General features: G+C 56.0%; 1 protein-coding gene across 2 annotated transcripts; it reads right to left on the bottom strand.

Annotated features, from left to right (window-relative positions):
- Positions 1 to 31,739: 31,739 nt before the first annotated feature.
- On the bottom strand, positions 31,740 to 57,116 carry ACBD4 (acyl-CoA binding domain containing 4). 2 transcript variants are annotated; one of them, XM_077806503.1, is made up of 10 exons: positions 57,093 to 57,116; positions 55,301 to 55,395; positions 53,483 to 53,603; positions 53,127 to 53,211; positions 52,566 to 52,686; positions 44,990 to 45,096; positions 43,507 to 43,681; positions 39,307 to 39,485; positions 38,640 to 38,675; positions 31,740 to 32,364 (listed from the first exon to the last, which is right to left on the bottom strand). In XM_077806503.1, the coding sequence occupies exons 2-10, from the start codon at positions 55,380 to 55,382 to the stop codon at positions 32,254 to 32,256; spliced, it is 1,017 nt and encodes a 338-aa protein (XP_077662629.1). In that variant the 5' UTR covers positions 55,383 to 55,395; positions 57,093 to 57,116; the 3' UTR covers positions 31,740 to 32,253. The 2 variants fall into 2 exon arrangements, with proteins under 2 accessions (XP_077662629.1, XP_077662628.1); XM_077806502.1 differs by lacking the exon at positions 57,093 to 57,116 and having other exon boundaries at positions 55,231 to 55,837.
- Positions 57,117 to 70,303: the final 13,187 nt, after the last annotated feature.

Here is a 70,303-nt window from a genome sequence, read left to right on the forward strand (position 1 = left end):
CAGCTCGAGAAGTGGGCGTGGCCAGGCGCACAGTACCACCCATTGGCCTCCGAGGCTTCTTCGGGAATACGATTGGGCCTTCATCTGCGGCTAGACCAATGAGAGAGTAGGGGTGGCACTTGGTCCCTACCATTGTTTTTTCAGGGGTCTTAAACTCGAACGGCTCCAAGCGACCTTCAAGGGGCTCTCTAAGGACAAAAGTCAGTAGCCAGACGGTTCCCTTTTTCTCAGTGTGTGTGTCGCGGAATGTGCTCTCTTTTCTCCCCATGAAGAGGAATGGTACGATCCAAAATAGTCCTAGGTGGCTTCGTGCGTTGAGCGGATGAGACTGCGGATTGGGCCACTTTGCCCCCTCGGTCGCAGCGTGGGGGTATGGGTGGGGGGTGAACTCCGACTGGAAGCGAGAGGGGCCTAAAAGCGACACACGCGTGGGAGGCGGAAGGACACCAGGGATTGGGAGCTGCGTAAAATGTGAGGTGACTGTGATGAGACCTTGATTGGAGCGGAGGAAGATGTAAACAAACCAGAGAGAGAGAAACAAGTCCCATCTTAAAGGGACAGTGTCTCCTTCTCTTCGCAGCCTCCCGCCTCCCCCGCGATCAGACACAGAGCTGTGCTAGGAGGGGAGCCCGGACTCCTGGGTCCTAATCCTGGCTGGGGAGCCTCGTCTTCTGGGCTCTCTCTGGGAGGGACATGTCCCAGTGTTCAGAGCTGGGTTCTGAACCCGGGCTGCTGGGTTCCAGTCCTGGCTCGCTTCCCCGCCCTAGCCAATCCCTGCCCTCGCTGGGCCTCAGTTTCCCCATCTGTAAAATGGGGCTGGGGTTAATGTGTGTAAATCCCACCCCTCGCGCACACTGCCTGGGGTTGGCCTGTGCCAATTTGGCCCCCAGCACTGCGGGAGGATGGCTTGTGTTTCCCACTCCCTACCCACATGCCTTCCCTGGCTGAACAGCAAACCTGCTTTCCCCCATCTCCACTGGAGGCTCTGGGCTCTGTAACGAGCCATGAAGGAAAGATCCGAGTGTGTGCCATCTCAGCACACCGCAGGGATAGAAATGGACCTCCGAATCGGTGACTGGTGGGCTACCCATGCACCTGGCATGGCCCCAAAGCCTGGCCGATAAGACAAACGTGGCCTACACAGAGCTGGTCACAAGCACGTGAAATCAAGGGTCTCCTCAATCCCATGCAAGCTCTGAACCTCACAACCCTGTGCTGTCTTTTTCTGCACTGGAAACTGAGAAAGAGGGAACATCTCAAAACGCAGCGGTACTACGAGGGAAGGAGGGGGGCAGGTCTGATGCTGCTTGGTGTCCTGAAAATCGTATGGGGTACAGACCACTGTCTCTTGGGAAGTTTCCAGGGCAGTTGTCGATGTTGCAGAGGCTAAGGCCCCGATCCTCAAAGGTATTTAGGCTCCTGACTTGCTTTGCAGTCAGGGATCTGGGCCTACATGCCCACTGGACCCCAGCATGTGTAGCGCTAGAATTAAAATGCCAAACTTAATCTGACCTTCCATTAGGAGAAGTACCAGGAATGTTTGTCAAACTATCAGGACTCTTTCCTTCACTCTATCCCCCCTCCATGCCCCCAGAATTAGAGGAACCAGGGATCTTTCACTGATAATGAAAGGGGAGTGGGACTGGGCTTGTCACTTGATTCTGCAAACTGTATGAAGGCAATGGAAGGGTTTCTCCCTCTCTTTCGTGTATTACATTTGGGGCTGTTTTGCACTGTGCAAATTTAGGAAGTCAGAACAGCTGTCTAAACCTCTACATCTTTCTTGGATGGCCAGTGGGTTACTCCTGGTATAATTCCAGGCTGAAAGTACACAACCCCCCCCCGTGCCTTTAAACAAGCCAGCAATTCTGTTAAAGAAATCATGAGGAAGCTTTCATTCAGTGTGTATGGAAGTGCATTTTTGTGTTAAGGAGGCAGTGTGGTCTAGTGGTCAGAGCATGGAACTTGTAGTTCTGGGGTCTAATCTTGACTGCCATTCTCTTAGAATCATAGAATCATAGAATATCAGGGTTGGAAGGGACCCCTGAAGGTCATCTAGTCCAACCCCCTGCTTGAAGCAGGACCAATTCCCAGTTAAATCATCCCAGCCAGGGCTTTGTCAAGCCTGACCTTAAAAACTTCCAAGGAAGGAGATTCCACCACCTCCCTAGGCAACGCATTCCAGTGTTTCACCACCCTCTTAGTGAAAAAGTTTTTCCTAATATCCAATCTAAACCTCCCCCACTGCAACTTGAGGCCATTACTCCTCGTTATGTCATCTGCTACCATTGAGAACAGTCTAGAGCCATCCTCTTTGGAACCCCCTTTCAGGTAGTTGAAAGCAGCTATCAAATCCCCCCTCATTCTTCTCTTCTGCAGGCTAAACAATCCCAGCTCCCTCAGCCTCTCCTCATAAGTCATGTGTTCTAGACCCCTAATCATTTTTGTTGCCCTTCGCTGGACTCTCTCCAATTTATCCACATCCTTCTTGTAGTGTGGGGCCCAAAACTGGACACAGTACTCCAGATGAGGCCTCACCAATGTCGAATAGAGGGGGACGATCACGTCCCTCGATCTGCTCGCTATGCCCCTACGTATACATCCCAAAATGCCATTGGCCTTCTTGGCAACAAGGGCACACTGCTGACTCATATCCAGCTTCTCGTCCACTGTCACCCCTAGGTCCTTTTCCGCAGAACTGCTGCCTAGCCATTCGGTCCCTAGTCTGTAGCGGTGCATTGGATTCTTCCGTCCTAAGTGCAGGACGCTGCACTTATCCTTATTGAACCTCATCAGATTTCTTTTGGCCCAATCCTCCAATTTGTCTAGGTCCTTCTGTATCCTATCCCTCCCCTCCAGCGTATCTACCACTCCTCCCAGTTTAGTATCGTCCGCAAATTTGCTGAGAGTGCAATCCACACCATCCTCCAGATCATTTATGAAGATATTGAACAAAACCGGCCCCAGGACCGACCCCTGGGGCACTCCACTTGACACCGGCTGCCAACTAGACATGGAGCCATTGATCACTACCCGTTGAGCCCGACAATCTAGCCAGCTTTCTACCCACCCTATAGTGCATTCATCCAGCCCATACTTCCTTAACTTGCTGACAAGAATACTGTGGGAGACCGTGTCAAAAGCTTTGCTAAAGTCAAGAAACAATACATCCACTGCTTTCCCTTCATCCACAGAACCAGTAATCTCATCATAAAAGGTGATTAGATTAGTCAGGCATGACCTTCCCTTGGTGAATCCATGCTGGCTGTTCCTGATCACTTTCCTCTCATGCAAGTACTTCAAGATTGATTCTTTGAGGACCTGCTCCATGATTTTTCCAGGGACTGAGGTGAGGCTGACTGGCCTGTAGTTCCCAGGATCCTCCTTCTTCCCTTTTTTAAAGATTGGCACTACATTAGCCTTTTTCCAGTCATCCGGGACTTCCCCGGTTCGCCACGAGTTTTCAAAGATAATGGCCAATGGCTCTGCAATCACAGCCGCCAATTCCTTCAGCACTCTCGGATGCAACTCGTCCGGCCCCATGGACTTGTGCACGTCCAGCTTTTCTAAATAGTCCCTAACCACCTCTATCTCCACAGAGGGCTGGCCATCTCTTCCCCATTTTGTGATGCCCAGCGTAGCAGTCTGGGAGCTGACCTTGTTAGTGAAAACAGAGGCAAAAAAAGCATTGAGTACATTAGCTTTTTCCACATCCTCGGTCACTAGGTTGCCTCCCTCATTCAGTAAGGGGCCCACACTTTCCTTGGCTTTCTTCTTGTTGCCAACATACCTGAAGAAACCCTTCTTGTTACTCTTGACATCTCTCGCTAGCTGCAGCTCCAGGTGCGATTTGGCCCTCCTGATTTCATTCCTACATGCCCGAGCAATATTTTTATACTCTTCCCTGGTCATATGTCCAACCTTCCACTTCTTGTAAGCTTCTTTTTTATGTTTAAGATCCGCTAGGATTTCACCGTTACTTAGGATGTCACTCTTACTTTGTCCTCACCCACAACTATTTCACATTCGGGGACAATGTATACCTTCAAGTCAGCGGCACTGCCATGGGTACCCGCATGGTCCCACAGTGTACCAACATTTTTGTGGCTGACTTAGAACAACGCTTCCTCAGCTCTCGTCCCCTAATGCCCCTCCTCTACTTGCACTACATTGATGACATCTTCATCATCTGGAGCCATGGAAAAGAAGCCCTTGAGGAATTCCACCATGATTTCAACAATTTCCATCCCACCATCAACCTCAGCCTGGACCAGTCCACACAAGCAGTCCATTTCCTGAACACTATTGTGCTAACAAGCGATGGTCACATAAACACCACCGTATACAGGAAACCTACCGACCGCTATACTTACCTACATGCCTCCAGCTTTCATCCAGACCACACCACACGATCCATTGTCTACAGCCAAGTTCTAAGATACAACCGCATTTGCTCCGACCCCTCAGACAGAGACAAACACCTACAAGATCTCTATCAAGCATTCTTAAAACTACAATACCCACCTGCTGAAGTGAAGAAAGAGATTGACAGAGCCAGAAGAGTACCCAGAAGTCACCTACTACAGGACAGGCCCAACAAAGAAAATAACAGAACGCCACTAGCCGCCACCTTCAGCCCCCAACTAAAACCCCTCCAACACATCATCAAGGATCTACAACCTATCCTGAAGGACGACCCATCACTCTCACAGATCTTGGGAGACAGACCAGTCCTCTCTTACAGACAGCCCCCCAACCTGAAGCAAATACTCACCAGCAACCACAGACCACACAACAAAAACACTAACGCAGGAACCTATTCTTGCAACAAAGCCCGATGCCAACTCTGTCCACATATTTATTCAAGTGACACCATCATAGGACCTAATCACATTAGCCACGCCATCAGGGCCTCGTTCACCTGCACATCCACCAATGTGATATATGCTATCATGTGCCAGCAATGCCCCTCTGCCATGTACATTGGCCAAACCAGACAATCTCTATGCAAAAGAATAAATGGACACAAATCTGACATCAGGAATCATAACATTCAAAAACCAGTAGAAGAACACATGGGGGCATGGGGGAAGGATAGCTCAGTGGTTTGAGCATTGGCCTGCTAAACCCAGGGTTGTGAGTTCAATCCTTGAGGGGGCCATTTAGGGATCTGGGGCAAAAATTGGGGATTGGTCCTGCTTTGAGCAGGGGGTTGGACTAGATACCTCCTGAGGTCCCTTCCAACCCTGATATTCTATGATTCAACCTCTCTGATCACTCAGTAACAGACTTAAAGGTGGCAATTCTGCAACAGAAAAGCTTCAAAAACAAACTCCAGTGAGAAACTGCTGAGCTTGAATTAAAACGCAAACTAGATACCATTAACTCAGGCTTGAATAGAGACTGGGAGTGGCTGGGTTATTACACATATTTAATCTATTTCCCTAAGTTAAGTATCCTCACACCTTCTTGTCAACTGTCTAAATGGGCCATCTTGATTATCACTGCAAAAGTTGTTTTTTCCCCTGCTGATAATAGCTCATCTTAATGAATTAGCCTCTTACAGTTGGTATGGCTACTTCCACCTTTTCATGTTCTCTGTATGTATATATATATATATATCTTCTTACTATATGTTCCATTCTATGCATCCGATGAAGTGGGCTGTAGCCCATGAAAGCTTATGCTCAAATAAATTTTTTAGTCTCTAAGTCCCTATCTGTACCTCAGTTTCTCCATTGTAAAATGGGGATTGTAATATTTTCTTACCACACAGGGTGAGTTGGGAGGCTCCATAAAGCTCTTTGAGATTCTTGGATGGAAGGTGCTTGAGAAAGCAAATATTTTCACTATAATACCTTTCAAAGCACTTTAACAAAGCTTAATTAACAAAAGGACCACTCTCAGATTAACAATAGGTATTTTAAAAAATTCTTACCCATGCTATCAATTATATGTTCAGTTAATTAATTGGAAAAAATTTGGAAAATCTTTTTTAATTTTTACTCTTTATACTGTTTTTGGTGTTTGTTTTGTTTTTCATTTAATTCAAGTCCTGCAGACACTTATGTAGGGACAGCTTTAAAGAAATTATTTTTCATTGCCTGAAAAACATTTCTCTTACTTTTCAGTTTTATAAATGCTTGTTTCTACAAAAATCAAACTTTGGGACCTAATTTCAGCTGTCTGTGTTATTTTTGAGCCGCAAAACATCCCTATGAAGGAGGTAAGTCTTATTATCCCCCATTTTATCTACTGGGGAAACCGAGGCACAGAGAAGCTACACGATTTGCCCAAGGTTACACAGTGAATCAGTGTCAGAGGTCAGAGCAGAATCGTGTCTCCCCATTTGCCTGCTTTGTGTGTACTTACTATGCTAGTTTAGCAAGCCTTTTGCACAACACCTTAAAGAAATTGCTTAAAGAAGGTATAACAAGGTCACTGCTTCTAAAATGTCTCTCTGCCTCAGGCCTAAAGCTGCACCTTCAAGGGATGAGCTGAAGAGGGAATATATTCGTTGTCACTTTACAATTGATCTGAAGGGAAACCTCCAGTGCAGCACACAAGAGATACTAGTTATTTCCTCTAATGACAATGAAGACTCAGCTACTAACACACTTTCTTCCAGTGTCTTAAATACAGTAGGAAAAGACTAGCTCACAATCAGACAGGAAGCTGCCAACACGTCAGTCTGAAGATGAAGATTAAAGCACCGGAAATGCAGCTCAGTGTCTGGCTGCAGGAGGAAACAGGAGCCTCTCTCATTTGCTGCAAGGTATGTCCTAGGGCTTTTAAAAAGTGGTTATAACCACAGCAACAGTTCACCAAAGAGGAACCTCGGCTGGGAAGTAAAATGGCAGCTCCTGCAGCGATGGCCCAAGGCTTGTGCAGGCCTCGAGTCTGGAATGTTCACACACAGAATTGGATGCCTGATGTGCACATGCAAAAGGATGCACATGAAGTCTGTGTGTGTGTGTAAACGGCCAGGTGGCCTCCGCCAGTTTCTGCTCACATGACCTTGTTTAGTGAATAGTTCGGGTAGGGGGACCTCCTTTGCTGGGTGGAAATAAGGGAAATAGCATGAAAAATAAGCCTTCTTTTAAAGGACATGTTAGGGAAACACCGTTCCCCTTAGACTATCATATATTTTTCTCTCAAGTGGACATTTCTACTGCCCTCATGTATACAATGCAACTAGCATAAGCGTCGATTTAATGTTTAAAATGGTCAAGGGATAGGCCTTAAAATAAGAGACGGTTGGTTGCCCTACGTTTGGGCCCAGGCCTGTTGGCTGGAGCAGACGCAGGGTAAAAGCCACAGAGCTGAGGATCAGAATCTCTAGCCCCAAACAGCCCGGAGGCCTGTGTAGCCAGGCCCTGCCTGCTCTGTTTAGCTAGCTTAGGGACATTTCTAGCCTCAATTCCCATAGGCTCTGAGTACCCCACCGGCTTAATGCATTTATCCTCAGAACTCCCTGGGAGGCAGGACAGGGCCGTTACCCCATTGTACAGGTGGGGAGGACGAGGCACAGAGAGATGAAGGTCAGATCTGCCTCTTTAGGCCCCACTGACATTCTCAAAACCAGCCCTCAGCTGCCACCTAGCCCCACGGGCGCCTAAATCCCCTAGGTGCCTGGTTGGTATTTCTTAAGCCACTGAAGCCCTGACACCACCCCACAGCTAATGGGCAGCTTGGCGCCCTCGCTCAAGCCCCCACTCCAGAGGCCCCAAAGCAGGATTCTTCAGTTAAGGGGGGTGAGGGGGAATGCAGGTATCGCCAGCAGGGCCTGATCCTGTCAGCAGCGCTTGAATTGTGGGGAAGAAGTAGGGGGACCCTGAATGTCAAGTGGCTTTAATTTTAACCCCAGTGAGAAGTAAGGGGGCCATCAGGCAGAAGGGAGCTAGCCCCTAACAGTAGTAAGCCCCCCTCCCCCCCAATGCTCCCGTAGTTCAAGCAGGGCTTGTGGGTGTGCTCTGAGCACCCTAACCGCTGATACCCGTCAGACCCCATGGCAGGGGGGCTGGATCTAGCCCAGCCCTAAGCGTGGGGACAGCTCAGCACCCCACAAGAGACAGCCAGGGGCACAGGTTTGGGCTGCTAGGGCATGGCTAGGAGAGGGTTTGTGGCCCAGGACCCAGGGCAGGAGGAGGCCCATCGGCAGGTGCGCCAGGTCAGCCGCTTGGCATTGAAACCCTCTCCCTGGCATTGTATGCCAGGCTAACGTAGGCAGCTCCCTGCTCAGTTTGCCAGCTCCTGGAAACCCTTCCTTAGGTGCCTGGCTCCCCGCAGGCCTCGTCTGGGGAGCCAGGGCCCTAGCATGGGGCTAGGGGATACGTTTGTCATCGCAGCACGCACGCACTTTGCCACGAGAGCAGGGGACTGGACTAGGTGGCCTCTCAAGGCCCCTTCCAGTTCTGTGATTCTGTGGTATGGGCCCAAGGCAGAGGTTCTCAGACTGCGCCGTGGACCGCGGGTGGTCTCAGATCGTTCCCTCTGAGGTGCACTCCTGGGCGGCCACGCACGAGAGAACGAAGGGCCACCCACCTAATTAGAGGGTATTGCCTGCCTGGACCCTGGAGAAGACGCACATGTAAGGGGAGGTGGTGCCGGGGGGGAGATGGCGGGAGGTGGGAGGGGGCAGTGAGGTGAGAAGAGGGGATGGGGGGGAATTTGGGACGTGCGGGGCTGCGTTAGCCAGAGAAAGAGGCGACTTTCCCCAGCTCCAGGGCAGACAGTCTTGCTTTGACGACGTCAAGAGACAGAGAATCCCCCCCTTCCCTTGGTGGTTTGGTCCAACAATTAAACACTCTCACTAGTCAAAATGTGTCCCATATTTCTAACTTCAGCTTCTCTGACTTCAGTGTCCAGCCTTTCTCAGCTAGATTAGAGCCCTGTAGTACCTGGCACTCTCTCCCCAGGAATCACCTCTCAATCTTCTTCTTGGGGCGCTCACAGATAGAGCTCCTTGCGTCTCTCGCCGTGCAGCCTCTTCTCCAGCTCTCAGATCCTGTTTGTGGCTCTTTTCTGCACTGTCCAATTTTAATATCTTTTAAAAAACGTGGACACCAAAACTGCATGCAGGGTTCCAGGGCCCATCTCAGCGATGTCGTATATGGAGGCAAATCACCCCCCTTATCTTACCCACTGTTCCCCTTTCTGCAGCCCAGGATGGCATTAGCCCAGGTGACCCCAGCGTTTCACTGGGAACTCATGTTCACTTGTTTGTCCGCTACGACCCCTCCATCTTTTCAGCGTCCCTCTGCTTCAGGGAGCAGGCCCCCATTCTGCAGTCCTTGGACCTCGACGTAGAGTTTTGCATTTGGCTGCCTTAAAATGTGTTTTCTGTGAATGGGCCCAGCTTAGTAAGTTGTCCAGATCGCCATGGATCACAGCTCTGCCCTCAGCATTATTTACCACTTCTTATACCCTGCCGGGCAGGGTGCCTGGGCCACACCACCCAGCAAGGGCGTCCCTGTGGCTTGCTGCAGCACCCACAGTGCAGAGAGATGGCGCGTGATCGTTCAGGAAAGCAGCCTCGCCACAGGGACAGTGCGTGGCGCTGGGTATTTGTTCCCCTCTCTGCATGCCCACAGGAGACGCCTGCAGCTTGGGAAGACCCAGGGGAGCCGAAGCCCCTCTCGGCCATGTTATCCTTCTGGCTACACTGCAGCATGGCTACGCTCAGCACTTCCAAGCACCGGAGCTGGCATTCATGCCCGTCAGAGCCATGGTGCTCCCTGAGAAGCAGACTTTCCAGTGCAACTTGCTGAGCCTAACCTGCCTCCCCACTCCCAACCTTCTACTGCTAAGCAAGCAGGGCTGCAGCCCTCCGTGCAGCATTGACTTGTCCAGGGCCCCTTTCCCTACAGACCTTTGGGAAACGAGGGATTGTGAATCTGTGCAGAAGCTGCACTAAAATCCTGGCCTGTCCCCATCAGGGCCAGGTGCTGCACAGGTGTTCCCAGGCCGCTGCAACTGCCTACCCCTCCTGCATTCGCACGGGCTCCATCCTGCCTCACGGGGCCTGGGCTGGGACACTGAGCGCTCAGCTCCCTCCTGGGCCTGAGCAAGGTGGCCTGGCACCAGGGCCCTGGGGCACAAGGCAGAGGAGGAGCTACCAAAAGTGCACACACAGAGACAGAGCAAGAAGCTCATGTGCAAACACACACACACCGAGCAAGAGGTTCACAAGCAAACACACACACACCGAGCAAGAGGTTCACAAGCAAACACACTCACACCGAGCAAGAGGTTCACAAGCAAACACACACACACCGAGCAAGAGGTTCACAAGCAAACACACACACACTGAGCAAGAGGTTCACAAGCAAACACACACACACCGAGCAAGAGGTTCACAAGCAAACACACTCACACCGAGCAAGAGGTTCACAAGCAAACACACACACACCGAGCAAGAGGTTCACAAGCAAACACACTCACACCGAGCAAGAGGTTCACAAGCAAACACACACACACCGAGCAAGAGGTTCACAAGCAAACACACACACACCGAGCAAGAGGTTCACAAGCAAACACACTCACACCGAGCAAGAGGTTCACATGCAAACACACACACACCGAGCAAGAGGTTCACATGCAAACACACACACACCGAGCAAGAGGTTCACAAGCAAACACACACACACCGAGCAAGAGGTTCACATGCAAACACACACACACCGAGCAAGAGGTTCACAAGCAAACACACTCACACCGAGCAAGAGGTTCACAAGCAAACACACTCACACCGAGCAAGAGGTTCACATGCAAACACACACACACCGAGCAAGAGGTTCACAAGCAAACACACACACACCGAGCAAGAGGTTCACATGCAAACACACACACACCGAGCAAGAGGTTCACATGCAAACACACACACACCGAGCAAGAGGTTCACATGCAAACACACTCACACCGAGCAAGAGGTTCACATGCAAACACACACACACCAAGCAAGAGGTTCACATGCAAACACACACACACAGATAATATCTCAGACACACTCGGCATGAGATTCATGAGCGAGCGAGCACGCACACGCACACACACACAGTGACAGGCTCATGTACCGAGTATATTTATGGCAACCCGTATTAATAATTACATCCACAAGAACTACGCTAAAGGAATGTTGCGGTTGCGAAGTTAAGCACTCATACGGTAGGAAATGCCAGAATTAAGGCTGCCTGTGGAACCTTAATTTGGCCCCCTTCTGCCGGTGCATTATGGGACAGGCTTTACTTACGTGATCCCATGGGCCAGCGGTAGGGTTTAGCGCTTTAGAGCCACAGCGGAGACCTCGGCCACTTGAGCTAACAGAGTGACCTATAGCACATGGGGGAGGGGATGGGACGGCGGGGGTGGGGGGCGTATAAAAATAAAGTCTTTGTCAGGAATGTGCAGTTGTTTGTATTTCAGGATCTGGGCTCATTGTGTTGGGTGCTGCACAGTCCCACAGCCGAGAGGCTGAACCTGCCCACATCGCCGAAGCACCGGCGTGCACCACCGGCATGCAACGGACTTGCCGGTCAGGATTTGCGGAAGCGCTGCCTGGGGGGAGCTGAGCTCTTTTGAAAGCCAGGCCCATAAGCGCCGAGCCCAGGCCTGCCATTACACGTGCACCCGTGCGTCGGAGAGCCAGCCAGGTGCAGGGTTGCCAGCTCTCCGGATTTTGTTGCAGGTGTCATGACAGTTGGTCTTTTACTTAAAGCCTCAGTGCCTGGAGAGGCTCCCCGTTGTCAGCAGCGCAGTGGAAAAGGACGTTTCTAGCTCTCACTGTCGTGGAGACAGTGTGACCCCAAAGTGTGACCCCAAAGGCTCCAAAGATGGAAGGCGAAGGAACGGGCCCACCTGACTCTTGGAACCCCATGACGGGAGAGGGGCTGGCACCTGATTGTCGAATGTTTGGGGTTGGCCTGGATATGACACACTGAGTCAGGGGGAGGGCAAGAGTTCACCCCAAGGCTGGGGGAACAAACCCCTGTGGCGAGCGAGCAGTAGCAGCCCCTATGGCAGAGCTGCCTCTGTGCCCAGCCCCACACATGTCACTCGGAGGGGCTGGAAGGGCCCTGTTCTGCCACCCGGCATACGAGCCATGCCCGTGGTGACCCGTGGCATGATGCTGCAAGGGAGAGCAGGGCACCTTTGGGGAATGCTCAAGGCAAGTCTTCGGTTCCCCCCCAGCTCTCCCCAGCCCAACAGTGGTGGATTCCCAGCCACAGACATTGGCCTCGGGGACGGGACGCAGCAGAGGGCTCTGGCCGTGCTGGCAGGTCGGGATGGGGTCACAGGTGGGGTTCATGGGAGGTCACCTAGGCTGGGGCTGGGAGGAATTGGGCGCAGACCCAGGGCCCATAGCTACATGGTGCCATGGGGTTCACCTGCCAACTGCCCTCACGGACCTTCCTCTGCGTGACGGGGCAGGGCCCCGAAGGACACGTGTCGGACTCGGTCATGCGACACCCAAGACAAAACCAGCAGGAAAGCCCTGAGGTACCACAGCAGAGCCGGGGGCCCAGGCCTGGACAAGTAAGGCCTGCTTTGGGTCAGGCCGAGCTGGGTGACCAGGGGGGTTGCGGGTCGGGATTGAGGGGCACCAGCAGAGCTGTGTGTGAAGGGAGCCCAAGGCTGGAAGAGCAGGGGGTTGTGGGTCAGAATTGAGGAGCTTGGGGGGATCCCAGTGGCAGAATAGCAGAGTTGATGGTCGGGGGGAGCCCAGGGCTTGGCTAGCCGGAAGGCTGCGGGTCGGAGCACGGATGGAGCTGGTGGGGGGTGGAGATTGCCCACACTGTACCTGTTGCTGGCCAGCACTGTTGCGCCCTCTCTGAATTAAGAGCTGTTCCCTGTTCGTAGCTCCTGTTACCCAGAGCAGCCCCCCAGCTCAGGGGCCCTGGCCGGGGAGCGGAAGAGGTCAGTCCTTGCATCCAGGCTTTGCCTGGGGCTATACAAAGTGTCTGTGTATTCAGTAGGTCACCTTGTTTGCACTCCAGGAGAGCAGGCTCTGTCTGTCTGAGCCAAGGCGCTGCTGGCAGGGCTGTCTGCATGTGATGTCACGCCGGTGCCATGAAAAGGAGCCGTAATCGCGACTGGGCCAGAGGCCGAGCTGTGGGCACAGAGGCCCCGTGTTCTCTCCGGGAACAAAAGAACTGACAGCTCGCTACAGTCTGGCAGCCTTGACGGGAGATACGGGGACAATTCACAGCAGAGCTTGAATGGGAAGGAGAAATCAGGGCAGGCTTTGTAGGCGGCATCCCTGCAGCACAGAGGGAGGGAGAGGGAGGCAACCCTGGTGCACAGACCAAGGTTCTGCTGCGGCAGGGGGCTCAGGGGTACGGGGGCTAGAGACACTGGAGTCAGTGGGTGCTGCGGGTGCTCAGTGTTTCTGAAAAGCAGCCGCGGAGTCTCAAGCTGCTCCCAAAACACAGTGGCCACTTCTGAAAGTTTGCCTGTAAGTGATTTTACTCAGGGGGCTCCAGCGGTGCTGGCAGAGAACCCAGAAGTCCTGACTCCCAGGTCTTAATGAGCTAATCTGCATATTTGTAAAGACTGTAGATATAACCATAAGCCTCAGCAGGAGGGATTGTGTTGCTTATAAAAGGCCTTGGTCTATATGGTCCCTGGGGAAAGGCTCCCCTGCCAGGAATGGCTGTGGCTTCCCCCTCAGATCCAGGAGGGGGCCACAAGGAACCCAGGACTACAGTAGTGGGGAGAAATGACCAAGTGCGGGGCTAGAGAGTGATGCCAGGGAGCCAGCTATGGCACCAAGCAGAGGACCCCAGACCGTCCCCCCAGGGTGGTTATTCACCCAGCCTCTGCTCAGCCCCTCTGAGCTGGCCTCTGTGCCATGACCCTGTCTGGGATTACATGATCACACAGTAGGTGTCAGAGAGCACCTAGGGCAGGCAGACACACCCCGTGAGGTGTCTTGGAGTCAGGAGTATAAAGTTATCTGTGAATCCAGTGCAGGTAGGAAGCAAAGTACAAGTGAGCAAGAGCAGGGGTGGGAAAAGGTCAGAGGAAAGTTCTGTGAAACCAGCAGGGGAAGGAGGCGCAAACAAACCCAGGCCCCTCAGCAGAAAGAAAAACTATAAATGTCTAGATATAAATGCAAGACACATTCCGCAGGGAAACTCCCCCTTCTCAAAGTCCCCCCTCCTTGGTTGAGCCTGTGCCCAGGGACCATTTCGCTCCAAGGCTGTTTGCTACAGGGCCGAAGTGGGAAGTCCGTTTCCCCATCACCCAAGCACCTCACAGGCAGCCCCACGGGTGAGAGATGGGTGACAAATTTTAGCGTGAACATTTTTTCATCTAGAAATGCTGGTTTGCTATCGAAACATTTCTCGGGAACGTGTTAACGTCAGTTTTTTTCAATGGGAAAAGTGGGAAATGGGAAAAATCTTGGTGTTTTGATTCATTTCATTTTTACTTTGATATTGCATCGGAACATGAATTTTAATATTCTATTTGATAGAATCTACATCTTCCATCTATTATAGCAATAGTTCCTCTACGATCAAAGTCCAAATACAATTAATTTGTTGAAATGAAATGAATCCATGGGCCCCATTAGACACTTGTTGGAATTTTCGTTTCACGGGAAAGTTCCATTTTCTGTTCCAAATTGAAACAAACAAACAAAAATTCCCACTGTCGCTTTCCCCGTGCAGTGGAAACGCTGGGGCCTGCGATGGCTGGTTGTTTGGCAGTTGGACCCATTCAGCAATCCCAGGCCATGTGCTGTGGGGCCACGTGCTGAGCCTGTCTCGCGCCCTGACGCGCCAATGGCCACCTCAGAACTCCTCTGCCTAAATGCATGAGGGGTCCAGAGCAACCGTCATTCGCCACCAGCACCCCCATATCGGTCACAGCAGCACAGCGAGGGAGCAAAGAGGCAGCAACACCCAACAACGTGGAAACAGGGAACTTCAGCAGCCCACGGATAAACTAGTCGAAGTAGCACAATGGGACAATGGCCAGAGACGCTGTTTCTTGACACTCGACTCAATTGCTTCTTAGTGCAGCTAGTTCCAGCGAACACAAGAGGGAAGCTGCTCCTCACTTCCTCCTACCTAATGCTGAGGAGTTAACTCAAGAAGGAACAGGAGCTGAGCCACTCAGGATCTGTCTACACTGCAATTGAAACCCTGTGGCTGGCCCGTGCCAGCTGACTCGGACTAAAGGCCTTGGGCTAATGGCTGTTTAACTGCAGTGCAGCCATTCAGTCTCAGGCTGGCAAGGAGGGTCCTAGAGCTTGGGCTCCAGCCTGCGTCCAAACGGCTACACCACAATTAAATGGACCAGTAGCCCCCAGTCAGCTGGCCTAGGCCAGCCATGGGTGTCTAATCGCAGAGTGGACATTGCCTGTGTAATGGTGACCACGGTATAACTACATTCCACATTCTAGCGAGAGGTGAAGTACCGAAAATGGACAGTGATGGGGAAAGGGCGATTCCAGTACAGCAGGGAGCTAGTCAGAAAGGCCACAAAGCAAAAGAAAAGGAAATAAATACCTGAGACGTGGCATGAATGGTGCCTAAGGAACCAGAGCAGAGTTCCAGGACGCTGGCAAACCTCAGGGCACAAAGGGAACCGGAAAGGCAAGGAGGGAGCCAGTCTGCCTAACTAGCAAGGTGGAGAGGTTCCACAAGCTCGAGAGCCTTCACAATGGGAAGGAGGACTCGTGGCACCTTAGCGACTAGCCAACTTATTTGAGCAGAAGCTTTCGTGAGGCGTGCATCCGATGAGGCGAGCTGTAGTTCACGAAAGCTTGTGCTCAGATACATGTGTTAGTCTCTAAGGTGCCACGAGTCCTCCTGTTCTTTTTGCAGATACAGACGAACGGGGCTGCTGCTCTGAAACCTTCACAATGTGAAACTGTAACCCCCGGGAAGGAGACGAACGAGCAGAAATGACAGCAGCTGACATGCAAGAGGGAAATTGGGAGAGCCAAGGTGGATTTCAAAGAGCTAAAGTACAGTACCACAGTTAGTAGTTCTGCAACCCAATTTCATATTTAAGTTCCTTTAGGATTCTTAGGTGAATGCCAGCTGATCCTGGTGACTTATGACTGTTTAGTTTATCAGTTTGTTCCAAAACCTCCTCTAACGACACCTCAATCTGGAGCAGTTCCTTGGATTGGTCACCTAAAAAGAATGGCTCAGGTTTGGGAATCTCCCTCACCTCCTCTGCAGTGAAAACCAACGCAAAGAATTCATTTAGTTTCTCCACAACGGCCTTATCGTCCCTGAGTGCTCCTGTAGCATCTCCATCGTCCGGTGGCCCCTGGATTGTTTGGCCGGCTTCCTGCTTCTGATGTGCTTACAGTTTGTTTGGCTGTTCATTTTTGTGTCTTTTGTTAGTCACCTTAACATTCTTTTTTGGCCTCCTTATCCTTTCACACTTGACCTGCCGAAGTTTTTGCTCCTTTCTATTTTCATCAGGTGGATTTGACTTCCAGGTTTTAAAGGGCGCCAGTTTGCCTCTAACTGCCTCTTTCACTCTGCTGTTTAGCCACAGTGGCATTTTTTTGGTCCTCCTACTCCTTTTGGGGGGGCGGGGGGGAAAATATACATTTACTTTCAGCCTCTATTATGGTGTTTTTAAATAGTTTCCATGCAGCTTCCAGGCATTTCACTCTTGTGACTGTTCCTTTACATTTCCACTTAACTAGCTTCCTCATGTTTGTGTAGTTCCCCTTTTTGAAGTTAAATGCTATAGTGGTGGGTTCCTTTGGCATTTCCCCCCATATAACGATGTTGAATTTAATTTCATTCTGGTCACTATTATCATAGAATCATAGAATATCAGGGTTGGAAGGGACCTCAGGAGGTCATCTAGTCCAACCCCCTGCTCAAAGCAGGACCAATCCCCAATTAAGTCATCCCAGCCAGAGCTTTGACAAGCCTGACCTTAAAAACTTCTAAGGAAGGAGATTCTACCACCTCCCTAGGTAACGCATTCCAGTGTTTCACCACCCTCTTAGTGAAAACGTTTTTCCTAATATTCAACCTAAACCTCCCCCACTGCAACTTGAGACCATTACTCCTTGTCCTCTTCTACCACTGAGAATAGTCTAGAACCATCCTCTCTGGAACCACCTCTCAGGTAGTTGAAAGCAGCTATCAAATCCCCCCTCATTCTTCTCTTCTGCAGACTAAACAATCCCAGTTCCCTCAGCCTCTCCTCATAAGTCATGTGTTCCAGACCCCTAATCATTTTTGTTGCCCTTCGCTGGACTCTCTCCAATTTATCCACATCCTTCTTGTAGTGTGGGGCCCAAAACTGGACACAGTACTCCAGATGAGGCCTCACCAATGTCGAATAGAGGGGGACGATCACATCCCTCAATCTGCTCGCTATGCCCCTACTTATACATCCCAAAATGCCATTGGCCTTCTTGGCAACAAGGGCGCACTGCTGACTCATATCCAGCTTCTCGTCCACTGTCACCCCTAGGTCCTTTTCCACAGAACTGATGCCTAGCCATTCGGTCCCTAGTCTGTAGGGGACCCAAGTGGGGGCGGGGCCTGGGGTGGAGCGGGAGCGGGTGTGGGGGGGGGCCGAGGGTGGAAGAGGCAGGACAGGGAATTAGCCTCCCCCAGGGGAAGCTTCACCCCCTTCCCATGTGTGTTGGGTGTCTCTGGCTCTCACACTTCCTCTGGAAACGTCCTCGCAAAACTCCCCAGGTCGCGTCTCAGCCGGCTCAAAGCCCCTGCTCTCCCCGGGTTAGCCCCAGCCCCCTTGCTCCCCCAGGGAGTAGAGATCGAAGGTGGCAGGCTGGAGCCTTGTTGGCAATCCCTCGGCCGTGTCTAGCAGGCCGCACAGAGTCCTACACTTACTGCATCTGCCGAGGAAAGAGCCTGGGCCCGTGGCGGACCGTGCAATGGAGACGCCGGCTGTGGTTAAAACAGCACCCGACGTAGGGCGGCCTTAGGAATGGGATGGTGGCTAACACAGAGCAGAGGTGGGCAAACCACGGCCCGCGGGACCGTCCTGCCCGGCCCTTGAGCCCCCGGCCCCGCAGCCTCAGCGCGGCGGGAGGGGGCTGCACGGCGGGAGCAGGGGGCAGGGAGGGAGGCTCCCCTGCAGCCTCTGGGGAGCAGGCGGGCGGCGCGGGCAGCGGGAGCGCGGTGAACGCGGGCGGAGGACTCGGGAGGAGCAGGGGCGGCCGCGCAGCCGGCCGGAGAGAAGCGGTGCTTTGGAGGGGGAACGGCCGCGTCTCTCCGGCTGTGCGGCCGCCCCTGCCCCTCCCGAGTCCTCCGCCCGTGGTCGCAGGGCTGCGTTCTGAAAGGGGCTTTGGGTGGGGGGGGTCCCAGGGGGCCTGTCAGGGGGTGGGGGTGTGGATAGGAGGCGGGGCAGTCAGGGAGCAGGGGGGTTGGATGGGGGTAGGGTCCCGGGGGGGGGCGTTTAGGGGCAGGGGACCCCAGGAGGGGGCGGTCAGGGGACAAGGAGGAGGGGGGCTTGGATGGGTCGGGAGTTCTGAGGGGGTCAGTCAGGGGCGGGAAGTGGGAGGGGGCAGATAGGGTTAGGGGTTGGGGAGGCACAGCCTTCCCTACCCGGCCCTCCATACAGTTTCGCAACTCCGATATGGGCCTCGGGCCAAAAAGTTTGCCCACCCCGACATAGAGTCTAGCCTAAAGCCCTTGCACATATCACTGGGGCAGCCTTACCTGGATACTGTGTGCAGTACTGGGCACTCCATTGCCAAAGCCTATTGCAGAATTAGTGGGGTTCAGAGAAGGCTGCTGAGAATGATTAGGGGCCTGGAAAACCTTTTGTAGGAGGAGAGAAAGAATATTACAGAGAAAGGAGCTCGGGAGCCTCTGTTCTCCTTGTCCCATCATAGTACATGAACAAGGGGACATATTCAAAAGTGATTCAAGGAAATACTTTTCACACTATATGTAATTAGCCTTTGGAACTCACTGCCACAATAAGTCATTGAGGCCAAGAACTTAACAAGACTCAAATAGGGGTGGGCCATGTACATGGATACAAGACTATCCAGAGTTAATGTACCAAAAAGGGTTTTGGAAGGGAAAAAGCCTCATGCTTCAGACTTTAAATCAACAGAATGAGACCTATTGTGGAGGGCAGATTAACCCCTGGCTGCTAACTGTGGGATTCTTGCACCTTCCTCTGAAGTGTCCGCTGTTGGTGACTGTCAGAGACGGGCACGGAGGTAGATGGGCCACAGGGCTGAGACCTTATGTTCTTAGGGCAGGATTTAGAACCCAGGGGCACAGCACAGACCTCATCCATTGGAGCTAAAGGAGCAATAACTAGTCATTTCCAGTGCTTCACCACCCTCCTAGTGAAAAAGTTTTTCCTAATATCCAACTTAAACCTCCCCCACTGCAACTTGTGACCATTACTCCTTGTTCTGTCAACAATGTCTTGTTCACATCTTTCCCCGGCCAAAGAATAGCTGCTTAAGCCGGTGATAGCCCATTTACAGTGGCTGCCAGTGTGTCTTTGTCTCTGCAAACTGTTTGGGGCCTGCTTTTCTAACTTGGAATATGTTAAAGCAAAGTTATACAGTAAAATCTCATAACTTTGCTTACAATGTTGGTACCCGCAATTTACCAGGACAAGAATGTTCAGCAGGTTATGAGTTTTCAAATGATGCCTCACAAGACATACTTTGTATAAAAGTTGTCAGAATTCCGTACGAGTGGTGAACATAATGGCATAGAAAAGGAGTACTTGTGGCACCTGTCTTTTTGCGAATACAGACTAACACGGCTGCTACTCTGAGCCCTGTCATACTGGTATAGACTGTCACACCTGCTTTGAACTGTGCATAGCAGTTTGATGAGAAATTAATAGGTCCAGGAAGAAGAAGAAGGGTTCAAAACTGCTCCCTCTTTGGACCCCTCCTAGAAGAAATCTCAAATGCCCATGGACCTGCCCTTCAGCCACAATGCTGCCCCCTCATGGGCTGACCCCTGGAATATCGGTTAGACACAGGAGTGTTTGTCTCTTGGGCATCTCCCTGTGTGGCGGGAGGGATAGCGCAGTGGTTTGAGCATTGGCCTGCTAAACCCAGGGTTGTGAGTTCAATCCTTAAGGGGGCCATTTGGGGTTCAGGGCAAAAATTGGGGATTGGTCCTGCTTTGAGCAGGGGGTTGGATTAGATGACCTGCTGAGGTCCCTTCCAACCCTGATATTCTATGATTCTATGATCACCGCACACTTGTATACTCATCTATGCACTGCCAACACCCCATAACTCCTCACTGCACACTCCTACATCCCCCACTATATATCCCACTGCACATACCCACACCCCCACTATACTCCCCACACTTTGCTCATCTACCCACCACCCATGACACCCCCCGCTTATACCCCTTCTGCACTCATCTATATACTGCCTACTGCACACACCCCACTTTCCCCCCCACCCTGACAATACCCCCCCACTGCACACTCCTACACCCCCCCACTGAAATCACCCACACACCCCACTATGCCCTTCACAATGCGCTCATCTACATGTTGCCCACGACACACAGCACCTACATACATCTAGCTACACACACACCTCATTGCACATCCTCCCCACTGCACACCTACCTTACCGCCCCTCCTCCGACGGCACACATAGAATCATAGAAGATCAGGGCTGGAAGAGACCTCAGGAGGTCATCTAGTCCAACCCCCTGCTCAAAGCAGAACCAACCCCAACTAAATCATGCCAGCCAGGGCTTTGCCAAGCCGGGCCTTAAAAACCTCTAAGGATGGAGATTCCACCACCTCCCTAGGTAACCCATTCCAGTGCTTCACCACCCTCCTGATGAAATAGTGTTTCCTAATATCCAACCTAAACCTCCCCCACTTTGCTAAAGTCAAGATATATCACATCCACTGCTTTCCCCGTATCCACAGAGCCAGTTATCTCATAGAAGGCAATCAGGTTGGTCAGGCATGTCTTGCCCTTGGTGAATCCATGTTGGCTGTTCCTGATCACCTTCCTCTCCTCCAAATGCTTCAAAATGGATTCCTTGAGGACCTGCTCCATGATTTTTCCAGGGACTGAGGTGAGGCTGACTGGCCTGTAGTTCCCAGGATCCTCCTTCTTCCCTTTTTTAATGATGGGCACTACATTTGCTTTTTTTCAATCGTCCGGGACTTCCCCCGATCGCCATGAGTTTTCAAAGATAATGGCCAATGGCTCTGCAATCACATCCACCAACTCCTTTAGCACTCTCGGATGCAGTGCATCCGGCCCCATGGACTTGTGCTCGTCCAGCTTTTCTAAATAGTCCCGAACCACTTCTTTCTCCACAGAGGGCTGGTCACCTCCTCCCCATGCTGTGCTGCCTGGTGCAATAGTCTGGGAGCTGACCTTGTTTCTGAAGACAGAGGCAAAAAAAGCATTGAGTACATTAGCTTTTTCCACATTCTCTGTCACTAGGTTGCCTCCCTCATTCAGTACGGGGCCCACACTTTCCTTGACTTTCTTCTTGTTGCTAACATACCTGTAGAAACCCTTCTTGTTACCCTTCACATCCCTTGCTAATTGCAACTCCAATTGTGTGTTGGCCTTCCTGATTACATCCCTGCATGCCTGAGCGATATTTTTATACTCCTCCCTAGTCATCTGTCCGAGTTTCCACTTCTTGTAAGCTTCCTTTTTGAGTTTAAGCTCACTCAAGATTTCTCTGTTAAGCCAAGCTGGTTGCCTGCCATATTTGTTATTCTTTCTGCACATCAGGATGGTTTGTTCCTGCGCCCTCAATAAGGCTTCTTTAAAGTACAGCCAGCTCTCCTGGACTCCTTTCCCCCTCATGTTATTCTCCCAGGGTTCCTGCCCATCAGTTCCCTGAGGGAGTCAAAGTCTGCTTTTCTGAAGTCCAGGGTCCGTATTCTGCTGCTCTCCTTTCTTCCCTGTGTCAGGATCCTGAACTCGACCATCTCATGGTCACTGCCTCCCAGGTTGCCACCCACTTCTCCTTCTCCTCATCCCACACCCACATCCTCCCCACTACACACACCTACACCACTGCACACCTACATACCTCCATCTGCATAAACACCCCACAGCACCTGCCTCACACACCTACACACACACACTCACTGCATCCACCCAAGCACCCCACTGCATCCATCTCACTGCAGACACTCATGCTGCATGCCCCCCCACTGCATCCACCCCACTGCACATCCCCACCCACACACCTGCATACACTTATCCACACTGCCCCAACAGGTTCCACTGCACACACCTACGTACCCTATCTGCACACCCCCCCATTGCACCTGCCCCACTGCACACACATGCACACACCTAGCCACCCCCCACTGCACGCACAACTATGCACACATCACAGCGTACATACACACACGCAGTACCTGAACATGGTACATGCAGAGATACACACACGCGTGCCAAAGTTCGTCACACACGCTGTACACGTCGGTGCACCCTCCCCCCCACAAACCACTCGCACCGCACTACGCGTGTGCACACGGGCCAAGCAGAGAGACACACACACACACTGCACAGATACACACGCGTCACACTGAGACGCTCCTTGCCATACACACTGAGGTTCCTGTACACACCCAGAGACACACACATGCTGTTCACACCTCCCCCCGCCCCCATGCGTAACCACACCTGCTAGAGCAAGATTTTCCGAGGGAGCCATTTGCCACTGAAAAATGCGGATTTGGCAGAACCGAACCTTTCTGTGGGAACCTGTCGATTCGGTCGGAATTCTTGAGGGGAGGCAGACAGGCAGGCGGGCTGGACCGGCCCCCCACAGCCTCCTCAGCCCGCCAGGCAGGGCTGTTAGGCGCCAGGACTCACACAGTGTCTCGGCCCCTTGGCTGTGGTCTGGCGAGCTGCCGAGGAGCCGGGGTAGGTGGGCCCGGAAATGTTCCACAAATTCCATTTTGGTTCTTCTGAAACAGAATTTATTCTGGCAATTGCCCCCCACCCCCCATGGAAGACTTTTTTTCAGAAATGCAACATTTTCTCTGGGCAGGAAATGCCAGTTCTTGTGCATCTCCCCCCCCCCGCCCCCCCCCCCACACGCACACACATGGGCACGTGCCCCTCATGGACACACACAGCCAGATCCTGTTCCCACTCCTGCTGGCCAATGCTTTTAAAAGCAACATCTGGGGGGCAAATCTCAGTCCTCACTGTAGGCCTACAAGGACTGACCGCTCCAAGTGTACCCAGGCCTGACTGCTAGCAGGTCCAGCGTGGTTTGCAGCCAAACGGTCAAAGACGTCTGAGGCCCCAGTGAGCCCTGCCCCACAGCCCCTTTGCAGTGCTCTCTTGGCACCCAGGGGCCATGACGCTGGCTCAGCTTGGCAGATCTGATTCCCCACATGCCCACTTGCCAGCCCCAGCTTAGGGGACATAGCTGGAGCGCCTCTGTACTCAGGCTTTTCCTGCGGAGCCCCCCCGTTGAAGCCATAAGCAGCCAAATGTAGGTTAGAGCTACCCTGAGGTTGCTCTATTTTATGCCAGTGGTGGAATTGGCTCCCAGAAACCCCCAGAATCAGGGACTCACAAAGGCAGCAGAAAGCCACTTTTGTTCCTCCCTTACTTGTGGTGAGTGACCCCCCTCACTGCTTGCTGGGGGAGGGTTACCAGCTGGCTGGTGTTTGACCAGTCTGGCTGATGTTTTTATGGCTTTGCCAGTTGTCAGTTATCAGAAAAATAATGTAATCTGTGAGGTTTTTTTACGTGGACCTAAAAACTTGCTTTATTATCACACGACATGGGGCTAGCGAATGGTAAAAGTGTCTGTGGCCAGCTAAAGATGCTGCAGTGTCGCTGCTGCCGCAGTTCAAGTAAGAAAATGATGTTATCAATCGTATCTACGTGTGGTCTCTCTCTAGCTACTAGAAGAGGCTGTTGAAGGGGGGGGTGCAGCATTGCCTTGTGGTTGGGGAGCTGGATTTGTGGCGGGCTTGCTTTGTTGCCGGGGGTGGCGGGGTTGCATTTCAAAGGTGGGTGTTTACAGTGCCAGCACGCAAGGATCAGGCTGCGGGGGGTTTATCTGAGCTGGGCCCTGTCCGTGGCAGCGGATGGTGTCACTGCGATTGAGCCCGTGGAGTTGCCCAGGGCTTCTCTCAGCGCCTCCCGGGTCGTTCCCGGACAAAGCAAGGGCCTGTGGGGACAGCAATTGCCAAAGTCTAGCGGCCTGCTTGCTGGGCGAATCAGCCAATCCCAGCTTCCTCTGCAGCCTATTCGGTGATGCCCTGGTGGGCGGAGTCTCCATGGAGCCAATCAGAACTCCAGCTCTCCCACGCCACCATGGAACCTGCCAGCTTTGGTGGGTGGAGCCTCTGTGGAACCAATCAGACCTGCGGCTCTCCCACCCCCAAGCTTTGCTCCCGCCATGTTAATTACTCTCAGTGCATCACATCTGGTGCTGAGTCTTGTTGTGGTTTTTTTCCCCCCGGTTTCCATCTGGCCTGTCAAGGCCTGTTCCTGCCCTTGCTCAGGCCATGGCTACACTGACACATTTGCTGGTTCAGTCAGCTCACTTAGGGCTCTGATAATTTTATAGGGAGAGCAGCAGGGATAGCTCAGTGGTTTGAGCATTGGCCTGCTAAACCCACGGGTGTGAGCTCAATACTTGAGGAAGCCATTTAGGGATCTGGGCAAAAATTGGGGATTGGTCCTGCTTTGAGCAGGGGGTTGGATTAGATACCTCCTGAGGGCCCTTCCAACCCTGAGATTCTATGATATTTTTATATTGGCAAAAGCCTTAGTGTAGAGGCAATTTCACGGCAGCAAAAAAGTGCTTTTGCTGGCACAATAACTACTCCTACAACCACCCCAGGCTCCAGTTTAGCTCACCTGGGAAATAAGCTAGACCAGCAAAAGCACTCTTCTTCCAGTGTGAGCTGCAGCTGCACTAAGAGGGTTTGCGTGTGGAGCTCTGCTGGCAAAGCTTGTCCAGTGTAGACTAGACCGCAGCACACGAAGCTCCCACTGACGCCCATGTTGGGGGCTTGCAGGAGTGGACTCCAAGGGCCAGATTTGCATGAGCTCCGGCCCTATAACTGGGGCAGATTCCAATGTGCACCTGGCAGGCTGAGCGCTCCTGAAAATCTGGCCTTAAAGGACTCCTAGACACAATGGAGCCCAGGCCCCAGGAACAAGCCTCTTTCTGCCACCTGGCTACATTGTGTCTGGGCCCTGTTCTGCACTGGATTCGGGGATTGGGAAAGTGTTGCTGGGTTTTCCGCAACCAACTTTAATGGGCGTCACTCAGCCAAGGGCCTGGAGCGCTGCCTGGAAGGATTGGGGGGGCGGGTGTGGGGGGAGTTACTGTTTTTCATGGTACCAGGCAGCCTGTGTCTCCAGCATGTTTGCCATGCGGACGTGGAAGTCTGCTGCTCCAACAGCACCGACATCTGCTGGCATGGCCTGGACACTGGCACTATGTGGGAGTTGTGCCTGCCAGCCTCCTCGCTCTCTACCATCAACTGGTGGTTAGATTTAGGCCCTAAAATCAAGGCATTTTGTACAGTCTCCCGCCACCCCCCTTATCCTCCAGAATCTCAGATTTCGTCACAAAACCAGCGCTGTGTTTCCAGTTCTTCCCGGTGTAAACCCAGTGCAGCACTGGCTGGCTGAGCCTGTGGCAAGCCCGGCTGAAATATCAGCTCTGCGAGATGTCTTCTCAACAGGATGTTCACTCTAAACATGATGATTACGGCGGTGTAATGGGCAGCACTATTAATTGGTTCATTGTTAGCAAAAAGTTTCCGATAATGTCCTTGGAGTCTATTTGGGACCTCGCTCGTATCTGCCGTCCAGTGGTGCACTAAGCAGTGTGAGGAACATCGGTCACCTGTTTGGTCTCTGCTCTTCCCAAGGAGAGCGGTGTGTTTGGGATTTGTTTATACTACAGACATCACCCTCACATGCTGCTCTGTCAGAAAAGGAAGGTCCAAGACATATGGCCTGCAGAAGGAGCAGACGGTAGAGAGATTTGGGATGGGCCTTGGTTCTGGGGCGTGGGGGCGTCAATCCACAGTACTAGGCCATTTTACAAACATGAGTGAAGCTAGCTGGAAGATGGGCATTGCCCCACGTTACAGCTGGGGCTGGACAGAGCGGGGCTGGACAGACCAAGGACTCTGGAGGAAACCTTTCCTTAGAGGCCGTGGGGCTGACTCTGACTTGCCGTCAGTGAGGAGTCTCAGTTTGACTCCTGATGCACCAGCGTCTCACCGCAGCCACCAGCGAGGGCTGCCAACTTTCTGATTGCAGAAAACCGAACACCCTTCCCCAAGGCTCCACCTCTTCCCTGAGGCCCCTCCCCTCCCTCCCCCTCCTTCCGTCGGCTCTCCCCCACCCTCGCTCACTTGCTCCTTTTTACTTGGCAGGGGGTTGGGGTGTGTGCGGGGGGGTGAGGGGTGCAGGCTCTGGGGTAGGGCCAGGGATGAGGGGTTTGGGGTGCAGGAGAGGGCTCTGGGCTGAGGGGATCGGAGTGTGGGAAGGGGTGCAGGCTCTGGGAGGGAGTGCAGGAGGAGGCTCAGAGCTGGGGCAGGTGGTTGGGGTGCAGGAGGGGGTACCTCAGGCAGCTCCTGGCAGCAGCTGGCATGTCCCTGTGGCCCCCAGGTGCAGGTGACCCCTAGGTGCACGGTTCCTGGCCCGTGGGAGCTGCGGAGCCAGCACTCAAGGCAGGGGCAACGTCTGGAGCCTCCCTGCCCACCCCTGTGCCTAGGGGCTGCAGGGACATACCAGCTGCTTCCGGAAGCTGCGTGGAGCCAGAGCAGGCAGGGAGCCTGCCTTAGCCCCGCTGGGCCGCTGACCGGACTTTCAATGGCTCGAAAACCGGACACCTGGCACCCCTAGCCACCAGCACCCTGTGCAGTAACTGGCCCTGGAACGGGGAGGAGCCCAGGGCACAATCTGTCTCGTGCCGTGATCCCACGCCAGAGGGCAGGGCAGGCCGTGAGCTGCCGCCCATACCAGCCCCACCAGCCCTGGCCCAGACTCACGAGACCAGAAGCCACCGTGCGCTCCAGGGCAGCGTCTGGTCTGCACGGGGCTGGGAAATGGTACCAATGGGGCCAGCAGGCTCACTTCTCTGCCCCACTGCCTGCCCCCCAGCCTGGGCTCACGCGGGGAGCTGGCAATGCAAATACAAGTGGCTTTCCCGGGGAGATCCTGCCCACTGGGCCGGCGGGGGGCAAGTGATTCTGCTGAGGTTTTGGAACAAGGTGGGAACTAGCCCCCAATCCTGGGCCTCACCACCTCCTGCAGGCAGCAGCCCTGAACCTGTGGCCAGCCTGGGTCGCTGAGCCCTGGCACGCCTGGCAGCCTCTGGGCCTGGCCCCATCGCTAAGCCGCACCGGACTGGCGGGCAGGCTTCAGTGGGGACCGACCCAGAGGAAGCGCTTTGCTGCTGGCTGCACAGCGCTTGCTGCTCCCTGGTCTCGCTGAGTTTCGCCGGGGCTGTAGGCCGGAAGCAGGACTCAGCAATGGAGAGGCCTGGCCGGAGCGGGAGGGGGCGGCCCCCTGACTGACAGAGCCCTGGCACCCGCCCCAGCCAGCAGCTGCGGGAGGCTGGCCAAGGCAGAGGCAGGGCCTGTGCCCAGGGCAGGGAGCAGCACTAGGGAACCCCCACAGCCATTCGTCTCCCCCGCCCGCCCCCCACTGCCGCCTGGCTCAAGCCGCGGGGGGGGCGGGAAGCAGCTGCTACAGGGTTCCGTTATTAATGGACACGGCCCAGAAGCGAGAGGGGCGCTGGGAAATGCTCCCCCCCAGCAAAGAGTGGGGTGGAAAGAGGAAGCTCATTTACTTCTTGGCGCTGGCAAGCAGACGTGCCGCTGGCTGGCCCACAGATCCGTACGGCGCAGGGTCCTCCACATTTTCCAGCTGGGGAAACTGAGGCGGGCGCTTGACTCGCTTGTGGCCTTATAAGGATTCGACATCACAGCTGGGATCGGACACCAGGGGCTGCTCGGAGCACTGGAGTCCCCACAGCAGGTGCTTCCCCACTGTCCCACCCTGTGACCCCCGCCCCCCAAATCCTCTGCCGCACTTCCACAGCGAGGAGCTGGGGCTGGCAGGATGGGTGAGGGGCTGTGGCTTGGAGGTGCCCAGACACCCTGCAGCGGCAGTCCAGAGCCAAGGGGGCAGGGCAGGGGGGCTCCCCATTGTCCAGGCAGCTCCCGGTGACCCCCAGTGGGTCTCTCATGCTACAGCGGGTCAGCCTGGGTTCGGATGGGGCGAGCTGGCCGGTGGGTGGGGACAGCTCTAACCTGGGGGAGGTTGAGCGTGTGGGTCTTCCCCACGGGACCCCATGCAGACGCTGGGCTCCCTACCCCCCCAGTGGGGCTCTGTCCCTCAGTGGAAACGGGGGCTCAAAGGCCCAAGCACCAGGCGCAGGTGGCGGCTTGCAGGGAGCCAGCCTGGCTGGAGCTGCTCCTGGCACTGTGGGGCCCAGGAGGGCACAGCAAGGGCATTGCCACCCACACCCACACCCATTCCCCAGACTGGCCAGGGGCCAGTCCGCAGCACTGCCAGTCATGACAGCCGTTTCCCTCCTCCCCCCGCCATGCTACCCCCTCATCTGCTCCAGCCCTGTCCTGGGAGGAGCTCAGTCTCCATGCCCTTCCAGCCCTGAGCCGCTGCTGAGGCTGCCAGCTCTGGGCAGCTGTCGAACAGTTCGCCTGGAGGAACTGGGACCGAGACCCCCCCAACAGTGCTGGGAACCTTCCCAAGCTGGGTCAGGGCCAGCAGCCCAGCCCCAGCCCTGGCCAGACCCCTGGCAGGGAAAGGCCCCCAGGGCCTGGGAGTCAGGCTCCAGGGAGGGGCCAGGCCAAGCTGCCCTGCTGGCTGGCTCCCAGGAGGATCCTGACCGAGGGCAGGGAGCTGGGCAAGGCACATGGTAAATGGCTCCCCACTAAAGAGGAGGAGGCCGAGGGGCCCTGCCCTGGCCCTGGGGGCACAGAGGGCGACCTGCATTGAATGTGCGGGGGGGAGAGGGGGTGCTACCTGTTCTATGGCAACAGCTCTTACAATTCCACACACCCCCTTGGACCATCCACGGCCAGTTTGACAGTGGGCGGGGGCTGTAGGCCAGCACCCAGCGCCCCTCACAGACCCCAGCATCAAGGGCACGTCCTCACAGGACACCCCAGAGTCTACCTCCAGCCCCTCCCCTGGGACAGCACCCCCAGCCATCAGCCAGGGCAGCGCAGCCACGAGCCCCCCCCCCCCCCCATGCATGCGGTAGCCGCTGGGTTCTCCTCAGAGGTCCCCGGGGCGTTTCCAAAGGGCTGAGGGCTGCAGCCTCCACGGCCTTTTCACGGGGGCTGGGCACAAAATGAACATTTCACTCTCTGGAACTACAGCGACACCTCCCCCCACCACCTGGTCATCAGCGGGGCCAGGATCTTGTGTGCCACAGCACAGACCTCTGCCTCTCACGCAAACACAGAAACTGGTAGCAGTAGAAGGCTGTTATCCTCATGTGGCCCAGCCCCCAAAGGGGATGAAGAGACACTGCCAGTGGGTTCCACAGGGAGCTGCTGGTGTCCGGCGTGAGTCCTGTTCCAGGCTGCGGAGGAGAGTGTGTTCTAGGACCTGCAGCCCCCCTGCCCTGCTACCCCAGCTTCTGCCACTGTCCCCTCCCCTGCTGTTATCCCCACCAGCTCCTGCCTGTCCCTCCCCCGTCCTATTCCTGGCTTGTCCAACCACTGTCCTTCCCATGTCTCCCCAATCCCACCGCATCCCACCCTGGCTCCTGCCCCGCAGACTCTTATCCCCCTGCCTTGTCCCCTCTCCCTTTGAGTCAAGCTGCTTCTGCGTTCTCCTCCACGTTGCCTGGGCCCAGCAGGGGAGCTCTGAGCGCACAGGAGGGACAAGCTCCCTGCTCTCAGTTCCCGGCTCAGTGCCAGAGCGATCCCCAGCAGCTGGGACCAGCAATTCCCAGGAGAGTCCAGCTCGGCCCCTGCAGCCTCGGACTGGAGCATGCTCAGTGCAGACAGAACCTGCGGAATCATAGAATCATAGAATATCAGGGTTGGAAGGGACCCCTGGAGGTCATCTAGTCCAACCCCCTGCTCGAAGCAGGACCAATTCCCAGTTAAATCATCCCAGCCAGGGCTTTGTCAAGCCTGACCTTAAAAACCTCCAAGGAAGGAGATTCTACCACCTCCCTAGGTAACGCATTCCAGTGTTTCACCACCCTCTTAGTGAAAAAGTTTTTCCTAATATCCAACCTAAACCTCACCCACTGCAACTTGAGACCATTACTCCTCGTTCTGTCATCTGCTACCATTGAGAACAGTCTAGAGCCATCCTCTTTGGAACCCCCTTTCAGGTAGTTGAAAGCAGCTATCAAATCCCCCCTCATTCTTCTCTTCTGCAGGCTAAACAATCCCAGCTCCCTCAGCCTCTCCTCATAAGTCATGTGTTCTAGACCCCTAATCATTTTTGTTGCCCTTCGCTGGTCTCTCTCCAATTTATCCACATCCTTCTTGTAGTGTGGGGCCCAAAACTGGACACAGTACTCCAGATGAGACCTCACCAATGTCGAATAGAGGGGAACAATCACGTCCCTCGATCTGCTCGCTATGCCCCTACTTATACATCCCAAAATGCCATTGGCCTTCTTGGCAACAAGGGCACACTGCTGACTCATATCCAGCTTCTCGTCCACTGTCACCCCTAGGTCCTTTTCCGCAGAACTGCTGCCTAGTCATTCGGTCCCTAGTCTGTAGCTGTGCATTGGATTCTTCCATCCTAAGTGCAGGGCCCTGCACTTATCCTTATTGAACCTCATCAGATTTCTTTTGGCCCAATCCTCCAATTTGTCTAGGTCCTTCTGTATCCTATCCCTCCCCTCCAGCGTATCTACCACTCCTCCCAGTTTAGTCTCCTCCCAGCGGAGACTTTAGCTGTCAAACTAACAAGTCTCTACTTGGCCAAACTGGGGTAAATTTTTGTGGGAGAAGCCATGGCTCACGTCTGGCACCAGGCGACCCCTGCCAAGTTCCAAGTCCCAGCTCCAAAGCACCGGGGTGTGAGAGCTTCTCCACCACAGCTATAAGAATTTGTTATTTTAACGTGGGCAAAACAGATTGTCGCCTAATCTCGTTCTCTCGAATGGTTGAACCATTTCAACAGAAACAGAGGCAGCCAGAGCCCGGAAGGGAAACCTCGGTTACAGCCCGGCAAAGTGAAGAGCAATTGAGGATGGGGGCTTCTGCGAGAACGCGTGAAGCAGCCGTCACTGGAAGGGGTGCTTCCCGCATGACCTGTGACCACGGCCCTTAGATGGCTCCCACCACCCTTTACGTGTCTTTATCCTCACAACACGGCCTGGGGGGAGGGAGGGCAGTGCCGTTACCCCACTGTACAGGGGAGGGACGCACAGAGAGACCAAGGCCCAGCTGCTCACAGGCACTGAGAGGCCATGCTCCCCCTGAACTCAGCGGGAGTTAGGCACCTAAATACCTGTGAGGATCTGGGCCTAGGTGACGTACCAGGTCACATGGGGAAAGCTCATGCTCAGATAAATTGGTTAGTCTCTAAGGTGCCACAAGTCCTCCTTTAGTTGTGGCAGTGCAGTGACTCGAACCCAGATCTCCTAGGCTAGCCCCTGCAGCCCTGCCCCACCCGCTCGCTCCATGGGGAATGGCCTCTCGGCTGGGGACCAGTTTCCCTCGCAGGCTGGCTGTCGTGCTTCAGCTTGCTGCACCATCCACCCTACGACTAACGAGACGAACAGACGGCAGAAAAGCTGTTTTTCTCTAATGGGGGTGTTCCATTTGCTGCCACTGTCATGCTGCAGATCACCTGAGCGGGCGTGAGTGGGGAGAGACAGAGGAGCCTGCTGGCAGGCCTCCCTCGAGAGTCTCCCCGGTCCTCCCACAAGTGAAATGGTGTCTCAGAGGAGAACGTGCTGGGCCAGACCCAGGCTGGGGTCCCCCCGACCAAGCTGATGGCTCCAAGCTTGCTGAGGAAGTGCTGAATCCGATCTCTCCTTGCCACACTTCTGGACTGGTTTGTCCTTCAGAGGAGCTGTCCCTGGCACCTGGGGGACAGCCCGCTGCTCCCCCAGAGAGTGCTGACTGGCTTGTTCTCCTTTCCCAGCTCCTGGGAGTAGCATCACTTTAGTCACCCATTGTGGAGCTGCAGGTCTGCTGGGTGCTGAGTCCCGACGGCTGAGCTGCAGGCTCCAGCCTGGCGGCGTGTTCCTGCCGCGACCGGGGTTTCTGCTCAGTGCTGCACATTCAGACAGAGAACAATCACCTCTTCCTGCACTGGAAACGCCGCAGCAGCCACTGGACGACGAAGGGCCAGGCGAGGAGGAACAGCAGGGTGCGAGCAGAGACCTCCAGCGGCCAGCGGGACGGCTTCTGCAGAGAGGAGACAAGCACAGGGAGGTGGGGAGGGGTTAGCGACCCTGAGGCTTCCTGGGTGCTCCGCAATGGGTGACTAAAGTGATGCTACTCCCAGGAGCTGGGGAAGGAGAACAAGCCAGCCAGCACTCTGGGCTGTTCACAGACGCTGGGCCCAGCACAGGTGTGACACCGAGCGCAGGGGCTCGGAGCGAGGCCCCTGCTACTGCTGCACTTTGCTTCTCGGCTTTATTAGCGTCTCTAGCTCAGTGACCCTCGGACCCCTCCCCAAGAGACAGCGTCACCATCTCCCTTTGGGAGAGCCTGAGAACCAGCAGTAGGGCCCCAGTTTTCGGTGTATTGTCACCGTAGTTACTAGCGAGCGTCTCAGACGACGGTATCCTCACGACTCCCTCCGGAGAGGGGAGTATGGGGGAGGAGGATCACCCCATCTCACAGAGGCTGTGACCAAGCAGGACTGTTCTTAATGTTTCTTCTGAATAGTGTGGGGGTGCCTCAGTTTCCCCTAGGCAGTTCTCAAGTCTGTAGGGGGTGGGATAAGGGTGTATGATCGTTGCAGAGCCCTAGAGGGCAGGTGTGTGCAGGGGTCTGGACACAGAGAATGGCCGACACCCTGTTTCCTGGCCACAGATGGCCTGGGCCCTTCCCCCCTGCAAGGTGAGAGCTAAAGGGTTGGAGAACAAAGGAATCCGGTGACCTCCTGGCCCGGGAAAGGGACAAAGCCCAGAGGAAGTGGGGCTGGGGAGAGTTTCAGTTTGGGGCTGGCTGGGACATGGAGTGAAGGCAGACGGGGTTGTCTGGCTCACTGCCCCCCAGAATGGACCCAGCTGAGGGGTCCTGTTCTCTACACCTACAAGCTCTGTGTTAGACCATGTTCCTGTCGTCTAATAAACCTCTGTTTTACCGGTTGGCTGAGAGTCACGTCTGACTGCGAAGTTGGGGTGCAGGCCCCTCTGGCTTCCCCAAGACCCCGCCTGCGCGGACTCGCTGGGGGAAGTGCACGGAGGGGCAAAGGATGCTGAATGCTCCGAGGTCAGACCCAGGAAAGTAGAAGCTGTGTGAGCTGTGTGTCCTGCAGACAGGCTGCTCACAGAAAGGAGACTTCCCCAGAGTCCTGCCTGGCTTCGTGGGGAGCAGGTCAGAGCATCGCCCAGGGACCCCATGACAACTGGTGGCAGCAGTGGGATGTACTGCACCCCATGGATGGCACTTCCCGCAGTAAGTGCCTGGGGAGCAGTAAAACAAAGGGGGATTGACAGGGACCAGGCGTGCTGAAGATTCAGAGAGAGAGACGGTTTCAGAGGGCAGTTAACCCCTGGGACTGTGTGACCAGAGAGAAGGACTTTTGCAGTAATAGGGTTCCCCTGGGGATTGCAGTGAGTGTCCCAGGCGTGGAGGAGTCTGCAGCTCGACCCTGGCAAAAAGGTGGTGACCTCGAGAAGGGCTGGCACACTAGGGCTTCTCCCTGGAAACCGTGGGGAGCTGAGAGCACACAGGCCTGTGAGTCCACAACAACTTGGGAAGAGAGGAGTGATGGCCTGTCACCGTCTCCTGAAGAAGGACATTGTAACCCTGTGCTGAAAGAGAGGGTTGCGCATTGGAAAGTTCACCAAGGCACAGTTAATCGTGCAGCTGGAGGAGGATGACCGCTCTAATGAACAGATTCCTGGCCCCAAATGGGGCTAGAGCAGGATTTGGGAGCAGCTGGAGTGGGAGCCAGGGATCCCCGAGACTCCTGTCCCCGACCAGACGAGGGACTTCACGATCGGGTTCCCCACCCGGGGATCGGAGATGGACGGGATTGGAGCTGAGTCCGAGAGCAAGAGGACTGTGGGAGACAGCGAGAGCCCGAGAAAGAGCTGCAGAAGCAGCAGCAGCATGAACTGGCGGTGGGGCGGAGAGGCCTAGGGGACCTCCCAGGGGTGAGTGGGGATAGACCCCGGGGGGCCAGTTCCGCAGGGTACCTCGAGACTAAATTGCTACCCCAGGTTAAGGGGGGGGGGATGTGGATGCCCACCTCACTGCCTTTGAGCAGGGTGGCGATTTGAACCAGGGGGACCCTGCGGAAAAGCCCCAGTGTCTAGCTCCCTTGCTGGGTCCCAAGGCCACAGACTCCGTCAGCCAGATGGGTGGGGAGGTGGACAGGCTCCCACTCCTGGTCCCAACCTATGTCTGTGTGGAGTTTCCTGGGCTCAGGCCCCTCAGACCCCCAGTAGGAGCGGAAGGTGATGGTCAATGGGGAGACATTCCTGGGGTGGCGAGATCCTGGGACAGAGAGAACTGTTGTCAGGCCCTGGGTGGTGCAGCCTCAGAGGCTGAGGGCCTGTGTGAGCTGGGTGAGGGTCCCAGGGATGAAGCCCCTCGCCCTGCCTATGGCCCAGATCCCTGTGCAGACCCAGGAGGAGTCGGGCTGGCTGGCCGTTGGGGTCCTCCAGGACACCAGCTGTGAGACCCTGTTGTGGGGTGACTGTGTCTCTTTGGGACAGGATCCAGGCCCTGCTCCTGTAATGGCCAAGGGTTTGAATTTGAATCCAGGGAACCAATTGGCAGAGAGGGAAATGGTCAGTGAAAATGCAGATGACCTGGCTGGCAGGGGGGAGGAGCGGCTAGGCTCAGGCTATCTGCCTCCCTGTAACCAGAACCCTGGGGCTGTGTGGGACAGAGAGATGCTCCCCGCCCCCTTACACACCGGAGAGGGGGGCTCACGCTGGCTCTGATGCAGTGAGGAAAGCAGGGAGCTCGCTGCTTACCCCCACTGGGACAGCAAGGGCAGCGCTGAGCACAGTGGGAGCTGAGACCCCAGCTGAGTGGGGGGAGACACAGGCAGGGCAGGGGATCTGTTGGGAGTGGCAAGGTGCTTGGTAAGGGAAGTTTGGATGAGCCTAGGCAGCCTTGTGAGCTGATGGCTGTGTCTAGTCAGCAGGGCGGGAAGGCGAGGAGAGTGAAAGATGAGTGTCCCTGGACCTTATCTGTTAGCTGGGTGGAGAAGTGAGACAGTGAAGGAAATGTGCCTCTGTCTGTCAGGGGTATTGACTTGCCTATGGAGGGAGCTACCCTGATCTCCAAGCAGTTGTCTGTGACCAGCCTTGTGTGCTGGGACCAGGGGAAAGAGATCCCAAGCTGTGTGTCTGGGAAAGGAGAAAGTGTGTCCGGCTCTTCTTTGTCTGTGGAGCAGACAGAAGGGACCTTTCAGCCTGTGACGGTTGAGGGGAGTGCAGTTGTCTCAGAGTTGGTTCTGGATTCAGCTAAAGCCCAGGAAGGGAATGGCCCTAAGTTTGTGTCTGCTCGGGAGAATGGCCCTGTAACTAGGTCGCATCCAGTTAGCGTCTATGAAAAATCCCAGAGACCAGACAATTCTGGTGCTTGTATTTTGCCTGTTGCTAGTGTGTTGTTGGGAAAGAGTGTCGCAACTCTGTCTAATCAGGGTGAGATCCTAGCCAGGGCACAAGGAGAGCATGAAGGTGATGTGATTGTGTTATCTACGGAGGGTGTGGAAACCTGTAGCAAGAAGGAAAAGATTCCTGAACTTGTGTGTGGCAAAGGGAAGGAGAATGCTTCTGACCTTTTATCTAGGAAGTCTGTCAGTTTGCCTGAAAGGGGATTGTGTAGGAATCCGCTGGATGGGCCAGAGGTAATTCTGTATGTAAGGGAGACCCAGAAAGAGTCTGTTGTTGCTCAGGAAAGTGTTCCTCTAGAGCAAGCCCTAGGTAAAGAGGGTAAGAGCAGAATTTCTGTGCGGGGTGAATTATTGCATAGAAAAGCCCTCGGGGAAAGGAATCCTCATGGAGTCTTTGCAAGCAGTTTACTGCCACTGAAGGATGTGAAAGTGATTTAATCAAGAAAGTTTCAGGTCCTAACAGCGAAAAATTTTCTGTTGTGAATGGATCCACTGACTGTCCTGTTGAAAGATCCAGTGTGGATAGCTTTGAGAAGGTCTCAGATGGACGTGATCGTTCCCCTCTATTCGACATTGGTGAGGCCTCATCTGGAGTATTGTGTCCAGTTTTGGGCCCCACACTACAAGAAGGATGTGGATAAATTGGAGAGTCCAGCGAAGGGCAACAAAAATGATTAGGGGTCTAGAACACATGACTTATGAGGAGAGGCTGAGGGAGCTGGGATTGTTTAGCCTGCAGAAGAGAAGAATGAGGGGGGATTTGATAGCTGCTTTCAACTACCTGAAAGGGGGTTCCAAAGAGGATGGCTCTAGACTGTTCTCAATGGTAGCAGATGACAGAACGAGGAGTAATGGTCTCAAGTTGCAGTGGGGGAGGTTTAGATTGGATATTAGGAAAAACTTTTTCACTAAGAGGGTGGTGAAACACTGGAATGCGTTACCTAGGGAGGTGGTAGAATCTCCTTCCTTAGAGGTTTTTAAGGTCAGGCTTGACAAAGCCCTGGCTGGGATGATTTAACTGGGAATTGGTCCTGCTTCGAGCAGGGGGTTGGACGAGATGACCTTCAGGGGTCCCTTCCAACCCTGATATTCTATGATTCTATGGAGTGAAAGCTGTTAAGAAAGTTAAACAGTCCTATAACCAAGTGGCTGTGTTTGGCCAGCTTGTTGGGGAGAAGACCCAATCCCAGTTTGACCCCCTGGGGTTTTGGGGGTGGCCAAAGGGCATGGGCCGCATAAACCTTCCCACATGCGGCCTGCGAGTGCTATCGACCACCCCCGACCTAAGGGAGGGCTTAACACTGGAAGGGCCTGGTGTAACTCCCACCAAGGAATGGGAGAGATGCTGGGGCATCCATGGGAACGTTGCTGGCTTCGAACTTACCCAGGTCACTGGCTAAAGTGACCCCGCTCAGTTCAATCTCGAAGGGGAGAGAGATGTGACGAAGTGGGACTGTTCTTAATGTTTCTTCTGAATAGTGTGGGGGTGCCTCAGTTTCCCCTAGGCAGTTCTCAAGTCTCTAGGGGGTGGGATAAGGATGTATGATTGTTGCAGAGCCCTAGAGGGCAGGTGTGTGCAGGAGTCTGGACACAGAGAATGGCCGACACCCTGTTTCCTGGCCACTGATGGCCTGGGCCTTCCCCCCTGCAAGGTGAGAGCTAAAGGATTAGAGAACAAAAGAATCCGGTGACCTCCTGGCCTGGGAAAGGGACAAAGCCCAGAGGAGGGGGGGGCTGGGGAGAGTTTCAGTTTGGGGCTGGCTGGGACATGGAGTGAAGGGCAGACGGGGTTGTCTAGCTCACTGCCCCCCAAAATGGACCCAGCTGAGGGGTCCTGTTCTCTACACCTACAAGCTCTGTGTTAGACCATGTTCCTGTTGTCTAATAAACCTCTGTTTTACTGGCTGGCTGAGAGTCACGTCTGGCTGCGGAGTTGGGGGGCAGGCCCCTCTGGCTTCCCCAAGACCCCGCCTGAGCGGACTCGCTGGGGGAAGCGCACGGAGGGGTAGAGGAGGCTGAATGCTCCGAGGTCAGACCCAGGAAGGTAGAAGCTGTGTGAGCTGTGTGTCCTGCAGACAGGCTGCTCACAGAAAGGAGACTTCCCCAGAGTCCTGTCTGGCTTTGTGGAGAGCGGGTCTGAGCATCGCCCAGGGACCCCATGACAGAGGCAAACCATGGCAGAGACACCAAGGGGAGTACTGAAGGCCCCTTGCTCACCCAGGGCTGTCACTCACTAGGAGGAAGGGGCCCAGCCAGGGCTCGGATCCCAACAGAGACTCACCCCAGACCACACGTGGAGCCTGTGGCCAAGTGGGGAAGAGACGCCTGGTTTCCTGGGTCCCAGCATGCTGCTTTCACTGCCCAGCTGGGGACCTGCCTTTAGATACCTGGGCTTGGTTTGCTGAAGTGGCCAGTGCCCCGGGCAGCAGCTGAATGCAGGAGCAACCCCACTAGCCCCCGGGTCTGGGATAAGCGCAGAGCGTAGCTGGGCTGAACCCGCGGTGGCTTTGGGTGGACGGCGGTCTGGCTCCTAGACTCTGCTCTGCTCTGCCAGCTGCTGGGGCTGGTCAACTCGCCACTCCAGGCTGCACAAGCCCAGTAGGCAGCTGCAGATGGAGGCTAAGCCTAAGTGTCTCTCCCCACTTCTTCCTCCTGGAGTCCTTGTCCTTCTGCCCGCCCAAGGACAGCACCTCCCACGCCCTCTGCCCCCACCAGCCCCTTCCTCCCCCGAGCCCAGTGGGGCAGCTCCCCAGGACCCTGCTGTCATCCATCCGTGGCTCGGGTGGCCCAGCCGCGCTGCACGTGTGTCTGGGAGACGAGGGAACTGCTGGGAAACCGGGGCCTGCAGCGCGCTTGTCTTTGAGCACAGCCCTACCTGCCGGTGGCGAGGGCCGGACCCAGACGCGTGCCCCTGAAAGACAGAAAGAGGCTCAGCTCAGTGCCACGTGGGCTGGCGCGAGGGGCTGGGAAGCTGGGCAGTGAGGGGAGCCCAGCCGCACCCATTTCCTGCTATGTAGAAACAGCACTGCCATTTTCACTGCACGCGCCCCCCACAGGCATAGGGGATCCAGCCCCACAGCCGCGGGCAACGTCCCCTTGCTCTGCGCCCTGGGGCTCACACACCAGCACAAGAGGGCCTGAGGCACCTTTCCTGACTCCACGCCTGGCGGGAAGGGACTTGCTGGGGTCACCCAGCGAGTCAGCGTCAGAGCGGAGTCTCTGTGCCGCGGCTGCCCCACCGCTCACCCCGGCTCTGCGGGAGCTAACCCCCCCCAGGCTCCAGCTGGTGGCGTGCGCAAGGCACAGGCCCTCTGGCAGCCCAGCCCCGAGCCTCCCAGCCACTGACCAGAGCAGAGCCTGTCTCCACCGGGGGCCTGGCCCCAGGAGCTCACCTTGCCGCTGTGAGGCCCTGTGGTCTGATAGCGACCATCTCCCCCACACCCCGATTGTAACCAAGGGGTGTGTGTGCATGTGGGTGTCCGGCCTGGAAAGCGCCCCCTTGCGGGCCTGCCTGTGGCATCGGCATAGTGAGGGGCACGTACCTGCATGGTGCTCAGCGTTTCCAGGCGGCTCAGCCTCTTCAAGACGCTCCGCATGTTGTCCTGCAGGGCACGGACGGTGCCAAGCAGCTGCACATCCAGCTCCGGCCAGAGCCCTGCGCTCGCTGCTTCCCCCTGGTCAGCATCAGGACAGCCCCTGGCTCCCGGGGCAGCCTGCAGCTCTGTGGGGCAGGAAGGACAGACAAGGATGCCAGAGGGACAGACCAGGGAGGACGAGGCTTCGTCCTCCACGGTTGCCCCAGAGTTTGTAACCGAGGGATGCTGCAGGCCCAGGCCAGGAGGGTGCAGCTCGGTGATGCGAGGCTGGGCTAACCCTGTCAGGTACAAGCCTCTTCCCCCAGGGGGTTCTGGGGCGGCTGGGCGTGACCTTCAGCTGGAAGGACGTGCTCTGCTGGAGCCGACCCAGACGGGTGACGGTGGCTCAGCTCTGTCCAATCCCCACCATCACTTCTCCAAACCACGTGCGGTTTTGCTACCAGACTGGCGAGACTCCCGGGCCCGGGGAGGCAGACGTTCCCCCGGGCCGGAGAAGCGCCAGGAAGGGCTGGGTAAGTACCACCGCAGCGCTAACTCCAGCAGGGGGCAGCACAGAGCAGGATCCATCCGAGGCATTAGTGAGCGCAGCTGGACGCTGGCTCTGAGCGAAGTGTGCTCGGGACCCAGGTGCCTTGACTGATTAGCCCTGGCATCCGGCCATTGGTGCTGAGAACTGCCCTGCAGAGCTCACCCGGTCAGCACACGCTGGGGCTGGCGGGTCACGGTGGCCCAAGCCTGTGGCCATCAGCCCAAGCCTACAGAGAGGCATCCTGGTGGTCTGTGTGTGACACAAACGGGTGGGTTTCCAGGCTGTGAAGTCAGCTGGATAGTGTCGGGGGGGGAGGTCTCAGCCCAAGGGGCCAGGCGTCCATACCACGGCCATCACCAAACAGCCCCTGGTGGCACAGTCTAGCTGGGGAACAAGCTCACCCCAGGGCTGGTCCCTGTGGGCAGGGGTGGCAGGCTGGCAGGTGGCTGCATGGGAGGAGATGGCCCTGACCTCTGTGGGGAAACACAAGCCATCAGGCCCCTGGGCCGTCAGGCCACTGGAGAGCTGGAAGGTGCCAGCCAGCCTGAGGTCAGCTCATGCTGTGACCAGGTCACCCTTCCCAAGCTGGGACACAGCCCAGCAATGGAGGCTCAGCACGGGTTAGCGAGCCAAGTGTGGACCCAGAGCCCCAGGGCGCACGTCTTCAGAAGGGCTCAGCTCCCCTTCAGGAGCCGAAACAAACTTGCCAGGGCTTCAGCAGAGCCTGGAGACAACGGAGCATTTCCTCCCCGCCCCCCCCGCCCCAGAGAGCAATGGGAGTGGGTCGGTGCTATGCACTGGGGAAGGAGTGGCTGTGTGCGAACAGGCTGGCAATGCTCATCTGGAATCAGCGTCACTTCTCTTGCTGCACTGACCCCAAGCTAAGCTGCCGCCCAGGCCCCTCACCCTGCTCCCAGTCAGGACCAGCGTCGCAGGGCTAGGGGAGAAGAGCAGAGATCTGGCTTGGCAGCCTGGCCGATGCCTGAACCCACCCCTGCAATCCCCGAGGAGAGGCAGCTGCACTGAGCCAGTCGCCCCCGTCTGACTGAGCGCCGGCACGGAGCCCCCAGCGCCAGGACCCTCTGGGCCCCAGGGTGTGCTGTGGGTGGGAGTGGGGAGGAGGCGACGGAGCGCTCGAAATGGTGAGTGCATCCAATGGACGCGGCTACCCCGAGTCACAGCGTGGCTGCTATGAGGCACAGAGAGATCACGTGGCTAGCCCGAGGTCACTCGGTGAACCCAGGAGTTCTGACTCCCAGCCCTGTAGTCTGCCTGCTCCTCAGGTTGCACTGTATCCCTCCGTGCTGCAGGCCCCCCAGGCCCAGAGCACTGTCAAGGAAACACTTTCACAGGAGCCTTGCTCTGGGGTGCATGATGACCTCTTCATGCCGGGGTGGGATGCAGAGAGGGCTTTGCAAAGAGCGCAGGCCAGCACCCCTGGTTCCAGCTGGCAGCTAACACAGACTGGGGCCGCATCTCACAGCAGCGCTCGGGAGCAGAAAGCAGGGACCAGCTCCTTCCGCAGAGGCACCAGCCTGGGGAAGGAGCAGTCCAAGCCCAGGGGCTGCTCTGCTCCCACTCAGCCCCAGGGTGGCCTTATCCTGAGAGCTGTTACAAATTAACCTGCCAAGCAGCCTGGGATGGGGCTGAAGGAACATGAACGGAGGAGATAAGCGTGGATGGATTCTACTTCGAGTGGGTGAGATGCCAGCGCCCGCCCTTCCATGTCTGCGACACAGCCCTGGCGGGGACAATCACCCCCTCTAGAGGTGAGTGGGGCAGACGCACGACACAAAGCACAGACGGGATCGCGTGTGGCCTGGCCGTGGAGCGTCGCTTTCCTCCTCAGCTCGGTGCTGAGCTGCTTTACCCAGCCCTCGCTGGAGGGGTGGCTCCGGGGTGGCCATGGGGGCACATGAGCAGCAAGGGTATGCGGCCATGGGAGCAGCGCCCAAGGGAGGTGGAGGATTCTCCCTGTCAGGATTGGATGGCTCTTCCTAGCAGACGCCCTGGCTCCACAAGAGTGAGCAGGCTGGATGGAGAACCCCTGGGGAGCCTCAGGCCTGTGCTATGGGGCAGGTTGCACTGGATGAGCCCAATGGTCCCTTCTGTGTCCAGGACATTCCCAGACTCCCTCCAGCCCCCAGAGGCCCAGCGGCAGTGAGTGTTCCCCTGAGGAAGGGCAGGGAGCTGCCCACCTGGCAAGAGGTCGGATTTGTCCACATGTCCATGGCCAACATCAGTCGATTCCCATCGCTGATACTGACCCAGCTCACAGAGGTGCTGCAAGCCTTAACCCATTCATGTCCAAGACTGCTGGGCGGGCGCACCAATTACGACACGGCATTGCCTACGTGCAGATGGCCTGTGGCCACTTGTGCTGCTCCGAACCATGCCCTGTTGCAGACGCCTCCTGCGGGGCTGGGTGACCCGAAGACAAAGGCAGCAGCTTTCCGCACTTGATGTGCTTGGAAGAGACCTGCCAAGATGCTCCTCAGGAACGGTTCCTCAGCTAGGAGGGCCCAGTCTGTGTCCTGGGTGCAGCTCAGACACACAGCCGGCCACCTGCCCTACAGGCCTCCTGAGAGCACTTGCACCAGGGCTCCCTTTGCACATGCTGCCCCACTGCCTGGGGGGTGCAAACCCCGAACCGTGTGTGCAGAGGGCCGAGGCATCAGACCTGCCCAGCTGGCGTTTCCTGTCATGCGACAGAGACCTCCTGAAACGTGACCCACGGAGCACAGTGGGAATCATGCTCGTGGGCTGAGTCTATTCAGGGCCTGCCTGAGGGGCAGCCACAAACCAAATGCCTTGGGAAGCGGTGGCTGGGCACAGCCAGGGCACAGGTGCCAGCCCCGGCTCTCAGGGAAGGAGGGGGGATACTCAGCGCCCCGTAGGATCGGGCCATTAAAGAGCCTGAACTGGGCCAGCACGTGCCTGAGCCCTGGCCTGGCAGAACCTCCCAGGGGAGGTTGGGGGGTTCGCGCTCCGTGGCCCATTCAGTCCCTGGTAGCTCTGCCCACAGGGCGTTAGCGTCTGCAACTCACCCCGTCCCTCAGACCCGCCAACTCCTTCACCAGCCGACACGGAGCAGCCAGGCAGGGCTGGGCTGGATTTGACCTGGCAACCTGGGGGGAGGCTCCCTAGCTCCTCACCAACTGCCTGGCTCAGCTGTTCCCAGGGGGGCTGGGACAATGTGTACAGTGGGGGGCGCTGAGAGTCACTGAACCAAACTGTAAACACTGCATCTGGTGGAAACCACGTCAGGCCGGGGGGTGCGGCAGCCCCCAGACCCAGCACCTCTGCCTGTTCCCCTCCTGCAGACCCTGGCAGAATCACCCGGCAGGCGCTCAGCCCAAGGGCTCCTTGGCCCCAGCATTTGCTTCCCTGACTCAGCGTCCTTCCCTTCCCCGCTGAGTATCAGCACAGCGAGAGCTCAGCCCCCCGCCTGCCACTGCGGCAAGGAGCTGAACTACCAGCAAACCCAGAGGCAGACCTGCACGCCCTGCCCCAGCTCCACCCAGGTCTGAGGCCCCTGGCTCTGCTCCACCCCACCCCACCTAGCACCATGGCTCTGCTCTACCCCACCCCCACCCAAGGGCTGGTGCCACACCCACCTCTCTCTGTGCCGAGGGGCCTGGGGCCATCGCTGCTCTGCCCGGCTAGTCCACCGCCTTCGCCAGGCTCTCCCTCCCTGCAGGTTTCCGGGGACTCACGCCCGACATCGGCATGTAGGCTGGCTGCATGAGGACTGCTTAGGGAAAGGCTCTGCCCAGCCACGCGCTGACCAGCCTGTGGGAGGGGAAAGGGCAGCAAGAGTTGCAGTGAGACCCCCAAGTGCCAGGGGTGAGTGGGTGAGACACTGCAGGGAAAGGCCAGATGTCCAGTGGTTAAAGCAGGGAACCAGGAGTCAGGGCTCCGGGGATCCATGCCCAGCTCTGCCACTGACCCACTGCATGACCTGGGTTGAGCTCCTCCCCCACATCACACACATCCACCTGCAAAGAACCATTTACCTTTCTGCCAAGGGCTTTGATTAAACCTGGCAGGAACCATCACAGACAAGAGATGTAACTTAGCCACAACATCTCAGGCTGCAGCAAAGGTAGGAACAGACCCAGGGGTCCCAAGCCAGGCTTCCACCCACTAAAGCCAGAACTTTCACCTAGCATTTTCTACCCCCCAGAAAAGAACCATTCCCACACAGAGCAACCCACAGCAGCACCTGCGAAGTGGGATACGTTGGGCTGTGCCTGACAGTCTGTGAGCTCGGTGCGAGCTCTCTGCCCCAGCTCTGGGATAACCCCTGAATTATCCTGCTGCCCGAAGACTGGGCTGGAGGCAACCAGCAAAAGCATGAGCAAACACAGCATGGCGTGCAGTGGGTCCCTTGGCCAATTTGCAGCACAGAGAACCACCCATGAACACCTGGGGTGAGAGACACTGAGTTTTGATTTGCATAATTCCCACAGCCATACCTCCCCCTAATACAACTAAATGAAACCAGACCAAGCTCTACCCACAGAGCCATTCCCTGCCCCTCTCCACGGAGCTATCAGTAGCAGCTCTGGGGGCTCCGAGAGCGATACCGATGAAGGAGCTTCCACTAGTTGCTGGGGGTGGGAGCACATGGACTGGGACTCTCCTCCCACTGCCCCCAAGCACGGTGCAGGGCCCCGCGGGGTCCTTCTCCCGCTGGTCCCACACGGGAGGGGAGCAGGTGGCTCATGCTCTGCAGCAAGCGAGGCCCCCGCCCGGTGCACACGTAGGAAGCAGCGAGGGAGGGCAGCTGCCATCAGGGCTCTGACTGAGACTCACGTGTGGGATGGCCGGAGAACAGGCGCCCAGACGGCAGCAAGGGATACTGGGGTCACCAGGCAGGGGCCGGGGCCCGAAGGGAACTCAGAGCTCTGCTGAGCAGAGGCAGTGTAGGACAGGGCGCTGCAGATCCGGGCCTGGCACGGCAGCCGGTGGGAGTGAAATCGGGGCACCGTGCTAAGTGCGCAGGGGAATGGCTGTGCGGAAGGAGGGACGATCTCTTGGCACATGAAGGTATCTGGACCCGGGCCTCACATTGGCTCGCTCTGTGAGCGGCGTTACCTGGCCAGGCTCTATCTGCTCCAGGGTGTCACTGTAGACTTCGCTTTCTGAGTCACTGGTCACTTGGCTGCTCTCCAGGGCTTCGTCAGTGCGGCCCAGCCCGCCACCTGGAATGGGAGACACACGGCTCAGCGGGGGGGGGGGGGGACACACGTGGATCAGGGGGGATGGGGGCGGCTCGGCGGGGGTGGGGGAGCACACACGGCTCAGGGGGGGACGCAGGCAGCTTGGCGGGGTGGAGGGACACAGCTAGGTGGGAGTGGGGGAACACGCAGCTCGGGGGTGGGGGGATGCAGGCAGCTTGGCGGGGGTGGGGGTACACACCTGGCTCGGGGCGGGAAATGGGTGGCTCAGCAGGGGGAGACATGGGGGTGGCTGGGTGGGGGGATGCGTATGGCTCAGCAGGGAGGCGTGGGTGGCTCAGCATGGTGGGGGGGCACTCTCTGGCCAGGCACCAGGAGAGCAGGGGGCTCATCACAGCAGTACAGGATGTTGAGTGGAAGGATTTTCAATCTAATCCGTGTCCTTTGTGCCCCAAAGCCACAGGCTGGGGCAGTCACTAGAAGGCCAAAGATCCGTGTGCAGGAAGCAAAGCCCACCAAGTGCATCTGGGGGGTTTGATCCTGCCCTGAGTGCCGCTCGTCAGGGATCTCGCCACACTTAGCTCACACAAAGCCTCAGAGCTCACCTCATCGCACATCACTCACTGTACAGATGGGAAAATGGGAGGAGAAGGGACGTGCCCAAGGCCATGGAGTCAGTAGCAGAGCCAGGAGTCCAGGCTCTCAACCATGGCCCTGCTGTGCCTGCTACATAACACTCTTCCCAGGACACAGCGCAGGGCCCTGGCCACCTGACACTGAGGAGCACAAATGACAAGACTGCCATGGCCCCCGACAGACAGCAGCACCCCAGCGGGATGTGAAGCTTCCTGGATGGGAGAAAGCGCCACTGAATGCGATTTGCAGCCAAGAGAAGCCCCACATCCCGGGAGTTTCAAGCGCTGCCCACGGTGTTTATCCGGCACCACACACGGCCCACGTGCCCCACCACGGAATAACAACATGCCGACCTCATGCCCACTTCCACCTCACGCTGTGGAACAGGCCCTGCCCTTGTGCCAGCCACCGCCCGACCCTCTGCCCACTTCCACCCCGCCTGGGGTGCAGACCCTGCCCCCTGTGCCAGACAGGACACTGGGTTTGTTCTCCTCACAGTAAGGCCAGGCCAACTCCCCTTGGAGAGCCCCTCTGGCACGCCGGAGCCAGCACTGAGCACCTGCCCCTCTCGGTTCTGCTCCCCAGATACAGCGTCCCCCAGGAAGTTCCCCGACAGTCCTGCTGCTTGGCCATCCCGGCTAAGGACGGAGTCCCTCTCCCGTTTGCCTGCACGGAAAGGGAGCAATCGGACTGGCCCCTTAGCACTCAGCAGACAGGTCGAGGGCTGAGATTCCCACACGTCAGCCCCTCGGCACCGACCCGACAAAGCCCACAGCATCACTGCTTCCAAGCCCCACTCCAGAGCTCCCCCCCGCACATCCCCTCTAGGAGACTGGCCAACCCCAGGGAGGGGCGTCTTCTGGCGCCCAGCCCAGATGGAAAGAGACGTGGAAACACTTCCACTCCCCCCCCCCTTTACCCACCACGGGCTCTTCGCTGGCTGCCCACGGGCATGCTATCCTGACTGGGCCCACCAGCGAGAGCAACATTGCTGCGCCCAGACGCCCTCGCTGAGCCAGGAGAGCAGCCACCAGCACCAGTAGGACAAGCATGGAGACCACACCCGGACCCTTGAGCCCCTCCTCAAGGGCCCTCAGAGCTGCAGGGGGAGCTGCAATCAGCCAGTGAAGACAACAGGCCCCAGGGCCCACAGCCAGCACTGGGCCCTTTGCTGGCAGTCCATAGGTTCCAAGGCCAGAAGGGACCACTGGGATCACCCTGTCTGCCCTCCTGCATGGCACAGGCTGGAGAATGCCCCTGGGATAATCCCTGCTGGAACCACAGCATCGCTGCCAGGAACGCAGTCAGATTTCAGGGCTGCCAGTGAGGGCAAATCCGCCGTGGCCCTGGGTGAGTTGCTCCGCTGGTCAGTTACCCTCACTGCTAAAAACCTGGTTTCTGTTCTGACTTTACTTAACTTCAGCGTCTGTCTCTTGTTAGGCCTTTGTCTGCCCTCAATTACCAAATATTTGTGCCCCTGTAAGTATTTACAGGCCATCATCAAACCGTCTCTCTGTTAAGCTGACTAGACATAGCTCCGTGAGTCCATCACTAGGCGGGCTGGTGCGTGACAGGGCCACGCGTGGGTGTGTGGGGAGGAGGCGAGTGTCTTTCCTCTGGGGTCTCAGACATGGGGCAAATCCCAGCCTGGCACAGGTGATTCCAGCTCTATGTGAGTGACAGACAGGAGGCCTTGGCATGAGGGAGTCTGCCGCACTGGGCAAGGTGACCCCACAGGATGGGCTCTACGCAGGAGCTGAGCAAATACTGGCTGGCTGGCTGCCCTGCTGTGGCCTAGACCCCCCACTTCCAGCCGTGTGAGCCATGAGGGGCATCGCCAGCGAGAGCAGCTTGAGCCAGGATGGCAGCTCTCCCGCCAGGAGCAGCGTGCAGCAGGCCCAACTCAGCAGACACCCTGTTTAGGCTGCCTGTAGCCCTGGAGGAGCCTGGCTGCTTGGCCGTGAGGGCCTTGGTCCCAACTGCCTTGGCCAGCGCTTCGATCCTTCCTTGGTTAACGGCTGTGGAGGGATGCAGCATGCGCGGGGTTAATACTAGGGCCACAGGGTCTGCGGAAGTGGCTCACAGAGATTGCTAGTGGCACCAAGCATCCAATGTGCTCACACAAGGAGGGCGGGCCCCGTTCCTCCAAGGGGTGCAGAACCCCCAGGGCTTATGGGGGCTCCCCTAGGGCAGGAAGGGTCTGTGCTGCATCCTCACCAGTGTTACGGCAAATGGATTGACAGACCAGGCCGCCGTGTGCAGAGCAGCGAACTCCCCCTGCATGGCTATTCTCACCCCCCAGAGGAGCCGTGCTCTGCCCAGGAGGTCACACTGCTGTGCCAGGGGCTAGGAACTGAACACAGCAAATGCCCCTGGCGACGGGTAATAACTGCCCTGCCCTCAGAGTGCCGCAGAGGACTGCAATGTGCTCTCCCATAGCTGTGCCCACTCCTGCAGGGCTCACGGGAGGGAAGCTTGTCTGTGCCTCCCATCTGCTGGCACGGGGTGGGGGCTGGCAGCACATAGCTGCTTCCCCGACTGGAAGCGGCATTCTGCTGTCCATAGGGACGTCCGTTCACAAAGTTCCTCTCTTCAATCCCTAACCCTAACGGGAGGGCTGCTGTCGGCTGAAGAGCCGCCTGGGCAGACACACGCTGGTCTACTTCAGCTCCGCAGCTCAGGTGATTGACAGGGAGCGAGTCTACAAAGCCAGCTCCCCTCACGCTGCATGGCCGAGGGTTTCAAACCTGGTTAGTGTTGGGGGTGGGGGAGGAAGGCCAGTTGGAGACCCCAGGGAGAGGTCTGATTTCAGCCAGCAGGAATCAGGCCTGTTTAACATGCCTTGAGTAGAGCACCTCACCCTGAAATATCCTTGAGTCGGCAGCTGCTTTCCGGCCGCATTCGACTCCTTGCGTGGCTCCGTTGGGCCAATGGAAATCACGGGCGGCATTTTCGCCTTGTTTTTCGTCAGTTCCATAGATTCCAAGGCCAGACTGTGATCCTTCACTCTGACCTTCCACAGAGCACAGGCCGGAGCACTGCCCCAGAACAATTCCCAGAGTGAGCTTTGGAAAAACAGCCAACCTTGATTTAAAGAGTGCCACTGAGGGATCCGGGGTAAGTTGTATCAATGCTTCATTGCCCCTCGCTGTTAACAATTCACACCTTATTTCCAAATCTGAATTTGTCTGGCATCCACTTCCAGCCACGGGATCATGTTACACCTGTCTCTGCTAGATTGCAGAGCCCATTATTAATTTGCTCCCGATGTAGGTACTAGACTGTGATCAAGTCACCCCGTAACCTTCTCTTTATTAAGATCAAGGAGCTTAATCTAGTTGATCACTGTTGGGTAGGTTTTCTAATCCTTTAATCACTGTTCTGGCTCTTCTCTGAACCCTCCTCAATTTGACTCTACAGATGCTCCCTGGGTTACGCAAGACCCCACTTACACAAATCCGCACTTTCGGAAAAAGTTCCGTAAGCTAGAAATAGGAGGGATTTTTTTTTTTTTTTGGCGTAACGGTCAGGTATACGTTTCTGACTTATGCAAAATTCGAGTTACCCATTCTGGAACGGAATTATTGCGTAAATTGGGGAGCGTCTGTAACAGGGTTCAAAAAAGAACTAGATAAATGCATGGAACATCAGAATGGCCATACTGGGTCAGACCAAAGGTCCATCTAGCCCAGTATCCTGTCGGCAGACAGTGGCCAGTGCCAGGTGCTCCAGAGGGAATGAACAGAACAGGTTATCATCAAGTGATCCATCCCTTGTCGCCCATTCCCAGCTTCTGGCAAACAGAGGCTTGGGACACCATCCCTGCCCAGCCTGGCTAATAGCCACTGATGGACCTACGCTCCATGAATTTATCTAGTACCTGTAGAACTCTGGCAAAGAGTGCATTGTGTGAAGAAACCTGAACCTTTTCCAGTCCCAATCTATCTTTTTTGAGATGGGGCAATCACATCTGCACACAGTATTCAAGATGTGGGCGTACCACAGATTTATATAGAGGCAATATGGTATTTTCTGTGTTATTATCTATCCCTTTCTTAATGATTCCCAACATTCAACCTGTGGAACTCCTTGCCAGGGGATGTTGTGAAGGCCAAGACTATAACAGGGTTCACAAAAGAACTGGATAATTTCACGGAGGATAGGTCCATCAATAGGTCCTGTTAGCCAGGATGGGCAGGGATGGTGTCCCTAGCCTGTTTGTCAGAAGCTGGGAATGGGTGACAGGGGATGGATCACTTGATGAGGGGTAGCTCAGTGGTTTGAGCATTGGCCTGCTAAATCCAGGGTTGTGAGTTCAATCCTTGAGGGATCCATTTAGGGATCTGGGGCAAAAATTGGGGATTGGTCCTGCTTTGAGCAGGGGGTTGGGCTAGATACCTCCTGAGGGCCCTTCCAACCCTGATATTCTATGATTCCCTGTTCTGTTCATTCCCTCTGGGGCACCTGGCACTGGCCACTGTCAGCAGACAGGATACTGGGCTAGATGGACCTTTGGTCTGACCCAGTCTGGCCGTTCTGATGTTCTTACAGCAGTTCTGTAGAATTCAAACAGGAAATCCTAGCAGTCATGGCAACCCTACCAAACAGCAGCATTTTGAACTGAGCTCATCCATTTTAAACCTACAGCTGCAACAGGACAAACTTTCAGATTAGTTTTTTCAAACCTTCACCCTGGTATAAATCAATGACTAAAAACAAACCGAGTGATTTAAATCAGGAGTTAAGCGGCTGCCTCCTCTCACTCTGTATCAAGCCTGAGTTTGATAAAAAGTTGTCCCATTCCTAGTGCAGGTTTACAGGGGCAGGTTCACGAATGGAGATGCCCTGAGGAGGGCAATGGCTGGTAGCTTAGGCTCTGCGTTTATGTTCTGGAGACAACAGAGCACATTTCTATCACCCACAGGTTCCAAAGAGGATCCAGCACTGACATGAGGACGAGACCACCGAGTTCCCCTAGATACAGGTCCTCCTGCTGCAGGGTCTAAGCCAGTCACTCAGTGCCACAGGCACCGACTCCCTGGGTGCTCCGGGGCTGGGGCACCCATGGGGAAAAAATGGTGGATGCTGAGCACCCACCGGCAGCTCCCTATCAGCTCCCTCCCACCTCCCCAGTGCCTCCTGCCCGCCGGCGGGCCCCACGGATCAGCGCCTCCCCTCCCTCCCCGTGCTTTCCACCCGCCAGCAGGCCCCACAGACCAGCACCTCCCCTTCCTCCCTGTGCCTCCCGCCTGCCAGCAGGCCCCACGGATCAGCGCCTCCCCTCCCTCCCCGTGCCTCCCGCCTGCTGCAATCAGCTGTTTGGCGGTGCGCAGGAGGCTCTGGAGGGGGAAGGGGGAGCGAGGATGCAGCACGCTTGCAGGAGGGGGCAGAACTGGGTGGAAAGAGGTGGGGCGGGGGCAGGAAGAGGTGGGGCAAGGGTGGGGCCTTGGGGGCAGGGCCTGGGTCGAGCACCCCCCTGGCACTTTGGAAAGTGGGCTCCTGTGCTCAGCGCCCCGGGCAGGGGAAGAGGATTCCATCATGCCCCACCAGGGGCGTTCTTGCCCAGGCCAGAGGAAGTGCAGTCACCCAGCAAGGCCCAAACTCGGCCCGTCCCTTCGTCAGCGGGAAGCCCGCACTGCCATGCCACGCCCGGCTCGCAGCTCCAAGGCCGGCTCCGGATTCTTGTTTTCGGCGCTGCTCCGTGGGGAGCCGAGCCCTCACGGCTCAGCGCTGGCGGCGGCCAAACCAACGCTTACCAGGCTTCCAGGGCAGGGCCACTACTCCCAAGCGCCAAGGGCAGATCTCTGCTCGGCGACCTGCACCGCCAGCAGCCCCGGCCGGAGCCCCCGCGCGCGTGGCAGGGCAGGAGGGTGCCCTCAGGCCACAGCCGCTGGTGGCAGCTCGAGCGAGCCTGGTGTGAACGCTCCCGGCGAGGAAGCGAGCGGACGGTTTAAAGGTCAGAGGGGACGTCTCCATTAACACGGGGCTCCCAGACGGAGCCCCACAACCCCAGCTAGGCTGAAGCTCCCCGGGGTGCAGGCTGCCAGACACGCTGCACAGCCGCTGGGGGGCAGGGCAGGGGAAGGAGGGCGGAGCCTATAGTCAGCCCACCATTGCATCCCTGCAGCCCAGCCACGCCCTCCTCCCGCTCTGCCGCGGGGGGCTGAGGCTCTCACATACAATCACTCGAGTCAGGAGCACGGAGAGAACAAACTGGGCACAAGTTCTAGTCAGGAGCGAGCCCCCCAGGTGCCTCTAGTCTCATTGCCCACTCCCTCCCTCTTCACAGCACGCAGTGGGGTGGCGAGGGCTCGGCTTGCGCTGCACAAACCCACATCAGGCAATGCCAGCTTGCTGGATGCAGCTGGGCCGAGGCTGCACTGTCCTCGAGGACACGCCATCTGGGAGTCCAGATTGACAGGAAGAGGAAGGCTAGGACTCAGGAACCCAGGTTTAATTCCCTGCTTCGTCACAGACTCCCTATGTGACCCTGGGCAAGTCACTTAGCCTTTCTGTGCTTCGGTTCCCCACTTGTGCAATGGGGATTGTGAGGCACTCAGATACTACAGTGATGAGAGCCAGATCAGTACCTGCGATGGATGGCCAGGGAGCTGGAAGGATGAGCTGTTTCCCTCATGGGCTAGGGCATGCGGGAACCAGCAGAAGGAAGTATCATTTTACAGATGGGGAAACTGAGGCACAGAGAGGTGAAGCAGCTTGTCCAAGACCTTGCAGTAAGGAAGTGGCAGGGCCGAGACTAGAACCCAGGAGTCCTGACTCCCAGACTGTTGCTCTGCCCATTTCACCCCAGCCCAGCCCAGCCCAGCCCAGCCACCCTCCCAACGCCCCAGGCTTACCAGCCTTCTTCTTGAAGAAGGACTCTGGGGGCCGGGGCATATCGTGTATCACCTCGTAGAGAGGTTCGAAGAACCCAAACACATCCTCAGACACCTTGCCTGCTGGGATCGTGTCAATGACCTGGAGAGAAACCCAACAGCTCTTTTGTAGCCAAGTCAGAAGATGGAGGATCCTGCGCTGAGGCAATGGTCACTAAAGCCCTGGGCCTGAGTGCGGTGTCTGGGAGAGGGAGGGACCGACAGTGCTGCCTACAGCAAGTTAGCTGTGGCAAGCGGGCTCCGAAAGCTTCCCCCCACAGCGCTGCCAGGGCACCTCTGGTCTTCCCAGCCTGGGGTCCTTCCCCAGCTCTGCCAGCGCCCTTCCCGCCCCACCTTCCAACGACTCTGAATCCAGGCCCTCCTCAGCCAGAGCCCGTCAGCTGTGCCAGCGTGTGCCACGTGGCCCTCACTCCACCAGGGACGATGCCGAGGGCACTCCTTCCAGGGTGTCCCAAGGCACACGGGGAGCGAGTGGAGCAGCCCCAGGAGCTGCACATAGCAGGGAAACAAGGAGCTCTGTACCTTCTGGGCTACCTTCTTCATCTCCGAGACATACGCGACCATGGCCTCCTCTTTGGACATCTTCCCCAGCCTGCTCCACGCATCCCTGCCAACCAGAAGGTCTCATGAGGGGGGACGGCATAGCTCAGTGGTTTGAGCATTGCCTTGCTAAATCCAGGGTTATGAGTTCAATCCTTGAGGGGGCCGTTTGGGATCTGGGGCAAACATTGGGGATTGGTCCAGCTTTGAGCAGGGGGTTGGACTAGATGCCTCCTGAGGTCCCTTCCAACCCTGATATTCTATGACTGATGCCCCACGAACAAGGCTGTACTGCAGTCTACAACACTCCTGCCAAGCAGTTACTGTTTCAGCCTTACCACTTATACCGGCCGATGGGATCCCAGAATCCAGGCCGGGGGATCTTGCAGCTGCCCACTGTCGCCTGCTTGTAGTAGCTGTAGAATCGTAGCATCACCTCGTAGGGGGGGCGGTAGGACCCTAGAACACACACAAACCATCAGAGCAGGAACAGAGGGACTCCGGCCACTTCCCCACCATGAGAAAAGAGGAGGAGGACGACTTGTGGCACCTTAGAGACTACCGTGGCCATTCAGGGGCTGTTACCTGCATCCTTACGCTGTGACCCAGTAGGTGGGTCTCTGCCCACGAGACCAGCACTGAGCCCATGCCCCAGCACGGCGCTAGCAGACCCCAAACTGCTGGAGCTCTGCCCTTCAGAGGGGGCATAGCGCTGAGGTGACCATCTGGTCATTGACGGGCCCATGAGTCAGGGCCTTAACCATGATCCGGGCCCAATTCCCACTCAGTTACATTCTGCCTCCCGGAAATACCCTCTGCAGTTTTAGCTGGAAAGTTCAGAGGATGCATAGTGTTGCTGTGCACTGTTAAATAGCAGCTGCATTCCACCCCAGAGGTAGCTGTGTTTCAGTGGCGGGTGAAACCGTGTTTGTGTTTTGGGGCAGGAAGCCCCATATACCATGAGATGCTATTAATACAGGGAGAGAAACGAGGGCAGACGCCAGGTACCCGAGGCTGCACAAAGCGGGTCGGTCACGATGTCTTTCTCATCTCCTTTCTCCTCTTAAGTGCAAGCTGAAATTTCACATGGCCTAAAGCATCAGGGCCAAGATTTTCCAGCATGGGGGTGGGGTGGCCTTAAGACAAGTACATAAATAAATGTCTGGTCTTCACAGTTGCTAAGCACATGCAGCTCCTTACTGAGGTCTATCGGAAGCACAAGTGCTCTGCACCTCTGGAGATCAGGCCTACAGGAACTGCCAGAACAGAACAGATTAAACGCCCATCCACTCCGGTATCCTGCCTCCAGGAGCAGCCAATGCAGGATACTCCAGGAAGAGAAGTCCCTCTGCTCCATGCATGCACCTAATTGTACAATACCCTACAAAGGAGAGATTCCTTCCTGACTGCCCACTAGTGATGAGTGTGTGGCCTGAAGCATGAGAATTAACAACCTTTTGTCCTTATCCTCCCTGGTGTAAGGATAAGATGTGGAATTTTGATTGGCCAGGACAGGACACCAAAGCACGGATACAATCAGAAACCTGACTGAAGTGGCATCTTGTCAACGTCACACAGTTTAACTGATAAGACCCATTTTCCCCACCCTTTTACTAGAGCCAGCGCTGCAGAACCAGCCTATCTGGGAATTAAGCTGTGCTCTGCCAAGCACTAGCTAGTGTCCACCCCAGCACTGCAGGGTCTGAGCACAGAAACGCTACAAACTGAGCTTGCGTGTGTGCTTACAGCAAGTGGGAGGTGCTGGCTGAGAGTCCTGGGGACTGACACACCCCGGGCAGCAGCAGCGCTGGGCCCTTCACTCAGCCTGCTCTGGGGAGCCAGCTCTCATGGCAGGAGCAGAGAGTTCAGTGGCCTTCCAGTTGTCGGCCTCTACTGAGACTGCCAACGAAAGGACCAGTCCATGCCCATCGTGAGGGTGTTTTGTGATGTGACACACGGTGGAGGATGAGACAGTCCATTAGTTCCCATCTAGTCTGTCTCCTGGGGGCCGGCACAGGCCTGTCCACACTGGACACTTAGTCAGGCTTTGTCCAGTTTCAAGAGACCAAGCCTCAGCCTCACCTACCTGGAGACCCATCCCAACGTCCAGCCGACAAAGCCCACGCTAGGCCATCTGCGGAGCGTGCTGGACTCACCGTTCTTAGGCAGGCCCTGAATGACTCTGACAGCGGCCTGGAATTGCTTCTGGTAGTCCGGCTCTGCCGGCTCCATCCCCATCCACTCACAGGACCTGAGAGAGAAGCACGACCCCCCATGTTAGCTCGGGGAGGCCTGTCAAAGGCACTCCCGGCTGGGCAGAGCCTTTGGGCAGGATAGGGACCTTCCCCAGGGCTCTGGGGCATGTGGGGTTCAAGCATGTGGGCCAGGACTTGGTACTGGTCTGTGAGTTTGCACTGGGCTCACAGCCCTGCCAGGCAGGAACCTCTCGATTCACCAATGCCCCCTGCCGTCCCTCAGCCCCATCCGGCAACGACCCTCTGGGGCGACAGGGCAGCTGGGTCTCCTCTGCCTGCAGAAGCTGGTCTGTGCCAGGCACAGCAGGCTTGGGAAGCGCTGGCCTGGGGCAGGAGCTGACGGGTGGATCCACAGCCCTGCCCCGAGCGCCCAGCTCCTACCCTGAGCGTTCCCGCACTAGACCTGACCCGGGGCCCAAGCACCTCACCCCGCAGTGCCCTGCTCTAGGGTGCCCTCCCGAGTGTCCCCGGCACAGACCCTGCTGCCCCCTGCCCAGATCCTCCCCATAGTCCATGGCCCCCAGCCCAGATCCCGCACAGCTTAGCTCAGCTCTGGACCCTCTTAGCTCGGACCCCGGAACCCCCCAGCTCCGTGTCCCCCCAGCCCAGACCCCGGATCCGCCCTGCCCAGTGTCCCCAGCCCATATCCCCACAGCCAGGGCCCCCCCAGCCCAGCCCAGCCCGGGCCCCCCCGCCCGGATCGCCACAGCCCAGGCCCCCCTTAGCTCGGACCCCAGATCCCCCCCAGCCCAGACCCCCTTAGCTCGGACCCGGATCCCCCGCAGCCCCGTGTACCCTCAGCTCAGACCCCAGATCCCCCCGCCTGGTGTCCCCAGCCCGGATCCCCCCAGCCCGGACCCCCTTAGCTCGGATCCTGGAACCCCCCAGCCCAGTGTCCGCCCCCAGCCCCAGGTTCCCCCAGCCCGGGGCCCCCCGTAGCTCGGACTCTGGATCCCCCCAGCCGGATCCCCCCAACAGAGCCCAGCCCGGGCCCCCCCGCCCGGATCCCGCCAGCCCGATGTCCGCCCCCAGCCCAGACCCCGGATCCGCCCTGCCCAGTGTCCCCAGCCCGTATCCCCACAGCCCGGGCCCCTCTTAGCTCGGACCCTGGATCCCCCCCAGCCCGGTGTTCCCAGCCCGGCCCCTTAGCTCGGACCCAGATCCCCCACAACCCCGTGTACCCCCAGCCCAGACCCCAGATCCCCGCAGCCGGGACCCCCTTAGCTCGGATCCTGGAACCCCCCCGCCGGATCCCCCCCAGCCCGGTGTCCGCCCCCAGCCCAGACCCCGGATCCCCCCCGCCCGGATCCCCCCAGCCCGATGTCCGCCCCCAGCCCAGACCCCTGGATCCGGCCTGCCCAGTGTCCCCAGCCCGTATCCCCACAGCCCGGGCCCCCCCAGCCCAGCCCGGGCCCCCCCGCCCGGGCCCCTCTTAGCTCGGACCCTGGATCCCCCCCAGCCCGGTGTTCCCAGCCCGGCCCCTTAGCTCGGACCCGGATCCCCCGCAACCCCGTGTACCCCCAGCCCAGACCCCAGATCCCCACAGCCCGGACCCCCTTAGCTCGGATCCTGGAACCCCCCCGCCGGATCCCCCCCAGCCCGGTGTCCGCCCCCACCCCAGACCCCGGATCCCCCCGCCCGGGCCCCCCCAGCCCAGACCCCGGATACCCCCGCCCGGCCCCTTAGCTCGGACCCGGCTCCCCCGCCGCCCCGAACAGCTGATCCACCCAGAGACTGGGGTGACCGTCCCAACCAATAACCACATGCCTTTCATTCCCTCGTCACACTTCGCCCAATTAGCATCAAGCTTTAAAAACAATGCAAATAAGCGCCTCCCCGCCGCAGCGGGCTGAACGCCGACTCCAGCGTTGAAGTCGGGCCAAGTCAAGCCGCCGGCCTGATGTAACAGCGCCCCCTGCAGGGGAAGGGGTGGCCTGCGGACCGCTAACCTTGGGCAGTAGTGCCCCCTGCAGGAGCGCGTTAGGCGTCCGCAGTTCGTGGCTGTTTTCTTGGGTGAAGCTGGGAAGCGAGCTCTGGGCTGATTTATTATACGAGGTGGAGAGGAGAGATTCCAGTGTGGCAGGGGCCTATGCAAAACAATGCCCCTGTGGCTGGGTGTGTGGCCTGTGTTTGCGTGGCCCCACGATTTACGAGGAGAGGTTGCGGGAACTGGGGTTATTTAATCTGCAGAAGAGAAGAGTGAGGGGGGATTTGGTAGCAGCCTTCAATTACCGGAAGGGGATGGAGCTCGGCTGTTCTCAGCGGTGGCAGATGACAGAACGAGGAGTAATGGTCTCATGTTGCAGTGGGGGAGGTCTAGGCTGGATATTAGGAAACACTATTTCACTAGGAGGGTGGTGAAGCACTGGAATGCGTTACCTAGGGAGATGGTGGAATCTCCATCCTTAGAGGTTTTTAAGGCCCAGCTTGACAAAGCCCTGGCTGGGAGGATTTAGTTGGGGGTTGGTCCTGCTTTGAGCAGGGGGTTGGACTCGATGACCTCCTGAGGTCCCTGCCAACCCTGATAGTCTATTTTAGTACACTAATGTCTGGTGCCTAAGCAGCAGCGCAGGGCAGAGGAAGGATGCACGATACAGCCAGTGTGGACAAGGCCAAAGGAGGGATTGCAGAGTGTGGGAGGTGATCCTGTCACTTCACAGACAAAGGACAGGTCCCTGGTACAGGAAGTTTACAATCTGGATCAGATTGAACACAGTGAACCGCTGCGGCAGAGTGACGGAGCAAGCCGTGGGAGAATGGAGTCACAACAGTGAGTGACCATGGGCTGTGCTGTGGTCTCAGGGGATTATGTTCTGAGGCTGTAATTTGAGGTTCTGGCTCTTTGACAGCGTCTCAAAGGTGAAGCCCTGACTGGGGAAGGAATCTTGGACCTGAGAAAATGTGTGTGGGAAGGGGAGCTCTCCCCACCTGGCTGCTATTTACTAGCATGGACTGAACCAAACGAGTAGCATCTCCCTGTGTGGGGGGAGGGATAGCTCAGTGCTTTGAGCATTGGCCTGCTAAACCCAGGGTTGTGAGTTCAATCCTTGAGGGGGCCATGTAGGGATCTGGGGCAAAAATTGGGGATTGGTCCTGCTTTGAGCAGGGGGTTGGACTAGATGACCTCCTGAGGGCCCTTCCAACCCTGATATTCTATGAGTCCGGGCACTGTCTCCTGCGTGTTGGCTCCTGTGGGTCAGAGGCAGACTGAGCAGCTGGTCTGAAATGCCCTTAGGGAGATAGCCCCTATCCCAAGGAGGCCTCCTGTGACCAAGGCCTTAGCCGCATCATCAGAGTGAGAATCCAAGAATTCACAGCTGGGCAGAACTTTCACTTCCTCTGCCTGCACCAGGGTTTTGCTTTTCCACAGCAGCTGCTAAAACAGCATCTAAGTGCATTGTCAGGTCAAATGCCAGCCCGTCGCAATGCACCATTACCAAACGGTGCCACCATGTCGCCCCTCCAGAAGGCAGAGCAGTCCTAGAACTATCAGGATGGGTGGCAGCACACCCCGCATGGGTCTCTTGGGGTGCTGCCCAGGGTCTTCCCCTGCTGCAGCCCAGGGTCGTCTGGGGGTGCTGGCTTTGAGATGAGATGTAACATGCAGATCCCAGGGCCTGTTGTGAAGAAGGGGGCAGTGACGCAGGCTTCCGGGCCAATTGTCAGAGCATATTAAATGGTCTTGCAGTTAAAGCACAGGGCTGGGCACCAGGCCGGACCCTCCATTGCCCTGCGCCTCACGCAGTCATTCACACCAGTGCACAGTGCAGGCAAACTGTCCCCATGCCTGACTCTGGTGGTGTTTGATAACCACTTTACACTGGCGTACATGATGACAAAAAGTGCAGGGCAGCAATGGATTGGGCCCCTGGACTCCTGGGTTTCATTCCCAGTTCTGTCACAGACCAGCTGGGTGGCTGAGGGCGAGTCCCTTCCACTCGTTGTGCCTCACTTGCCCCTTCTGCGGAATGGGGAGTGATACTGATGTGCCCCAAGCAGTGTCCCGAGGGCTAATGCCCTGGGGGAGAGCGTGGCAGGTTATCCCCACTCTGGGATGCCACCTGATGTACTGGGGTACCACTGAGCCCGCCTGTTCCACCTGCCTGGCTCCCTTACACTGTCCTGCTGAGCCAGACCCTCAAGCCTCCTCCAGGACACAAAGGCAGGGACACACCCAGCTGCAGAAAGACACCAACTCTGAAATCCATACAGCTGGGGAAATCCCAGCACTCAAGTGCACATCCCTCTGGGTGCAAACCCCAGACTGTATTGTCTTGCGCTGCACAGAGACCTGTACAGTGCACGCTAACGAACTTCGCCTGTGACCCTACACCCTATATTCTTCACAGAGATCTTGTTATGATATGAATATGGCATAACTAAGATGTGTCATGCAAGATTGGTCTTGTGAGATATAATTGGAAAGGTTTCAGAGGGGTAGCCGTGTTAGTCTGTATCAGCAAAAACAACGAGGAGTCCTTGTGGCACCTCAGAGACTAACAAATTTGTTTGGGCATAAGCTTTTGTGGGCTAGAACCCAAGGTGATGTTATTGACTTGAACTGGGACCATATAGAACATGGTTGCAACCAAGGTCCTGTAGTGGCACCAAATCTTGTATAAAGGGGGTCAAGTAAGGTGTCTAAGACAAGGTGATGGTTTGCTGGTTAGGCTTATGCCGTCTATATGTGTGTACCCTTGTTGTATTTAAAGTTATAAACATTGGGTCTATCCTGTCTGTAGTTCAAACTTGTGCTGTGCTTCTGGGTGACACCCCAGACAAGTTGGTTTCAGCACTGCCTAATCTGCTTGATGGCCCATTAAGGACCATCAGCTCTACAAGTGACCCATTGGGAGAAGGCAGACACGCCTTGCGACTCAGCCAGGTGTGCAGGGACCTGCCTGTGGACAGAACTCTGAGGTGTTTCCAGGCCATGTGATGGACAGCTTGTCTTTGGAACAAAGAAAGAGAGACCACATGGCAAGAGACTATAAAAAGCTGCGGCAGCTCCTCCATCTGGTCTTCAATCCTGTTTCCTGCCTTTGGAGGGACTTTGCTACCCTGAAGCTTTGAACCAAGGACTGAATGACCCATCCCAGCTGTGGATTTACTCCAGAGACTTGATTTGAACCTGCAGTTTATTCTACCACTGCTGCAAGCCTGAACCAAGAACTTTGCCATTACTGTGTGTCATTGTTTCCATTTAACCAATTCTAGCTCTCATCTCTATCTTTTCCCTTTTATGAATAAACCTTTAGATTTTAGATTCTAAAGGATTGGCAACAGCGCGATTGGTGGGTAAGATTTTACTTGTATATTGACCTGGGTCTGGGGCTTGGTCCTTTGGGATCGAGGGAACCTTTTTTCTTTTACTGGGGTATTGCTTTTCATAACTATTTGTCCCCATAACGAGTGGCACTGGTGGGGATACTGGGAAACTGGAAAAAGAACAGGAGGACTTGTGGCACCTTAGAGACTAACCAATTTATTTGAGCAGAAGCTTTCGTGATGCATCCGATGAAGTGAGCTGTAGCTCACGAAAGCTTCTGCTCAAATAAATTGGTTAGTCTCTAAGGTGCCACAAGTCCTCCTTTTCTTTTTGCGGATACAGACTAACACGGCTGCTACTCTGAAACCTGGGAAACTGGAGAGTCTAAGGGAATTGCTTGTGTGACTTGTGGTTAGCCAGTGGGGTAAGACCAAAGTCTTCTCTGTTTGGCTGGTTTGGTTTGCCTTGGGGTGCATAGAAACCCCAGCCTGGGGCTGTAACTGCCCTGCTTGAAGCAATTTGTCCTGAATTGGCACTCTCAGCTGGGTCCCACCAGAACGAGCGTCGTTACACCCGACCCCCAGTTTGAGAACCCTTGGCGTAGTGAATGTTTATCTATAGTCTCCAGCACTGTTCCTCTCATGCAATGAGCAAAGCTCTGTCAGATTTCAATCCACTTTCTTAATTCTTGTTATTAGTTATTATTTTTCTGACAGTAGTGTTCAGGGGCCCAGTCATGCACCGGGACCCCCTTGGGCTAGGCCCTGTACAATCGCAGAACACAAAGACAGGCCCTGCCCCAGGAAGTGTGCAGTCTAAATCTTGTGTGTCCATGATTGAATATTTTGGCTTTAGGGAGACGCAGTTGTGGCAAAGGGCCAGATCTCCAGAGATCCTGCTGCTGAGCACTGGAAAAGCTGGCCTGAATCGGGCCCTCCATTTTGGCTCTGTAAATCCAAGCCTGCAGAGCGGGAACGAGGGTTACATCCACTAGCTACAGCAGAGCCGCGTGTGCCCAGGCCCAGCATCCCTAGCCTGAAACGTAGAGGATGGAAGCCCCAGGGTGGGCAGGTTTGAAAGGCCTGAGTAGGAGCGCTGGGTCTCTGCTCTCCACCAGCACAGGAGTATGAGGAGACCCCAGGGACACAGCCAGGTTTGCTAACTACATGCAGACACACAAGGCCTGGCTACAGAGGTGCATTGCTGCGCCTTAGGATCTGTTGGCTTCTGCAGGAGAAGATTATTTAAAGTGATGCTACCCTATTCCGATACGCTACACCATCCTTCCCCTCAAGGGACATTGTAAGGGGGTATGTGTCCCTTTAAGAGTAGAGGGGGCCAGAAGACCCGGTTCGGGAAGCTAGAGCTCCAGCTAGAAGGGCGAGGAGCGGTGCCCCTGGGGAGAACAGATGCTGGCAGGAGCAGAGCTCCATAAGGGCAGCCCAAGCAGCCAGAGAGGAGTGAGTGTGAGCACTGCCTAGGGCTGCAATGGTGAATGGCACTTTTGAGCCAGGGCCACATGGAACAGTCTGTGGTCATTAAACCTGCCCCAAGAGGAGTGTCAAAGCTCCCCGAGCCAGTGGCTCATTGCACTGACACAGGTTCATAGCCAGCGGTGCACCAGGGCCAGCATCACAGGCAACTGCCTTTGACTGCCCTAACCCCACGCATGCCCTAGCCCCATTTTGCAGCTGGGTGAACTGGAGGTGGCCTCGCCCTGTAGGATCAAGTGAGACTCAAAGCCACAGGTTTTGGGGGATGCACCTAAACCACTAAGCCACCAAACCTCATCAGCTGGTAGGTAAGCCTATTCATAAGAGAGACTGTGTAGAGCTCATTAGGGGCCCTCAAGAGGGCACCCAGAGGGTGGGTGCTGCAAGGAGACCTCTGGCTGGGAGGGGTGCTCAGGCAGTGCTGCAGACATAAAACCCAATCAGGAACATATCGCTATCAGAATGGCTCCAATGAAATACACAGGTGCTCCAGGGTCAGTCCGAGAGGCGGTGGACGTGTGGGCGTTACTACAGAACCCGGAGCAGTGTCTCCACAGCATCTCCTGCTCCGTCGTGGCAAGTCACTTGTAGCAGAAGCAGGGCCTTGAGGCTCGCTGCTGCTATCACCAAAGACTGTCTGGGGCTGTGTTGTCACCTGGGTATTTTCCACAGTTTGGAACGGCCTGCTGAATGTCTGCTCAAAAGCTGGGGTAAGCCATGGAGTCTTCTCCATGGTCTTGGTGCTGCGCCCACACAGGACCTGTCTGTGATGTGTCCGTGTTTCCGTGAATTATCTCAGTCACTTCCTACCAAGATCTTTTCTCCCATGTGAAAACTGCACAGCTGGGTTGGACCGTGTGTGGCCTGGTTTTTAGATCAGGCTTTAACAGCTCCAAGTAAGACCTTCAATTATGTCCCACAAACAGCATTGCTGGTGTCTGATTTTTAGTCGCACAGGCTACGTACCTAGGGGCCAATAGGAAATTCACAATCTTGTGTTGTGAGCTGCTTTCACCTGGGGTCATGAATCACTTGCTTGAACATCTGATGAAATCTTTCCACTGATCCATTTGGTGCAGGATGGGAAGGAGCTGATGGGACATCTGAACACTTCCACCGGCTGTGCTGAAGTCGTTGAAGCCGTACCGGAAACTCCAGGCCAGCTAGAATGAGCATCTGTCCCATACGTGATCTGGCTCCAATAGTCTATGTGAATTTGCTGCCCTGGGGCCGCTGGCCACTCGGAAGGATGCAGAGAAGCACGCTCAGGTATGTGCTGCGATCGCTTTGCCATTCCCTCTATTTGACAGGTTTCAGAGGGGCAGCCGTGTTAGTCTGTATCAGCAAAAACAACGAGGAGTCCTTGTGGCACCTTAGAGACTAACAAATAACTGATAATAGCCCACTGTAATTGATTTGTCTCGTTAGAGTTGGTAAGGCAACCCCCATCTTTTCATGTTCATGTTTTCATGCTCTCTGTATCTATCTATCTTCCTACTGTATTTTCCACTCCATGCATCTGATGAAGTGGGTTTTAGCCCTCGAAAGGTTATGCCAAAATATTTGTTAGTCTCTAAGGTGCCACAAGGACCCCTCTATTTGAATGTCAGTCCCTGGTCCCTGCACAACTCCTGGCCAGGACCTTCATGTTCCCAGTTCCCAAATGGCCTTCATGTAATTTTTGGGGTGTCTGTATGTAGCAGGACCTGAGCTTTCGGGACTAGTCACTCTGGGGCCATACACCTCTCACAGGGTCCATTCACTTCCTCCTGGCCACTGTGGGGAATCAGCTCTTTTGAGGTCTGAGGCCCCCTTCTGCTGATTTCTGCATGGCCTCCTGCCCCTCACTTGCGCTCTTTCTGCACCTCAGGGTGCTCCCTCTTCGGGTCTCCACCCTCCAGCCAGGTTGCTGTGCATTTCCCCCTTCTGGGGTACCAAAGTCTTCCCTTACCAGCAGCCTTAGGCAGTCTTCCCATTCGCTGCCCCATGGTGCCACTTCGCCAGGGGAGGGCAGGAGCCCCCCGCCCCCGGGTTTCATACAGGAGGTGCAAGCTCCCAGGTGGAGCCCTTAACTACAGCCCAGCATCAGTGTGAAATGTAAGGGCTTGGCTCCACTTGCGAGTCACAGCGCATTAAGGGAGCCCCGGGCCCACTAGCTCACCCCCCGTCCACACTGGCAAGGCACGTGGAGCGCTCTGTCTCCGCCGCTACAGCGCTGCTGGTACGCCACCTCGGCGAGTGGACGAGCGTTTTGTGCGCCCCCCGCTGGAGCGCCACGGCGCCAGTGTGGACGCCCTGGTCCGATAGTGCGCTCTGATCGGCCTCCAGACGTGTCCCACAATGCCTGTGCTAGCCACTCTGGTCATCACTTCGCACTCTACTGCCCTGGCCTCAGGTGACCACCCGCCACACCCGCCCTTTCAATTCTCTGGGAATTTTGAAAATCCCCTTCCTGTTTGCTCAGCCAGGCGTGGAGTGCTCTCAGTGCATCTGTCCAGCTGACCGAGCCCCAGTATGGAGCAATGGCGAGGTGCTGGACCCCGTCAGTGTTTGGGGGGAGGAAGCTGTCCAGTCCCAGCTGCGCTCCAGCCGTAGGAATTACGATAACTTTGAGCAGATGTCAAGGGCCATGCTGGAAAGGGGCCGTGACCGGGACGCTCTGCAGTGCAGGGTTAAAGTGAAGGAGCTGCGGAATCCCTACCGCAAAGCCCGCGAGGCAAACAGCCGCTCCGGTGCTGCCCCCGCGACCTGCCGTTTCTACAAAGAGCTGGACGTGATACTTGAGGCCGACCCCACTTCCACTCCGGGGACTACCCTGGACACTTCAGAGCCCAGTTCAACAAGGCAGGAGGAGGAGGAGGAGCAGCAAAGCGGGAGCGAGGGTGCTGAGGCGGAGGACGACACCCCGGCATCCCTAGATGCATGCAGCCAGGAGCTGTTCTCAAGCCCGGAAGAGGGTAGCCAGTCGCGGCGGCCGGTGCTTGGGGAAGGACAAACACCAGAGGAGGTTCCCGGTAAGCGGCTTTTATTTTGGGAAGGAAGTTATTCGGTGCGGGCTCTTGGGGTGAGGAGGGTTCGGGCCGCATGCATGCCTAAATGCGGAATAGGGCGTTGACGTGCTCTCTCACATCGCGGTAATCGGCCTCAGTGATCTCCTCAAAGGTCTCAGCCAGCACTTGGGCAATGCGCTTGTGCAGGTTTCTCGGGAGAGCCACTGTGGTCCTGTCCCAGTCAGGCTAACTTGTCCACGCCACCGTGGCGGGTGGGGTGGGGGGACCATTGCTGCACACAGACAAGCTGCAGATGGGCCCGGGCAGAAGCTGCATTGCAGTAGAAGATCCTCCCTTGCTTCCCAGGTCACCCTCAGCAGCGAGATCTCTTCCAGGACGGACTCCTGTGGAAAATGTGGGGACCGTGTTCAGTGTAGGGGCTCTCCCCAAGGCACAGAAACCCAGAGGGCAGTACAGCCGTGAAACAATCAGTCCCCCTTGCCCCTGTGCTTACTCACCATTTGGGGGCTCCCGTGGGTTATGTGCACTCGCTTTGGGATGGGCAAATTATGCTATTGTGTAGACTGTGCTTGCCCTTAAGTACGGGGGAATCGTTGCTCTGTCTGCTGTGAACAATGCTGCCTCTGTCAAGTGTTGCCTTTTGCCTTTACAGATGCAACCTTGAGATCTCAGCCCTCCGTGTGATCACCGGCCGAAAGACTCCAAAGAATCAGAAAGAGGCCACGTAGAAGCAAGGAAGACATGTTGCTTGAAGTAATGCAGCATTCAAGTCATGAAAATTGAAAAGTCCCGGACTCGCGGGACAGTGAGAGGAGGATCCGCCAGCAGAATGCGGCACGCCGGCACAAAAGCGCGGTGCTCCGGCAGCAAAGCACGGATCGGCTGATAAGCATAATGGAGCACCAAGCGGACTCGATCCAGGCGCTCGTAGCCATGCAGGCAGAGCACCGACCCCCCACCCCCCGCCGCCCTTGTCCCAAAACTCCTCCCCTTGTGCCCCCATGTCACCTCCAACCCACTTTCCCCAACATCTCGGTTCTTACCGCCACCAGCTGCCTCCAACACCTGTAGCTTCACCACCCAGCCCTGCAAACTGCCCACCGCACTCAGCCCCCGCCACCAGGCAGTAGAGCCAGCCCGAAGTGCAGCACTCGTTGCACAGCACTCCAGGCAGGAAGGCTGAGTATGAGAACAGGACATACGCAAATCTGTGATTGTACCGTTCCCCACCCCACCCCCTTGCCCTTTCTGTTTCCCAAGCGGTCGTGTTTCTTTTCAATAAATGGATTTTCTTTTCAAAAAATGGATTTTTTGGCTTTGAAAACATTCTTTATTATTGCATAAAGTAAAAGATACCTTAGCCCAGGAAGCAACAGGCACCACAAGTCAGCGGAGCAAACAGAGATTCCTACTAACATTGGAACCACTGCACTTCACTCCCGTGCAGGGCACCAGACATTACTGGTGGCTTTCAGCCTCAAATTGCTCCCTCGAGGCATCCCTAATTCTTGCAGCCCCGCGCTGGGCCCCTCTAATAGCCCTGCTCTCTGGCTGCTCAAATTCAGCCTCCAGGTGTTGAACTTTCAAGTTCCATACCTGAGTGAAGCTTTCACCCTTCCCTTCACAAATGTTATGGAGGGTACAGCACGCAGATATAACCGCGGGGATGCTGTCATCGGCCAGGTCCAGCTTCCGATATAGAGAGCACCAGCGGCCCTTTAAATGGCCAAAAGCACACTCCACAGTCATTCTGCACTGGCTCAGCCTGTTGTTGAACCGCTCCTTGGTGCTGTCAAGGCTCCCTGTGTAGGGTTTCATGAGCCATGGCATTAAAGTGTAAGCAAGGTCTCCAAGGATCACAGTGGGCATTTTGACTTCCCCTACGGTGATCTTCTGGTCTGGGAAGAAAGTCCCGTCTTGCAGCTTCCTGAACAGGCCAGTGTTCTGAAAGATGCGTGCATCATGCACCTTTCCGGGCCAGCCTGCGTTAATGTCAATGAAACGCCCACGGTGATCCACAAGCACCTGGAGACCATAGAGAAATACCCCTTCCGATTAACGTACTCGGAGGCTAGGTGGGCTGGTGCCGGAATTGGAATATGTGTGCCATTTATCGCCCCTCCGCAGTTAGGGAAACCCATTTCATGCACATTACCCAGAGTCACGGTTCTTCTGAGCAGGATGTGATTAATGGCCCTGCAAATTTGCATCAGCATGATTCCAACGGTCGACTTCCCCACTCCAAACTGGTTAGCGACTGATCGGTAGCTGTCTGGAGTTGCCAGCTTCCAGATTGCAACAGCCACCCGCTTCTCCACCCTCAGGGCAGCTCTCAATCTCGTGTCCTTGCGCCCCAGGGCGGGGGCGAGCTCCTCACACAGTCCCGTGAAAGTGCCTTTTCTCAGCCGAAGGTTCTGCAGCCACTGCCCGTTATCCCAGATGTGCCTGACAATGTGATCCCACCGCTCAGTGCTTGTTCCCGAGCCCAAAAGCGGCGTTCCATGGTGGTGAGCATGTCCCTGAATGCCCCAAGCAAACTCATGTCATATGCGTTACTCGAGTCGATATCATCGTCGGACTCCTCATGGTCACTTTGGATCGTAAGGAGTAACTCGACCCCCAAACGTGACGTGCTGGCGAGACTCGTCAGCAGACTCCTCCGCCGTTCGGGCTCCATTCCCGCAGACCGAAAGGGAAGACAGCGCGCAGTGCAAAAACGTTGACAGATGGCGCCAAATGTGGACGGAAGCCCAGGGATTGCGGGGATGCGAACCGATGCATCACGGGGCGTTGGGACAGGACCCAGAATCCCTGCAGCCCCTGCCCCCTTCCCACAAGCCACAGCGCCCGACTGGGAAGAGGTGCTCTGGGGGATGGCTGCCCACAATGCACCGCTCCCGATGCTGCTGCACGTGCCGCAAATGTGGCCACACCGGTGCGCTTGTTCCTGTCCGTGTGGACACACTGCAGCGCTTCCCTGCTGCGCTCCCCCAAGGCGGGTTTAACTCAAAGCGCTCTACATCTGCACGTGTAGCCAAGCCCTAGGTCTCCCACATGCCGGCAGTGGTCCGGGGCAGGGGGGCAGGGTTTTGTTTACAAACAGAGGCAGGGTGATTAAGATAAGAAAGGGCTGGTGATTAAATGAAGGGTATGGAAGTTTAGGGTGTACAAGAGGAATCCCTCTGTGGAGGGGGAGAGGGAGGAGGGGTTGTTTTAGAGAGAAGGGGGGGATTCACAAAAATACAGCAAAAAGAAAAGGAGGACTTGTGGCACCTTAGAGACTAACCAATTTATTTGAGCATGAGCTTTCGTGAGCTACAGCTCACTTCATCGGATGCATACCGTGGAAACTGCAGCAGACTTTATATATACACAGAGAATATGAAACAATACCTCCTCCCACCCCACTGTCCTGCTGGTAATAGCTTATCTAAAGTGAGCATCAGGTTAGGCCATTTCCAGCACAAATCCAGGTTTTCTCACCCTCCACCCCCCCACACAAATTCACTCTCCTGCTGGTGATAGCCCATCCAAAGTGACAACTCTTTACACAATGTGCATGATAATGAAGTTAGGCAAAGCACTGTGCCCAGGTTACATTCAGAAAAGGGGGGGATTTGGGGGCATAGGTGGAAAGAAAGGGTCAGACCCAGGGCAGGGCTAGCAGCGTATAGAGACGTTCCCACTCTACCTGTGATACTTATGTGGCCCCATCACCATAGTATCTAAGGCTGCACTCGCAAGGTCTAACCTATTTCTCCTCCCAGCTCCTGCCCCCAGAGCAATGCTGTTATCCCCATTGTACAGAGGGGCACTGAGGCACACACAGACTAAAGGCCAGATTTTCAAAGGTGTCTTGGCACCTAGTGAGATTTTCAAATGCACTTAGAAGGTTTGGTGCTTTGTAAACCCCACTAGAGATCTCGCTGCATCTTTGGGTGCCTAAAAACCTTTGAAATTCTGTCCTTAAAGCACTGGCTGGGGGGTCAGGCTGGAAGTCCATGTGGGGAGTAGAACCTAGGTCTCTCAGGGCCAGCTCCCTATACAGGGGGCCAGCCGCTCTCTCCGCTGCATGCTGCAGAAAAAAAGAGAGGACTGACAGATGGGAGCAAAACCAAGGTGGCCAGTTCTCAGAGACTCCGGCCCACGGTCCCAGGACGGAGGCCATGGCTGACTGCATGAAAAGCAGCGCAGAGCTTCGGAAGGCTGGAGAATGGGAGTCAGATGAGAGGAGCTGACTTGACTCCCCAGGGGTGGGGGTTCTGCCCCAGGCTGGGTTGTACAGCAGTGGCTGCTGCTGGGCAATTTTACATTTTAACTGAAAACCATTTTGTTCAGTCATTTTTTGTTCTGAATTTGAGGAAAGGAAGGAACGAGAAAGTGTCTTGTAAGCATCCAATGTGTTTATGCCTCAAATTCTTAGGTTTCAGCTGTATTCAGGCCAATTCCAGAGCAAAGAACAGAAATTGCATCCACAGAGTTCATAAAGTCGACGATTATTGTCATGATTTGTATTATTCACTGGGCACCATCTGTGTGCTGAGCACTGCTCAGATATGCCAGAAAATCGAGTCCCTGAGCAAACGCATCTAAGCTGGGTAACTCTGGAGAAGCTGGCTCAGAGGTTTAAGAGTGAAGTGTAGAGTTACTGAGCACACACGTTATCACATGGTCGCTGTGATGTTAATATCTATGAGTGTAGGCATTGATGGCAGTAGAAGTTTTACTTGATTAAGGACTAGAAGATTTGACCCTCCAACTTTCTTTCTAAAGGAAGAGCTGCCCAGATCTCCTCTCCCTGTTTATTTTCCTTTCCTGCCTGTGGTGGCCCTGATAGACCTCAGAGGTCTCTTTTTTCTCAACTTTAAAATATTGAATTTTCTTGGTGTTTGGTTTTAAATATTCCCCTGTGAGAGCTGCAGCTCCAGTCACTGGAGTGTCGTGTTTCGGAGCCTTCTGGAAAGTCACGAGCCTTTCAACAGAAGGGAAAGCCGTGTTGCCAACTCTCATGGTTTTTGTCATGAATCTCATGATAATTATTGTTTCCTTAAAGCCCCAGCTCCTGGAGTCAGGTGGAGATGTGATGGTTTCAGCCTTATTCTTAAAGAAAAATCAAGTTTCTAGTCCTCGT

The sequence above is a fragment of the Eretmochelys imbricata genome, chromosome 27 (assembly GCF_965152235.1).
Source record: "Eretmochelys imbricata isolate rEreImb1 chromosome 27, rEreImb1.hap1, whole genome shotgun sequence".
NCBI classification, from domain to species: Eukaryota; Metazoa; Chordata; order Testudines; family Cheloniidae; genus Eretmochelys; species Eretmochelys imbricata.

Excerpts from the sequence above, each read along its gene's own strand:
- ACBD4 (XM_077806502.1), bottom strand. The coding sequence starts at position 55,522 with ATGCTTGAACCCCACATGCCCCAGAGCCCTGGGGAAGGTCCCTATCCT. Across the intron at positions 52,687-53,126 it reads TGAAGAAGGTAGCCCAGAAG|GTCATTGACACGATCCCAGC; the intron begins GTACAGAGCTCC and ends GTTTCTCTCCAG. Across the intron at positions 45,097-52,565 it reads CTTCTTCAAGAAGAAGGCTG|GTGGCGGGCTGGGCCGCACT; the intron begins GTAAGCCTGGGG and ends CTCCCATTCCAG.